Below are 60,948 nucleotides of genomic sequence, written 5' to 3'. Positions count from 1 at the left end.
TTTTAGGCACAGGTTGCGTTAAAAAATGTTTTATTTTTTACTATGTTTTTTTTATTGGTATTTGCTTTGCAGGTATGGTATGATCTTACTGTTATACTGTAATGTTACTTTGTTTTAATTATAACCATCATTTGCTTAGCAGGTACGCCATTCAGTTGCAGCGCGGATTTATTTAGCGTGACAGCAACAGCGTTTGCTCCCACGATATATAAAGCAGCGACTCCAACGCTGTAGGAGGTGATTTCACCACCACAGTTAAAAAAAGAGCATATATGCCGAAGCATGGGGGCATTAGGGGCGGAGGAGCTATTTTGCTCCTAATGCTGCGTACATACGGTTGACATTCCTACGGAGGCTTTCCCGTGGAAAAGTCCGACCATGTGTACACGGCATAGAAAAGTCCGACCGTGTGTACGCGGCATTACTTTTTTGCGGGAAGATGCCCCCATGCTTCGGCATATATAAATGGTGCATGTATGCCCATCATTAGAAGTGGGTGGATGAAGGGAGGTATTCTAATGGTGGGCATACCCACCGATCAATCCATATGTGGAATTACACCCCAAAATACATTCTGCTGCTTCTCCTGAGTACGGGGATACCACATGTGTGAGACTTTTTGGGAGCCTAGCAGCGTACGGGACCCCGAAAACCAATCACCGCCTTCAGGCTTTCTAAGGGTGTAAATTTTTGATTTCACTCCTCACTACCTATCACAGTTTCGAAGGCCATAAAATGCCAAAATAGCACAAAAAAACCCCAAATGACCCCATTTTGGAAAGTAGACACCCCAAGGAAACTGCTGAGAGGCATGTTGAGTCCATGGATTTTTTTTTTTTTTTGTCCAAAGTGATTGAATAATGAAAAAAAAAAAAAAATTCAAAAAGTTGTCACTAAATGATATATTGCTCACACATGCCATGGTTATATGTGGAGTTGCACCCTAAAATACATTCTGCTGCTTCTCCTGAGTATGGGGATACCACATGTTTGGGACTTTTTGGGAGCCTAGCCGCGTACGGGACCCTGAAAACCATGTTTCCCATTTCTATGACTAATAAGGATAATCCCCCCTCCGCACCTTCTTCATAACATCCTTCGGGTTTACTCTCTGTTCTCAATTCCTTCATTCCACAATCACTATTTATCAATTTTTCACCTTATCTCCCGTTTCAGATTGGCAATTATCTTCTTTGCCCTGAGTCTGGAGACAATATTATTTCCATATGTCTTGTAGTATGGTGTGTCAATTATCTTATCATGTCCCTTTGATACATCTTTTACCATCTGGCGGGTTACGTTGTAGAATGGTGGGCTGAGTAGTTCATTGTGTCCCAATATCTTTAATTGTCCGGTTAGTTACATTGTAGTGCGGTATGCAGGCATGGACTGGCCATTGGGACTACCGGGAGTTTCCCGGTGGGCCGATTGCTCAATGGGCTGGTCAGGTGCAGTCCTGGAGCCACTCTGACAGTGAATGATCGCGATTTCACTCCTGTCAGGAGGAGCAGCTGCCGTCACTTGCTGGAGTGAGTATGAGGCCCCGTACACACGACCGAACATGTCCGATGAAAACGGTCATTTGTTCGTATTTCAGCCAGTTATTGGGCACAAAGATGGTAATCGTTGGGACGTTTTTGAGCTGAAAAAGGACAAGTTTGGAAATTTTCTCCGGGTTTTTTTTTATAAAAAAAGACCCTGCCTTGAAATCCAGTCCACTGACTTGGCCTAGGCTCAGATGATGTCATCGGTCTGCTGTAGCCAAGAGGAAAACATTTTCCTAGTCCCCTCACCCCCCCAAGTGATCAGACCACCCACTGCTTTTCAGAATTGCCAGCACACTCTGTTGCTGAATCACTCCCACTCGGAGCTGCAGTGCCTGGTAGGAAGAGTGCATGAGATACAAAACGGAGGATTTTGCTCAGTCGAGGGGAGGGTAAAAGGTAGTTTTCTTTGGTGATGGTGCATCAGATTGGTAACTGAACTTGGTACTTGTTTAGACTGTCATAGAAGAGCCTTTAGTCCAGAAGTTTTGGAACTACATTTCCCATGATGCTCAACTACACTGCAGAGTGCATGAGCATCATGTGAAATGTGGTGCCAAAGAATCTGGGGCGCCAAGGTTCACTGATTTAGTTAAACTTTAGGAGTTCCCCATCCTTTCAAATCCAAGGACTATTTTAAAATAATAGGAGGGGTGAATCCCCCTTATAAAAAGGAAAAAGAAAGGAGGAAGGAAGAAATTGTGTGAAGTGTTGCCTCTACCAGTAGCTTACAACTGGAGCGGGCGGAGTAACTGGGTGGAGTGGCTGGATGAACTGGAAAGGTTGGACTGGGCAGAGTAACTTTATTATGGAGCTGTGTGGGAGGAGCTACAATTTCCCTCAGCGTTGCCAGAAAAACAATATTTCCTGGCAACGCTCATGCCCAGTTTATGCAGGCTGTAAGCACAGGCCATAGTATTTTGCCTCTCCTGAATACTTTCCATTCTTCAAACGGTCATATTTAAAAAAAAAAAAAAAAAAAAATCCTACAGCGAATGGATTTATATTGTGAGAATCACAAGACCCAGACCTACATTTTTTTTTTTAAAGTGTATTTTGTGCGTGTACTCGAGAGAGGAGCCGGACTGCAGGAGTTGGGAGTAGGCAGGCCTCCCCCAGAGGCAATCTGCCACCTTTCTCCATGCCCCGGGTGGCAATGGTGGGTGTGTGAGGGGGTCCTCTTTGAAGCCCAACGGGGCAGAGGGACTCCCTATAAGGGAGTGAGAGGATCTAGCCCGCTCAACCAGCCCCGTTGGTCCTTCGCCTCTCTTTTTTGAGACCGCGTGGTCAAAGTGCGTGCATGTTAACCCAATTTCGAGTGCGTGCAAGTGTGGTGGTTTTTGTGGGAGGGGGGTGTATGTACTAAGCGCAGGCTTACCTCGCATAGCACACCCACCGGGAGCTGGGCTGAGACCACCAAACTCAATTCACATGTAGCTGAGACCGGGATCCGAACCCCTAGCTGCAGAGGTGAATGGCTTGTCAGCGCAGTGCCAATCGCGTTGAGCCACCAGCTCCCCCCAGACCTACATTTTGATGCATAGTATGTCTCTGAAATATTAAAATTGAAGGCACAGTCACAGTTTAGATATTGCCCTTCAAAATTTTAGGTGACTAGAGTGTAGTTTCAATGAATGTCAATGGATGGCATGAGTTGCAAACAAATGGTCATATTGTGAAAACTATCAGGACTATGGCTTAGCCGTGGACATGTGTAGTGGCAGTGGGGATAGCTGAACATTTAGATACGATTTGTGTAGGTCGGCTTTGAAAATGAGGGAGTGGGGTAAGTTTAGAAATCATGTCCTGATTTTTCAGTTTTTGTCAGCTCACACTCTAGTTTCACCATTTATTCCTATGGGACAAATTTTGCCTGCAAGAGACGATATTTTGTGAACCATTTCGATATATTAGTTATTTATGTAGTGTAAAAAGCTGTGGGAGGAGTTAGGGTGGTAAATTTGGCTATAAATAGGAATAATATATATGAGATAACAGTAAGTGGTCTTGCTATGCAAGAACACTTAATAATAATAATAATAATAATAATGCCCAAGAAAAAAAAAATAACCCAAACACACACACAAACATTAATCTCTTGCTCCCATCCATGAAGAAAAAGTTCAGTTTTATTCATTTTTTTTAATTACATTTGAATCACCCTGAAAAGCTAAAGCAAGGTGTTCCAATATTTTTTTTTTTTTTTATAAAATGGCAGTTCCTTCTTAAACAAGTGCACAGGCTTGATAAGCGAAAAACTTCTTAAATGGTCCAATTTTAAAAGACTTGCAAATAAAAAATAGCAATTTTAATACTTAAGCCAAATGGAATTTGATGACTCATCTCTTTTCACGAATAAAAATAAAAAATGTAATTATCCTGTTAGGACATGCAGATGGACTGAACATTGCAACAGATCCAGTTGCCTTTTTTCACTCAAAAGAAGCCAAAAAGATACTAACAGCTAGGCAGGTAATTAAAAAAAAAAGGTGGGGGAAGGGAAGCTCAAATATTCAGAATGTGTTTTTCTTTTTACAAAATATTACACTTTTTTTTTATCATACTTGGATAATAATATGGACAATGATATTTTAAGCATCTGTACAAAAAAGACAAATCAGTCATCCATAAGTGAAGATAAAACATACATATATTTACATTCTATATACAAAAGCAAAGATTCTCTGCAGGAAGGAGGAAGGGGGTGATGAGGGTTATCTGTTGGATTCCTCCTCTTCTTCTTCTAACCGCCTCATGTCTAGAGCGGGGAGTTTTGCTACTTCGAAAAATACTCTGCAAAAGAATGATAGAAGAATGAGATGATCCACTATTATTACACACACACACACACACCATTAGAGGCCATCAATATAAATCAGCTGTTCCTACATATATGGTGGGATTGTCCCCAATTGGTGCCCTTTTATTGTAAAAAAAAAATTTTTTTAATAATAAAAATATATATATATATATATATATATATATAACATTTTTTTTTCCATGTTTGGGCTTCCATGTTTTATTGTCGAAGCCTAATTGAACAAGCTGAAGTTAGAAACTGATTGGTTACTATGTACAGCTGCCCCAGTTTTAGTAAATCTCCCCCATAGTCTTCTACCAAAAGACCATACCTACTGGCAAATTTTTTTTTTTTTTTTTTTTTTTTTTTAAGGGTTTTACTTGAATATCCATAACCTGGCCACAGATTTGCCCCCATCCCCTGCTGCATACAAGTCCCAATCTGTTCACCTACCTCCAGGCAAAGAGACTCGCCAATTACTTGTACATATTGACCTCTCCTTTTACAGTAAGACCCAATTGGGACTTGCCGTTTCTTCACAACTGATAGAGATTATATATTAGAGAGATATATATATATATATATATATCTCTATCAGTTGTGAAGAAACGGCAAGTTTACACTGAAGGGCAACACTCTGATGCAAGGAGGGGGGACACTGAAGGGGGGGACACTCTGATGCAAGGAGGGGGGACACTGAAGGGGGGACACTCTGATGCAAGGAGGGGGGACACTGAAGGGGGGGACACTCTGATGCAAGGAGGGGGGACACTGAAGGGGGGACACTCTGATGCAAGGAGGGGGGACACTGAAGGGGGGGACACTCTGATGCAAGGAGGGGGGACACTGAAGGGGGGGACACTCTGATGCAAGGAGGGGGGACACTGAAGGGGGGGACACTCTGATGCAAGGAGGGGGGACACTCTGACGCAAGGGGGGGAGCTAAAGCCGCTTCAAAACCAATTAGACATCAGAAACTGACTACTGTGCTTTTGTTATGAATTTGAGGTTTTTGGGGGTATTTTTGGTGGTGGTGGGCTACAGCTCACATTGACCTTGGATTTTTATGCAGGGCTCCCACTTTAGCACCAACACAAGATCATACGTACCGGTGTGTGTATTTACTATATACAGCCTTCAGCTTATCGTTTGGCTGATTCTTGAGCAGAGAGTTTAGCTTCTTCATAAGGGGCAACAAATCTGTAGCTGGGTATCCGCTGTAATACTGAAGTGTGGCTGTCTGTAGTACACAAAAAGTCATGCATTACACATACAATATAACACTATAACACAAAAAAAGTCATGCATTACACAAAAAATAAAATAATTATATATAATAATAATAATCTGTACATGTCTACACATTACACCTAAATCCAATAAAAAATAAATAAAACCCTTTTAGATGTTGTGTTAAAAGTGGCCAAAAGCATAGTAAAATAGATCCAAGCCCCTTAACCACTTCCATACCGGGCCAATTCTAGCACGCCTGTCCTACATGTAAAAAAAAAAAAAAATTATTGCTAGAAATTTACTCAGAACCTCCAAACATTATGGGCCAGATTCTCAGAGCAAGTACGCCGGCGTATCTACTGATACTCCGGCGTACTTTCAAATTTGCCGCGTCGTATCTTTAGTTTGAATCCTCAAACCAAGATACGACGGCTTCTGGCTTCGATCCGACAGGCCTTCGGATCATAGGTGCAATACTTCGGCGCCCGCGTCGTTTTCCGCGCTGGGTATGCCAATTAGCTTTTTCCGTCGATCCACGAACGGCCGACGCATTCTCTTACGTCGTCGCTAGTCGGCTTTTCCCGGCGTATAGTTAAAGCTGCTATTTTGTGGCGTATAGATAGACTTGCCATGTTATGGCCGTCGTTCCCGCGTCGAATTTTAAAATTTTTTTTTTTTTTTTTTGCGCAAGTCGTCCGTGAATAGGAAAATTCAAAAAAATGACATCGGTGCGGCGTCATTTCGCATAAAGCACGGCGGGAAATTTCAAAACGGAGCATGCGCAGTTCATAAATGAATCACGCCCCCAACCCGCCCAATTTCAAATACGCCGCCAGAAAAACACTACGCCGCAACTTACGGCGCGAATTCGCTGTGGATTCGAAATTCCGCCAGGTAAGATACGGTGGCGTAGCGTATCACCGATACACTGCGCCAGGGCAATTCTATGTGAATCTGGCCGTATATATTTTTTTTTCAGCAGAGACCCTAGAAAATAAAATGGTGAGCCTTGCGATTTTTTACGTCACACAGTATTTGCCCAGGACTTTTTCAAATGCAAATTATATATATATATATATAATGTAAAAAAAAAAAAACACTTTACCCCAATTTTTTGTACAATATGAAATATGTTACATTAAGTAAATCGATACACAACATATGACACTTTAAGATTGTGCACTATCGTGGAATGGCTCCACACTTCACCTTAAAGGGGTTGTAAAGGTAAAAGTTTTCACCTTAATGCATTCTATTCATTAAGGTGAAAAAACTCTGACAATACCGGCCTCCCCAGCCCCCCCCCCCCCCACGAAAGTCCCGCGCCGTGAACGCGCTGGCATCTTGGCCGGCTCATTCATTGGTAGATTGAAGCAGCGCAGCCACTGGCTCGTGCTGCTGTCAATCACAACCAATAATGTGGTGCGCCAGGGGGCGGGGCCGAGTGATACAGTCAGTGGCTATGGCCGTCGGCTGTATCACGGGAGCGCGCCCGCAAGTACTCCACACCATGCGAGCTCTCTCGCATGAATGTGTGGAGTTCTTGCGGGGAGGACCAGAGACAGCCGCCGAGGGACCCCAGAAGACCAGGATCGGGGCCACTCTGTGCAAAACAAGCTGCACAGTGGAGGCAAGTATGACGTGTTTGTTATTTAAAAAAAAAAAAAAAATCCTTTACAAACCCTTTAAAAAGGGGAGTTCCAGCCTTTTTGCTTTTATTAAAAATCAGCAGCTACAAAAAGTGTACCTGCTGACTTAACAGACACCTTACCTGCTCCACGGTCCAGCGACTTGGCCACCCGGAGCTCAGCTCCTCTATCCCCCCACCCCCACTGTCTGGCGCCTCCATTTCACAGTGTGGGCACCCGGCCGTGACAGCTTTCGGCTTCACAGCCAGGCACTCACTGCGCATGCGCGAGTCGCGCTGCACTCTACGAGTGGACAGGCGATCTCCTGGGACCTGTCACGTGTCCCTGGAGATCACCTAAAGGGAGGGGCCGCCTAAGGCGAGAAGAGAAGTTGCAGAGGCGGTCCTGGGTGGAAGGAGGAAGTGGGACAGGAAGTTCCACTCCTACCAAAGCCCCCACTCCCCCCCCCAAAAAAAATTACATGTGGCATGTAAGGGGGGCGAGGAGCACTTAAAGTGGAAGTTCCACTTTTGGGTGGAACTCGGCTTTAATGCAGTCTAAGCATTAAGGTGAAAAATCTCCAGCCAAAACTTAACTATTACATTATTGGTATTGGAATTTCCTTTCAAATTTGGCTGTTCCAAATTATCCGTAATAAAGAATGCTATATCTAAACAAATGGAACAGAACAAATAATAATAATAATAATTATAATAATAATATTATTATATATTATCATTTTTATTAATAATTATTAAATATGATTAAGTTTTGTTCCATTTGTTTAGATGCAGCGTTCTTTATTTTGGATAATTCGTAAATTCAGATAAATTTGTATTTGTTACTTTCACCAACGGCCAAATTTTGAAAGTAAATTCCAATACCCATCATTTTTAATTTGTTATGTTCCATTTGTTTAGATATGGCATTTGTTATTACGGATAATTCGCAACAGCCAAAATTTGAAAAGGAAATTCCAACACCTATAATGTACCGTATTTATCGGCCTATTGCGCGCCCCGGCGTAAAGCGCACACCCCCGAACTTGAAGAAAAATTCCTGGAAAAAAATAAATACTTAGAGTTTGGATGCCCCTCGGTGTCTTGCCTGTCGTCCATCGCGTCCTGCCCGTCGTCATCGGCGGCCTCGTCCAGTCCGGCGCCCTTCTGCGGCCATCGTGGTGTCCTCCCCGCGCTGAGTTTGAATCACTGCGCCGGCATATACCGAGCGCAGTACACTCGGGTATAGTCGGGCAGGCTCGGGCTCCTCTCGCGTAAAGGACGCGACCGCGAGAGGAGCCGAGCCTACCCGACTATACCCAAGTGTACTGCGCTCGGTATATGCCAGCGCAGTGGTTCAAACACAGGGCGGGAAGCGGGTATCGGCGTATATCGCGCACCCACGATTTTGCCCTGATTTTCAGGGCAAAGAAGTGCGCGGTATACGCCGATAAATACGGTAATAGTTAAGTAAGTCATTTCAGATTTTCGGGTTTTTGAATTTTCAGATCTTTGTTCTTATTTTCATTGTTAATTTTTGGATTACCTAAATTTCCGAATCTCCAAATATTCAGAAAAATTCGGAATTTCCAAAAACCCGGATATTTCCGAAATTGTCTAAATTCGTTAACATTTTTTTTGGGAATTAAACAGTTTGCACACGTCTAATGAGCACCAAGACATGGTCTAATGGTCAATTCATATCCTCCTTGCACTGCAGGGGGAGCCCCAGTACAAGGGTCATTTTTTACCTTTTCCAGAGTTTAAACGTGGCAAATGCAGAAAAGTCTATAAAGTATAATTTATACAGGCCGGTCCATTACAAATATCGAGGCCGGAACCTGGTACAGAATCACTCACCCATCCGCCCAGGTCTTTCATCTTCATTGCAAGATACAAACAGCTGGCCGCCAGCTTGGAAGCCCTCTCCTGCACAAAGTCGTACTCTTGCAATGTGAGTTCACATATGTACCGGGCGAGTGTCAGAGTCTCCATATTGGCATGGGCACACTATAAAAAAAATAAAAGAAGAAGGGAGTAGGTTACTATTCTATACGGCTGCTTTTAAAAGCATTTCAGTCATAAGTTAAACCAGTGGTCTCCGAACTGCGGCCCTTTTCTTGCTTTTAGCCAGCCCTTGGAGCACCATTTCATCCACTGAAACCAACAATGGGGCAGCTTTCCTCCTCCCCCACTGAAAGGGCACAATTCCTTCCAATGATACCAATGGATGGGGCACAATTCCTCCCAATGACACCAATGGATGGGGCATAGTTTCCCTCCTCCTCCCCGACGTCCGGACCCTTTATACTCCCAATGGCCATCCCCGCAAAGTCTGAAGGACAGTAAACTGGTCCCTTGTTTAGAGTTTGGAGACCACCAAGTAAAACCATGGCACATCGTTAAAGCCCAACCCCACCAAGGAAAGTCCCAAAGCACTGTGCCTTCCTCTGTGATGAGCCGCCGGTTGAGTTTAGTGGTTCCCTCTGCCGACTTCCACTTCACTGCTGTGCCCAATGGAGATCCACGGAAGCAACCACTGTGAGGGATCAGACATTTCGGGAAGAATTGGTTTCTTAAGACTTCAGCTGGGAATTTCTTGCCATGGGAGCAGACTGCAATTCTTTAAAAGGACTCATTTACACTTGCTTTGGCACACAAAACATGGCTTCGGACACACTTTGTTAAAGCTCTCTGAACGCTAATCAAAGCTCAGGTCACTAAATAAAATGGTTAGCCCCAACCAAAGCCCCAACCAAAGCCTCAAACCAAAGCCCCGACCAAAACCTCAAACCAAAGCCCCGACCAAAGCCTCAAACCAAAGCCCCAAACCAAAGCCCCAAACCAAAGCCTCAAACCAAAGCCCCAAACCAAAGCCTCAAACCAAAGCCCCGACCAAAGCCTCAAACCAAAGCCCCGACCAAAGCCTCAAACCAAAGCCCCGACCAAAGCCTCAAACCAAAGCCCCGACCAAAGCCTCAAACCAAAGCCCCGACCAAAGCCTCAAACCAAAGCCCCGACCAAAGCCTCAAACCAAAGCCCCGACCAAAACCTCAAACCAAAGCCCCGACCAAAGCCTCAAACCAAAGCCCCAACCAAAGCCTCAAACCAAAGCCCCAACCAAAGCCTCAAACCAAAGCCCCAAACCAAAGCCCCAAACCAAAGCCCCAAACCAAAGCCCCGACCAAAGCCTCAAACCAAAGCCCCGACCAAAGCCTCAAACCAAAGCCCCAACCAAAGCCTCAAACCAAAGCCTCAAACCAAAGCCCCAACCAAAGCCCCAACCAAAGCCTCAAACCAAAGCCCCAGCCAAAGCCCCAACCAAAGCCTCAAACAAAGCCCCAAGCCAAAGCCTCAAACCAAAGCCCCAACCAAAGCCCCAACCAAAGCCCCAACCAAAGCCCCAAACCAAAGCCCCAAACCAAAGCCTCAAACCAAAGCCCCAACCAAAGCCTCAAACCAAAGCCCCAACCAAAGCCTCAAACCAAAGCCCCAACCAAAGTCCCAAAGCCCCAAAGCACTGTGCCTTCCTCTGTGATGAGCCGCCGGTTGAGTTTAGTGGTTCCCTCTGCCGACTTCCACTTCACTGCTGTGCCCAATGGAGATCCACGGAAGCAACCACTGTGAGGGATCAGACATTTCGGGAAGAATTGGTTTCTTAAGACTTCAGCTGGGAATTTCTTGCCATGGGAGCAGACTGCAATTCTTTAAAAGGACTCATTTACATTTGCTTTGGCACACAAAACATGGCTTCGGACACACTTTGTTAAAGCTCTCTGAACGCTAATCAAAGCTCAGGTCACTAAATAAAATGGTTAGCCCCAACCAAAGCCCCGACCAAAACCTCAAACCAAAGCCCCGACCAAAACATCAAACCAAAGCCCCGACCAAAGCCTCAAACCAAAGCCCCGACCAAAGCCTCAAACCAAAGCCCCGACCAAAGCCTCAAACCAAAGCCCCGACCAAAGCCTCAAACCAAAGCCCCGACCAAAGCCTCAAACCAAAGCCCCGACCAAAACCTCAAACCAAAGCCCCGACCAAAACCTCAAACCAAAGCCCCGACCAAAGCCTCAAACCAAAGCCCCAACCAAAGCCTCAAACCAAAGCCCCAACCAAAGCCTGAAACCAAAGCCTCAAACCAAAGCCCCGACCAAAGCCTCAAACCAAAGCCCCAAACAAAGCCCCAACCAAAGCCTCAAACCAAAGCCTCAAACCAAAGCCTCAAACCAAAGCCCCAACCAAAGCCTCAAATCAAAGCCCCAACCAAAGCCTCACCAAAATCAAGGTGTTAAACAGGACTAACCTAACCATTTTATTTAGTGACAGGAGCTTTGACTGGCGTTCAGAGAGCTTTCAAAAAATGTATCCGAAGCAATGTTTTGAAGCAAGTGTAAACTAGCCCCAACAGACAATTACTTGAACTTAAGTTTGAGTTGCTTTTAAAATCAACTCACCTACAACCTGGGTTCAAGACCGAAGAAGTTCTAAAGAACACCATGACCATAAATTTACCAAGTAGTGGTAAGGGCCACAAGATGCCTGTACTTCAGCACTAGTATAAAACCTTTTAAAGTCTTTAAGGTGCACTCAGTTATAGGATGTAATACTACATAGGGGTGAAGGGGATGGTGGTCAAGGTAGAGCTGCTTCTTTGGGCTTTTGTCAGTGACATCAGTTTGGGACACTTCTGAGAACATTCCGAATTCATGGACAGATGCATTTTGGACAGGTTATGCATTGACTTGAAGAGGAGTGCAGAACCCATCTGGCACGAACCAAAGCCCATCCACTCAGGCCCTGGAACGGTCAGTAACCTATACAAGGGCCTCCAAACTTCTGAAACAAAAAAGGGCCAGTTTACTGCCCTTTGGCCAGAAAATGTCCTGGCACTGGTGGGAGTAAACAATGCCATAGGCTTGGTGATAGATGAAGTAATATAAATTACATTGTTGGTGTCCGTGGGAGGAATCGTGCCCCCCCCCCTCTCTTCAGTGGCGTCCATGGGAGGAATCGCCCCCCCCCCCCCTGTGGTGTCCGCGGGAGGAATCCACCCCCCCCTGTGGTGTCAGTGGAAGGAATAGTGCCCAAAGGGCTGGAATAAAACAGAAGCAAAAGGCTACATCCAGCCCGCTGGCTGCATTTTGGAGATGCCCGACCTAGACAGATGTAGGTTGCATATATATATATATATATATATATATATAAATAAATAAAATGTATTTATTATGTTCACATTAGCAAGTAGAGTACCTAGTGCAATACAGTAGTACAAATGCCCCCCTCCCAAACATCTGTATTGGCCAAGAAAGTCAACCTTCTCATTAGGGGTCCAATAGTGAGGGATTGGAGCCACCAGATCCAAAGGACTGAGAAGGCCCAACAGATTACATTTTTGCATTTGGGTTCAGATACACTTGAAATGCTTAAAGGTTTTTTTTTTAGCTGTATTCATAAACTTCCAACAACACAGTGGAGGAGTTTTTGTTTTAATTTGTATCAACAGTGAATTTTTCTGGACAAGCAGTTAGGGGTTAACTCCTTTGTTTAGGAACACCAAGAAGTACAAAGACAAAAAGGGAAATCTGTTGAAAGCTGGTCCTGAAAAATTAAGGCTAAATTCCAGGAATTCCGACACTTGGTAAAAAGCGAAGGCACACTGTTTGTTAAGTCCAAGAAGGTGCAGGACATCTCCTGGGCTTATTTCCATTTATATTTGCCAGGAGAAGAGAAGCTATGCCCACCCCACCGCTGCCCATTCGCAGAAGCCTTTGTATTTTTTTAAATGTGCTCACATAATACAAAGGCTTCTGTGAATGGGCAGGGGGAGGGGCGGACATAGCAGCTGCAGCGACTCTACTGTTCAATATGCAGAGCTCAAAAAGGATCAACATAGTGCTTCTGGAAATACTGCTGCCAAATATAAAAGAGCCAAGCCCAGGAGGCGTCATGTACTCCTAGAGCCTTTTTCTATTTTAAAAATCTTTTTTTCTTTACACAAAAAAGGAGCCGAATTCCTGGACTTTAGCCTTAACTGTTCGGACTCGAAATAAAAATATAATATATAATATGTATATCACTGACAGCATACAATGGATATCCTTGAACAGAACCTCAGTTTATGCATATTGCTGGATTTCCAGGTTTTTGACTAAAATACCTTTGCAAAGCGACGCAGGAAGCGATAAGGAACGGGGATATTTATGTCAAAGTTCAGCTTCTGTAGCATATCCATCTCCATTGCAATCAGCTCCTCCCTCTTGTACGCATCATCGCATATATAGAGGAAGTCATCCAAGCAGGGCGGGCAACGTTCCTGTAGACAACAAAAATGGACGTGAAATCAGAACCGAAAAGTTACAAATAAAATCACATGTGTAAGAGCCTAAGCCCCCTTAAAAAAGTAAAAAATGGCAGTTAAATGAAACAGAGGGCAATTTTTTTTTTTTTTTTGAGTGTAGCTCACTGGGGCTTGGTATGAACTTGGCAGATAACAGCTTTGCAAGAGGTCCACTGGGCTAATGTTAGAGAAGAGGTAGATATGGGGGTCTGGACCGTGGTTCTCAAACTACCAGGCCATCCGCCGGCTGAAGATCCTCCAACCTACCACACTTCCAATAGTGCCCACCAACCTCTCAGTTACCCGCAGTGCCGTTACCAGTCAACCCTCCAACCTCCCACAGTGCCCCCCTGCTGCAGAGCCTCCAGCCCACCAAAGTGCTCCTCAACCAACCACAATGTCTGCTTGTCCCCAGCCCCCTCCAGAAACATTATCCACTACAGGGCCACCAAGTCTGCTACAGGGCCCCTAACCCCCTCCAGAATCCCAATTTCCCCTCACAGCGACACCCAGCCCGATCCAGAGCCTTCTAGTATTCAATACATATTTTTCATGCCCATACTTTTATTAGGAGTATTTTTTATTTTACTGCTGAGGCAAGGAAGGTTTTGGAAGCATTTATAGAACTCTGATCTCAATGAGGTTGTGAACCCCTACTCCAAAGAATAGGGGCCACGAGACTGAGAAATCCACATGAAAACCAAAAATGGTCACCTTATAAGTCGATAATTCTGTCATCCATCATCAACCACCAGCCACCACCTCTATATCCATCATCCAACCACCACCCAGTCATCTATCATCCAACCACCACCTCTGTATCCCCCACCATCTCTGTATCCATCATCCAGCCACCACCCCGTCATCCATCATCCAACCACCACCTCTGTATCCATCATCCAACCACCACCCTGTCCATCCATCATCCAACCACCACCTCTGTATCCCCCACCATCTCTGTATCCATCATCCACCACCTCTATATCCATCATCCAACCACCACCCAGTCATCTATCATCCAACCACCACCTCTATATCCATCATCCAACCACCACCCAGTCATCTATCATCCAACCACCACCTCTATATCCCCCACCATCTCTGTATCCATCATCCACCACCCCCCCTTCAGCCAGCCACCACCCCTTCATCCAACCACCACACCCTTCATCCACCATCCAACCACCCACTCATTCATCATTCAACCACCACCACCCCCCACGCATTCATCATTCAACCACCACCCCCCTTCATCCATCATTAAACCAGCTCTGTATCCACCACCACCCATCATCTCTGTATCCATCAGCCACCACCACCCCTTCAGCCATCATCCATCCCCCCCTTCAGCCACCACCACCACCACCACCACCACCCCTTCAGCCATCATCCATCCCCCCCTTCAGCCACCACCACCACCCCCCTTCAGCCATCAACCACCATTATCTCTTCACTATCAATCATCATCATCACAGTGGGAGGCAGAAATGCCGGAGAGGATTTCCCACTGCAGATATACAGCAGATATAGTGCCTAAGGATTCACACATATCAGAAAACTCCAGTAAAAAACTACATTTTTCAGGGTACCGTTTAGGCACCTGTAACATTTTTAAAATGTTCTCCAACATAAAAAAAGTCTTCCGTTTTTGAGGACACTTCCATTTAAAGACATGGCAAGAAGTGCTTTTACAATGGAACCCCCCCCCCCCCCCCCACTACGAAGGTAAGCTAACCCTATGGAGTTCTTGTTTTTTTTTGGGGGGGGGTGTATTCAGACATACCACTATAAGAACTGGCTCCCCTGGATGGGTACACCGTACATGCCTTCAGCGACCTTACCTCAAATTTGGATGCCACGAGCACAGCCGTAGAACCGATGAGCTGCAACTTTTCCCTTGCAATTACGAAGGCGGCCAAGTAATGGTCCACCAACTTTACCGCCAGATAGAGAGTCTCGTGGTTCAGCTCAAAATTCTCCTGCAGGGACAAAAACACAACAGTCCATAAAAACGGTTTGTGCAGTTTGGCAAAGCGGTTACAACCAGTCTTTGAATTAAAGTATCTAAAGACAGTTTATGGTCGATAGCAAAAAAAAAAAAAAAAAAAAAAAAAGGAAAAAAAGAGGAAAAAAAAAAGAAAAGAAAAGTGGCGAAGGGTTGGAACTAGGGATGCACTGAATAGGTTTTTTGGAGGCCGAACTTTCGGGGCAGCCCTAGTTGGAACCCATCGAGTGCGGCCTGTGTTCCCACTGGGGAGATGCACCCTCTATACCTGCGGCCCACAGGCTGCACCCAGAAGGTTTTTACCCGATGCATAAAAAAGGGGGGAAAAAAAGGGGGGGGGGAAAGGGGAAGGTCACACAAACCCACTCCGGCACTGACCTGCACTTCCACCACCCAGTCCACCAGGATCGCTCTCATCTCCTTACTGATGTCACGCTGTACATCTATATAATTGGGCAGTATGAATTTTTCCTGTGAAAGACATGAAGAAATACATCAGCCAGTGCAGAGGGTTAAACACACAGCGAGTTCAATACATGAAGAACATTATCTTCTGGAACCGAGGATCTTAACATGGAGATCAGATATCAAGTCTACAAAAGATCAGACATTGGGGTCGATCAGGGCCGGCCCTATGATGGGACCGGGTGGTACCATGGGTACCAGGCAGCACTTTTAGGGGGGCAGCATATTTTTTGTGCTATAAATATATATATTTTTTAACTTTTTGCTATAATAAATATCCCCAAAATTTAGAAAAATAAACTATTTTCTTTAGTTTAGGCCAATATGTATTCTTCTACATTTTTTTTTTTTTTTTGGTACCAAAAATAACACAATTAGCGTACATTGATTAGTTTGCGCAAAAGACATTGTGGCCGCCGGCAATTCACAGGTCCCTTTATACTCCTGGATACATGTATAGAGCCATGGCAGGTCCTCTTTATACGCCTATATGCATGTATAGAGCCATGGCAGGTCCTCTTTATATTCCTTTACATGTAAAGAGTCGACAGGTCCTCTATATACATGTATATAAAGCCATGACAGGCCCTCGTTATACTCCTTTATACATGTATAGAGCCATGTCAAGTACTCTTTACATGTAAAGAGTAATGACAGGTCCTCTTTATACATGTATAGAGCCATGACAGGTCCCCTTTAGTTATCATGATATAAAATAATGAATGTGGGGGCCTTTTGGTTGGCGTGATTTTTTTTTCTGGGGGGGGGGGGGTCAATTTACTAAAACTGGAGAGTGCAAAATCTGGTGCAGCTCCGCATAAAAACCAATCAGCTTCCAGGTATTATTGTCAAAGCTTAAATTGAAGAAGCTGAAGTTAAAAGCCGATTGGCTCCCATGTACAGCTGTCCGAGACAGAAGACACAATAGGAAGTGTGTTCTAGGTCCCGATTGTTCGTACACACGCGACACCCGCCCCTTCTGCAAGAGAAATACGATACATCTCCTCCATTGACAGAGAAAACATTGCTGCGGGCTTCACAGTAACTGATCACTGTGGAGCCAATCAGAGGCTATCACAGTGATCAGGTGACCTGGAATTGGGTGTTACGGGTCCCAATCATTAGCACACGCGCTTTTTTTCTGCTCTGCAAGGAAACAAGGAGGCGGTCTTCACAGTGACCCAGAAATCGGGTGTTCCGGGTCCCGATGAGAGAGAAAGAAAGAAAGAAAGAAAGAAAAGAAAGAAAAGAAAGGAAAGAAAGGAGGATCCATCACAGCAATCAGAGGACTTAGAAATCGGGGGTTTTCTGGGACCCCGTCATTTAGTACATGCTTTTTTTTTTCCTCTGCAAGGAAAGAGATGCATTGTATCTCTCTCTCCTCCATTCACAGAGAGAAAATACGGGGCGGCCTTCACAGTGACCAACAATCAGAGGCTATCACAGTGATCAGGTGACCTGGAATCAGGTGTTCGAGACCCAATCGTTAGTAAGGGGCCACGGGTTCTTGGCAAACCAACCATCCCCCCATCCTTCTGTGCTGGGAAGGAAAATCTGTCATTGGATACCCTTTTAACCACTTGGGATCCGCCTGCCGTCAATTGACGGCTACAGCGCGGATCCCAAAAGCCAACAGGACGTCAATTGACGTCCGCCCCTTTGGGCGGTCCCCGCACGCGCTCCAGAGCGCGCAGCGGGGAAAATCTGTGTTGGCAGTGTCCCTTGGACACAGCCAATTACAGATCGCCGCGAACGGCCAATCAGAGTGGCCGTTTGCGATGCGATCTGTGCGGCCAATGAGAGATGATCTCATATGTAAACATCTGTCATTGCCGGCTCACACAGAGACAGCGTCCTGTCTCTGGAGAGGAGACCGATCTGTGTCTCTTGTACATAGAGACACAGATCGGTCACCCCCCCCCAGTCACCCCCCCCCTGCACCTACAGTTAGAACACTATGCAGGGAATACATTTAACCCCTTCCTCACCCCCTAGTGTTAACCCCTCCAATGCCAGTCACATTTATACTGTAATTAGTGCATATTTATAGCACTGATCGCAGTATAAATGTGAATGGCGCCAAAAATGTGTCAAAAGTGTCCGATGTGTCCGCCATAACGTTGCAGTCCCAATAAAAATCACAGATCGCCGCCATTTCTAGTAAAATAAAAAAAATTATAATTCTGTCCCCTATTTTGTAAGCGCTATAACTTTTGCGCAAACTAGTCGCTTATTGCGATTTTTTTTTTTTTACCAAAAATATGTAGAAGAATACGTATCGGCCTAAACTGAGAAATTTTTTTTTTTTTTTAATTGGGATATTTATTATAGCAAGAAGTAAAAAATATTGTATTTTTTTTCAAAATTGTCGCACTTTTTTGTTTATAGCGCAAAAAATAAAAACCGCACAGGCGATCAAATACCACCAAAAGAAAGCTCTACTTGTGGGGAAAAAAGTACGTCAATTTTGTTTGGGAGCCACGTCGCGCAATTGTTAGTTAAAGCGACGCAGTGCCGAAAGCTGAAATTTCACCTGGGCAGGAGGGGGGTATATGTGCCCAGTAAGCAAGTGGTTAAACAACTGGCGAGTCCAAATGGAACCCTGCCAAGGCAGGTAATGGATACAAGCAATGACCTCCCATGTTACGGAATAACTCACTTCTCTGGAACGCATGTAGTTAAATATGTCCAAGGCATACTCGGAGCTGGCGAACGGGTCATCCATCGAATCTTTATCAATGTCTTCAACATCTTTAGGCAAGGTCTGAAAATCATGCAGACAGTGTTATTAAACATGTGCCCTCCCAACACCAATGGGCCCCTCCCAACACCACCAAGCATGAACTATACCTGCTCTACAGGCTGCTCCTCTTGCTTTTTCGGTGGCGTCACTTCTTCGCTGGTCACAGTGGTATCTTTTACATCTTCAGGCACCTCTATGGTGGCAACCTTTTTTGTAGCTCTGCAAGGAAAGAATTCAGAATATAAGCGAGGCAAGCGGACCAGAATTACATCATCATGGAACCTCAATGCAGCCTCTTCCTGTCTACAGTCATCATCAGAAAATAGTTGGTCTGGACTGGACTGTGCCTGAGCAATGCGGATCAGTACAGCCACTTGTAGTCCCACGTGACAACACAGGCGCACAACTAGGAGAGTGTTGTCACCATATTACAGGAAGTGTCTGAACAAGAACCTTTATGATGGCAGGATCACCATAAAAAAATGTTTTAAGAATAAATAAAAAATTATTATATATATATATATATATATATATATATATATATATATATATATATATATATATATATAATTTTATTATTTAAAATAGATCTATCTTTTTTAAATAATAGTAAAATTATTTATAATATATATTTTTACTATTTATGTCCAGTTCTTTATTATTATAATATTAATAGAAAGCTGGACCTAAATAGTAAAAAATATATACATATATACACACACACACACACATACATACATACATACATACATACATACATACATACATACATACATACATACATACAGACACAATATATATATATATATATATATATATATATATATATATATAAAAATATATAAATAACAAATAGTAATATATATATATATATATATATATATATATATTTTTACTATTTATGTTTATATTATTATAGAAAACTGGACCTAAATAGTAAAAATATATATATATATATATATATATATATATATATATATATATATAATTTTGTTTTTACTATTTAGGTCCAGTTTTCCATTATTATTAATAATAATAATAATAATAATAATAATAATAATAAAATAGAAAACTGGACCTAAATAGAAAAAAAAAATATATATTTTAATTTACCATTTAGGCCCAGTTTTCCAATAATAATAATAATAATAATAATAATAATAATAATAAAAATCCAGGGAGATATCCATTACCATTTACCACCAAAAAAAAAAAAAAAAGAAAAAAAGCAATTGTTTTGTCCTTTAATAAAAAAAAAAAAAAAAAAAAAAAAAAAAGGAAGGAAGGATTAGATGTTTTACTAACGCATGTGAAAGTAGCAAAAATTGTGCTTAGGCATTTCGATTTGTAAATCATTCTCCGCTCTCCCAGTTTACCTTCCTTTGTTTAAACACGTAGAAAGCGGTCGGACGCGGTTCGCTCACCTTTTGAGGTTGGTTTCATTATTTTTTGCGGTGCCTTTTGTCTTCTTCAGAACCTTCTGCCCGTCTTTCTTTTTCTGAAGCAGTTGTTGGTTTTTATGTGCCTGCAGGAGACATTCAGATCATTACCAACTTTTCTGACTGAAAGTCATCACCCCATCCTTGATCTAGAGAGCTTTGATGCCCGCAACCAGGGCTGCCGATAAGGAAGGGGTACAGGCAGGCCTCATGCATTGGGCCCCATCAGGCCGGCAGGGGGACCAGTAGCAGTAATTCATAGTCCATTATCCTCCTAACCCGGGGAACCCCCCTACAACTTCCAGAACCCCCCCATGGTCAGGGACATGGCCTGATAAGCCTCACCGGTGAGTTCTACTGGAGGATGCACTGCTGCAGAGTAATATGTAATGGGGGATCCAAGGGTGCAGAATATGGGGTACTGGGGGGGGGATGCAGAGTATTGGGAGATATAGGGGTACAGAGTGCAAAGTAATGGGGCTAAAGAAAGTGGGGTAATGAGGGATGCAGGGTACATTGTGATGTACAGCAAGATACAGATAGAGCAGTAGTGGAAGATGTAGGTGGTACAGGGTGCTGCCTGTTGGGATAGTGGGGGATACAGGAGGTGTATGTGGGGGTGCAGGGTGCTGCACATTTGGGATACAGGTGATTCAGAGTCTTGGGTAGTAGGAGATCTAGGTGTAGAGTAAGGTGTTAAGTGGGTATGCCGGGGTGCAGAATGTCATGTAAGGGGGAACATTGTGAGATATACATGTGGGAGATTTAGGCGATACCAAGTGCTGCAAATTGGGCATACAGAGTGTTAGGGTAGTGAGAGATGCAGGAGGTGTAAAGTTAGGTGCAAGTGGGGAGGGTCACGAGACGCCCAGCACGGGGCGGGTCACGAGACGCCCAGCACGGGGCGGGTCACGAGACGCCCAGCACGGGGCGGGTCACGAGACGCCCAGCACGGGGCGGGTCACGAGACGCCCAGCACGGGGCGGGTCACGAGACGCCCAGCACGGGGCGTCAGGGGAGGTCACGAGACGCCCAGCACGGGGCGGGTCACGAGACGCCCAGCACGGGGAGGTCACGAGACGCCCAGCACGGGGAGGTCACGAGACGCCCAGCACGGGGAGGTCACGAGACGCCCAGCACGGGGAGGTCACGAGACGCCCAGCACGGGGAGGTCACGAGACGCCCAGCACGGGGAGGTCACGAGACGCCCAGCACGGGGAGGTCACGAGACGCCCAGCACGGGGAGGTCACGAGACGCCCAGCACGGGGAGGTCACGAGACGCCCAGCACGGGGAGGTCACGAGACGCCCAGCACGGGGAGGTCACGAGACGCCCAGCACGGGGCGTCAGGGGAGGTCACGAGACGCCCAGCACGGGGCGTCAGGGGAGGTCACGAGACGCCCAGCACGGGGCGTCAGGGGAGGTCACGAGACGCCCAGCACGGGGCGTCAGGGGAGGTCACGAGACGCCCAGCACGGGGCGTCAGGGGAGGTCACGAGACGCCCAGCACGGGGTGTCAGGGGAAGCCAAACGGTGGTCAGGCCAGGGCACCATATTGCTCATTGTTTATTCTGGTATTTCAATGCCACCATTATGGCACTTACATTGAAAATCCAACAAAAAATTATTCCACAAGAGAAAGAAGAAGAGGAGGTCTCAGGCAAGGGGGTGCTGGATCGGGGAGGAGAAGAAGGAGGGAGGTCTCAGGCAAGGGGAGAAGGAGGGAGGTCTCGGGCAAGGAAAGGAGAAGGAGGGAGGTCTCGGGCAGGAGGTCTCAGGCAGGGGGTGCTGGATCGGGGAGGAGGAGAAGGGAGGTCTCGGGCAGGGGGGTACTGGACCAGGAGATGGGATATCTTCCCCATTATTTTTGAGAAAGACGCACAAATACTCACATTGGTGATGTCTCCAAACGCAGATCTCTTTTTTGCACCTCCCTGTGGGGAGGAAGGGGAGCGCTTTGTCTGTGTGCAGTCCTCCTAAAAAGGGAGAAAAAAAAATAAAAAATGCTGAACTTAATTCTTGGACATTCCTACACACAAAAGCAAAATCCTGATCTCACATGCGCCATAAAAGAAAATAAATTAATAATAAAAAATATTTAAATAGATAAATAACTAAACTAACCACATCCAAAAGCGGAGCTCCGGGCAGATGTAGAAGATAAATCCTGCAGCTATATATTCCTCACATAATTAAACTTACTTGTTAAAGCTGATGTTCAGCATTACTGTCATTTTAAAAAAGCTCGTTTGGGCCAAGCTGGCCAAGAAAAGCCATTTCCTAACCCAACATGTGTGCCTCTGCTGTATTTCCTGTATGTGGCCTCCTCTACACACCGTGTACAGCGCTGGGTTCCAGTAATGGGGCAACGCCTTCCCTTCTCACTCCTGGAATGATAGAGTCGGGCTGTTGGGCTCTCAGCCATTCATAGGCAGCTTTGCATTCTATTAAATTAATACAAAGCTTCCTCTGATTGGGACATATTTTTTTTTTTAACCAGACCAACTATGCAACTATGAGTCAGAGAGACGGGCTGACGACATCACCATCTCCAACTGGCCAAAGGAAGCTTTGTATTCATTAAAAAAGGATTGCAAAGCTGCCTATGAATGGCTGTTCCGCTTGATTATTTCATTCTGGGAGTGAGATTGGAAGGTGCCGGAACACAGAGCTGTATACTGTGTGTAGATGAGGCCACATACATTTAGTACAGTAGGTGGGAGCTGCGTGGCGGAGCAGTTTTAATCTGTGAACTGGATTAAAGCAAATGCAAATCCTTTTGGCGGGTTCTGTGCTGAGCTGTGTGCCTGGAGATCAGCTTTGACGTAAAAATGGAAAAAAGGCAAAGTCAATTCATTACAAGTACCTTTCCGGGGCGAACATTTTCTTCAAACACCGACTTCCCTGGACGAGGCAGTTTGGAAAGCGCAGGTCGGGGGTGACGAGTGGAGGGCAACATTTTCAGGTTTCTAATAAAAATAAAAAATAAATAAAAAAAGTAACATTAACATTAAAAGAAGAAGTGTACATAAAATATACAGAGTGTTTTTTTTCTTTTTTAGGTGTTTGTGTTTTTAACCACTTCAGCCCCGGACCATATTGCTGCTCAATGACCAGGCCTCTTTCTGCGATTCGGCACTGCTTCAACTGACAATTGCGCAATGGTGCGACGTGGCAACCAAACAAAATTGGCGTCCTTTTTTCCCCCACAAATAGAGCTTTCTTTTGGTGGTATTTGTTCACCTGTGCGGTTTTGATTTTTTGCGCTATAAACAAAAATAGAGCGACAATTTTGAAAAAAAAAAATATTATATATATATATATATATATATATATATATATATATATATATTTTTTCAAAATTGTCGCTCTATTTTTGCTTTTTGCTATAATAAATATCCCCAAAAATATATTAAAAAAAAACATTTTTTCCTCAGTTTAGGCCGATACGTATTCTTCTACCTATTTTTTTTTTTTTTATTACGAAAAATAACGCAATAAGCGTTTGATTGGTTTGCGCAAAAGTTACAGCGTCTACAAAATAGGGGGTAGTTTTATGGCATTTTTATTAATTTTTTTTTTACTAGTAATGGCGGCGATCAGCGATTTTTATCGGTACTGCGACATTATGGCGGACACATTTTTGGGACCATTGGCATTTTTATAGCGATCAGTGCTATAGAAATGCATTGGATTACTATAAAAATGTCACTGGCAGGGAAGGGGTTAACACTAGGGGTTAATTATGTTCCCTGGGTGTGTCCTAACTGTAGGGGGGGTGGACTCACTAGGGGAAACACTGATCCTCTGTTCATACATTGTATGAACAGAAGATCAGCATTTCTCTCCCTGACAGGACCGGGAGCTGTGTGTTTACACACACAGCTCCCAGTCCCTGCTCTGTAACGAGCGATCGCGGGTGCCCGGCGGTGATCGCGCACGCGGCACCAGGGGGCGAGCGCCCCTATTGGCTGAAACGCGAGATGGCGTATAGCTACGTGATCTCGCGCAGCCGAGCCGACCTGCCGCTGTATAACTACTTGCCGGCGGCTGGTCGGCAAGTAGTTAAGATATAAACCAGTAGAATGTTTTAGTACATGGGGACTCAAAGTATTTAGACATTTAAGCTGTGAATGGTGTAAAAGAAAGCATTTAGTATCTCACAAAAGTAAGTACACCCCTCACATTTTTGTTAATCTTTTCTTCTATCTTTTCATGTGACAACACTGAAGAAATGACACTTTTCTACAATGTTGTGTAGTGGGTGTACAGCTTGTATAACAGTGTACATTTGCTGTCCCCTCAAAATAACTCAACACACAGCCATTAATGTCTAAACCGCTGGCAACAAAAGTGAGTACACCCCTAAGTGAAAAAGTCCAAATTGGGCCCAAAGTGTCAATATTTTGTGTGGCCGCCATTATTTTCCAGCACTGCCTTAACCCTCTTGGGCATGGAGGTCACCAGAGCTTCACAGGTTGTCACTGGAGTCCTCTTCCCCTCCTCCATGACGACATCACAGAGCTGGTGGATGTTGGAGACCTTGCGCTCCTCCACCTTCCGTTTGAGGATGCCCCACAGATGATCAATAGGGTTTAGGTCTGGAGACATGCTTGGCCAGTCTATCACCTTTACCCTCAGCTTCTTTAGCAAGGCAGTGGTGGTCTTGGTGGGGGGTTGGGGTTGTTATCATGTTGGAATACTGCCCTGCGGCCCAGTCTCTGAAGGGAGGGGATCATGCTCTGCTTCAGTATGTCACAGTACATGTTGGCATTCATGGTTCCCTCAATGATCTGTAGCTCCCCAGTGCCGGCAGCACTCATGCAGCCCCAGACCATGACACTCCCACCACCATGCCTGACTGTAGGCAAGACACACTTGTCTTTGTCCTCCTCACCTGGCCCCTCCCCCACACACGCCTGACACCATCTGACACCAAATACCTTTATCTTGTCTCATCAGACCACAGGGCATGGTTCCAGTAATTTATTTATTTTTTTACATTTTGCCAAGGCACCAATGAAGAAACCTCAAAGGCACCCTGGTTGAAAAAGGCTGGTATACATTTTTAGCACATAAGCACTGAGGCCCGGATTCACGTAGAAGCGCGCATCTTTGTGCGGGCGTAACGTATCACATTTACGTTACGCCTCCGCAACTTTGGCAGCTAAGTGCAGTATTCTCAAACCAAAGTTGCGGCGGCGTAGCGTAAATATCCCGGCGTAAGCCCGCCTAATTCAAATGTGGAAGATGTGGGCGTGTGTTATGTAAATTTAATGTGACCCCACGTAAATGACATTTTACGAACGGCGCATGCGCCGTCCGTGAAAGTATCCCAGTGCGCATGCTCCAAATTAACCCCGCAAGAAGCCAATGTTTTCGACGTGAACGTAAATGACGCCCAGCCCTATTCGCAAACGGCGTAAAACGAACGTGAAAAATTTGACGCTGTTCTGACGTCCATACTTGCATTGGTACGCCTCATATAGCAGGGGTAACTTTACGCCGGGAAAAGCCTAACGTAAACGGCGTATCTGTACTGCGTCGGCCGGGCGTACGTTCGTGAATTCGCATATCGAGCCGATTTACATATTTCTAGGCGTATATCAGCGTACACGCCCCTAGCAGCCAGCGTAAATATGCAGTTAAAATCCGACGGCGTAGGAGACTTACGCTGGTCGTATCTTATACAAATTCTGGCGTATCTAAATCTTTGAATCAGGCGCCAAGATACGACGGCTCAGACTCAGATACGCCGGCGTAACTCGTACGAGAATCCGGGCCTTTATGTATGGAATGATACTGCACTACACCTAGTCCGTTAATATTGAGCCCTGGATATTCAATATTCCACAAACTCACAGGAAGTATTTTTGATTACGGAGCATAGCGCGGCACATTGGTTTTATACCCGGTGATCCTGCCAGAAATGCTGTGTCCTTGTCACGTAAAATAATTAAACTCACATCAATGTTATTATTCTTCCAAGTCTACTACTAATCTCCCCCCCCCCCCTCCCTCCCATGTGGTAGAGATAAACCGTTTATAGTCCTGTCCTGAGAGGACAACCAGGACTCCCTCCATAGATACAGTGGAGAAGTCAGTGTAGCCACCCAGGGACAGGAAGAGAATTATTTAGGGGCAAAAAAACAAACACACCAACCACCACCCAACAACCAAAACAGAAATTCAGCCATCACATCGAAGAATTGCTAATCTAAAATAGATTCAATTTCTGTAATACTTTAAATGTTGGCACACATTGATGTTACCCGAGGGACCCGAGATGGAGCTGGAGAGGTTCTCCTGAAATGTTGAGAATTTATTTAATAATTTTAAATATTAGGTCACTTCATAGAACCCAAATCTGAAAAGGTTCTCCTAAAATTTGAGGAGTTCCTTTTATATGATGAATGTTGGTTCACTTTGACAGATGCCATAGGACCTGAGATGGTATTGTCAAAGGCCACATCTCAGGTCTCAGGAGAAACCCTGACAGCCCCCCCATCTCTCAGGAGAAGCCCCGACAGCCTCCAGATCTCAGGAGAAGCCCCCAGATCTCAGGAGAAACCTCGACAGCCCCCAGATCTCAGGAGAAGCCCCGACAGCCCCCAGATCTCAGGAGAAACCTCGACAGCCCACCATCTCTCAGGAGAAGCCCCGACAGCCCCCAGATCTCAGGAGAAACCTCGACAGCCCCCAGATCTCAGGAGAAACCTCGACAGCCCCCAGATCTCAGGAGAAACCTCGACAGCCCCCAGATCTCAGGAGAAACCTCGACAGCCCACCATCTCTCAGGAGAAGCCCCGACAGCCCCCAGATCTCAGGAGAAACCTCGACAGCCCACCATCTCTCAGGAGAAGCCCCGACAGCCCCCAGATCTCAGGCGAAGCCCCGACAGCCCCCAGATCTCAGGCGAAGCCCCGACAGCCCCCAGATCTCAGGCGAAGCCCCGACAGCCCCCAGATCTCAGGCGAAGCCCCCAGATCTCAGGCGAAGCCCCCAGATCTCAGGCGAAGCCCCGACAGCCCCCAGATCTCAGGAGAAGCCCCGACAGCCCCCAGATCTCAGGTGAAGCCCCCAGATCTCAGGCGAAGCCCCCAGATCTCAGGCGAAGCCCCCAGATCTCAGGCGAAGCCCCGACAGCCCCCAGATCTCAGGAGAAGCCCCGACAGCCCCCAGATCTCAGGAGAAACCTCGACAGCCCCCCCGTCTCTCAGGAGAAACCTCGACAGCCCCCCCATCTCTCAGGAGAAACCTCGACAGCCCCCCCATCTCTCAGGAGAAACCTCGACAGCCCCCCCGTCTCTCAGGAGAAACCTCGACAGCCCCCCCGTCTCTCAGGAGAAACCTCGACAGCCCCCCCGTCTCTCAGGAGAAACCTCGACAGCCCCCCCGTCTCTCAGGAGAAACCTCGACAGCCCCCCCGTCTCTCAGGAGAAACCTCGACAGCCCCCCATATCTCAGGTCTAGAGGCATCATCAGTGCATGCCAACATTTAAACTATCAAGGAAGCCTTCATGTTCCAGGAGAACTTTGATGGGACTCAGTAGTACTGTGAAGGTTCTCTTGGAACATGAGGGTTTCCTTTACCAGGCTGTAGGTGTTCTGACCCCCCCAAGAATACTCCAATCAGCGCTCTCCGCCATTGGCTGGTAGCACTGATCAGGAGCTGGTTGGCTGCCGATTTTCCAGCATGCTCAGCTGGCTTCTGTCAGACAGACTGACATCCACACGGGCCGAAGAGATTGTACACCCGACTGACACAACGTATACAAGAGATTGTACACCCGACTGATACAACGTATAAGAGATTGTACACCGCGACTGATACAACGTATAAGAGATTGTACACCCGACTGATACAACGTATAAGAGATTGTACACCCGACTGACACAACGTATAGAAGAGATTGTACACCCGACTGACACAACGTATAGAAGAGATTGTACACCCGACTGACACAACGTATAGAAGAGATTGTACACCCGACTGACACAACGTATAAGAGAGATTGTACACCCGACTGATACAACGTATAAGAGATTGTACACCCGACTGATACAACGTATAAGAGATTGTACACCCGACTGATACAACGTATAAGAGATTGTACACCGCGACTGATACAACGTATAAGAGATTGTACACCGCGACTGACACAACGTATAGAAGAGATTGTACACCCGACTGATACAACGTATAGAAGAGATTGTACACCCGACTGATACAACGTATAGAAGAGATTGTACACCCGACTGATACAACGTATAGAAGAGATTGTACACCCGACTGATACAACGTATATAAGGGATTGTACACCCCGACTGATACAACGTATATAAGGGATTGTACACCCCGACTGATACAACGTATAAGAGATTGTACACCCAGCTTTATAAAGCATACGAGATTGTACACCCGACTGATACAACGTATATAAGAGCTTGTACACCCGACTGATACAACGTATAGAAGAGAGATTGTACACCCGACTGATACAACGTATAGAAGAGATTGTACACCCGACTGATACAACGTATAGAAGAGATTGTACACCCGACTGACACAACGTATATAAGAGATTGTACACCCGACTGATACAACGTATAGAAGAGATTGTACACCCGACTGATACAACGTATAGGAGAGATTGTACACCCGACTGACACAACGTATAGAAGAGATTGTACACCCGACTGACACAACGTATAGAAGAGATTGTACACCCGACTGATACAACGTATAGAAGAGATTGTACACCCGACTGATACAACGTATAGAAGAGATTGTACACCCGACTGATACAACGTATAGAAGAGATTGTACACCCGACTGATACAACGTATAGAAGAGATTGTACACCCGACTGATACAACGTATAAGAGATTGTACACCCGACTGATACAACGTATAGAAGAGATTGTACACCCGACTGACACAACGTATATAAGAGATTGTACACCCGACTGATACAACGTATAGAAGAGATTGTACACCCGACTGATACAACGTATAGGAGAGATTGTACACCCGACTGACACAACGTATAGAAGAGATTGTACACCCGACTGATACAACGTATAGAAGAGATTGTACACCCGACTGATACAACGTATAGAAGAGATTGTACACCCGACTGACACAACGTATAGAAGAGATTGTACACCCGACTGATACAACGTATAGAAGAGATTGTACACCCGACTGATACAACGTATAGGAGAGATTGTACACCCGACTGACACAACGTATAGAAGAGATTGTACACCCGACTGATACAACGTATAGAAGAGATTGTACACCCGACTGATACAACGTATAGAAGAGATTGTACACCCGACTGACACAACGTATAGAAGAGATTGTACACCCGACTGATACAACGTATAAGAGATTGTACACCCGACTGACACAACGTATATAAGAGATTGTACACCCGACTGATACAACGTATAGAAGAGATTGTACACCCGACTGATACAACGTATAAGAGATTGTACACCCGACTGACACAACGTATATAAGAGATTGTACACCCGACTGATACAACGTATAGAAGAGATTGTACACCCCGACTGATACAACGTATAGAAGAGATTGTACACCCGACTGACACAACGTATAAGAGATTGTACACCCGACTGATACAACGTATAAGAGATTGTACACCCGACTGAAACAACGTATAGAAGAGATTGTACACCCCGACTGATACAACGTATAGAAGAGATTGTACACCCGACTGATACAACGTATAGAAGAGATTGTACACCCGACTGATACAACGTATAAGAGAGATTGTACACCCGACTGATACAACGTATAAGAGATTGTACACCCGACTGATACAACGTATAGAAGAGATTGTACACCCGACTGATACAACGTATAGGAGAGATTGTACACCCGACTGACACAACGTATAAGAGATTGTACACCCGACTGATACAACGTATAGAAGAGATTGTACACCCGACTGATACAACGTATAAGAGATTGTACACCCGACTGACACAACGCATAGAAGAGATTGTACACCCGACTGATACAACGTATAAGAGATTGTACACCCGACTGATACAACGTATAGAAGAGATTGTACACCCGACTGATACAACGTATAGAAGAGATTGTACACCCGACTGACACAACGTATAGAAGAGATTGTACACCCGACTGATACAACGTATAAGAGATTGTACACCCGACTGATACAACGTATAAGAGATTGTACACCCGACTGATACAACGTATAGAAGAGATTGTACACCCGACTGATACAACGTATAAGAGATTGTACACCCGACTGATACAACGTATAAGAGATTGTACACCCGACTGACACAACGTATAGAAGAGATTGTACACCCGACTGATACAACGTATAGAAGAGATTGTACACCCGACTGATACAACGTATAGAAGAGATTGTACACCCGACTGACACAACGTATAGAAGAGATTGTACACCCGACTGATACAACGTATAAGAGATTGTACACCCGACTGATACAACGTATAAGAGAGATTGTACACCCGACTGATACAACGTATAAGAGAGATTGTACACCCGACTGATACAACGTATAAGAGATTGTACACCCGACTGATACAACGTATAGGAGAGATTGTACACCCGACTGACACAACGTATAAGAGATTGTACACCCGACTGATACAACGTATAGAAGAGATTGTACACCCGACTGATACAACGTATAAGAGATTGTACACCCGACTGACACAACGTATAGAAGAGATTGTACACCCGACTGACACAACGTATAAGAGATTGTACACCCGACTGATACAACGTATAGAAGAGATTGTACACCCGACTGATACAACGTATAAGAGATTGTACACCCGACTGATACAACGTATAGGAGAGATTGTACACCCGACTGATACAACGTATAAGAGATTGTACACCCGACTGACACAACGTATAGAAGAGATTGTACACCCGACTGATACAACGTATAGAAGAGATTGTACACCCGACTGACACAACGTATAAGAGATTGTACACCCGACTGATACAACGTATAGAAGAGATTGTACACCTGACTGATACAACGTATAAGAGATTGTACACCCGACTGATACAACGTATAAGAGAGATTGTACACCCGACTGATACAACGTATAAGAGATTGTACACCCGACTGATACAACGTACAAGAGATTGTACACCCGACTGATACAACGTACAAGAGATTGTACACCCGACTGATACAACGTACAAGAGATTGTACACCCGACTGATACAACGTACAAGAGATTGTACACCCGACTGATACAACGTATAAGAGATTGTACACCCGACTGATACAACGTATAAGAGATTGTACACCCGACTGATACAACGTATAAGAGAGATTGTACACCCGACTGATACAACGTATAAGAGATTGTACACCCGACTGATACAACGTACAAGAGATTGTACACCCGACTGATACAACGTACAAGAGATTGTACACCCGACTGATACAACGTATAAGAGATTGTACACCCGACTGATACAACGTATAAGAGATTGTACACCCGACTGATACAACGTATAAGAGATTGTACACCCGACTGATACAACGTATAAGAGAGATTGTACACCCGACTGATACAACGTATAGAAGAGATTGTACACCCGACTGATACAACGTATAGAAGAGATTGTACACCCGACTGATACAACGTATAGAAGAGATTGTACACCCGACTGACACAACGTATAAGAGATTGTACACCCGACTGATACAACGTATAAGAGAGATTGTACACCCGACTGATACAACGTATAAGAGATTGTACACCCGACTGATACAACGTATAGAAGAGATTGTACACCCGACTGACACAACGTATAGAAGAGATTGTACACCCGACTGATACAACGTATAGGAGAGATTGTACACCCGACTGATACAACGTATAAGAGATTGTACACCCGACTGATACAACGTATAAGAGATTGTACACCCGACTGATACAACGTATAAGAGATTGTACACCCGACTGATACAACGTATAAGAGATTGTACACCCGACTGATACAACGTATATGAGAGATTGTACACCCGACTGATACAACGTATAAGAGAGATTGTACACCCGACTGATACAACGTATACAAGAGATTGTACACCCAGCTTTATAAAGTATACGAGATTGCACCCCCAGATTGATACAATGGCCCAGATTCTCAAAGGGCTTACGACGGCGCAGCGCCATGTACGCAGTCGTAAGTCCTAATCTGGCCCGGCGTATCTATGCGACTGATTCTTAGAATCGGTTACGCATAGATATCCATTAGATCCGACAGGCGTAAGGCTCTTACGCTGTCAAATCTTAAATGCATTTTTTTCCCCCCGCTGCTAGGTGTCGCCTCCGTCGTTTTCCCCGTCGTCTACGCAAATTAGCCATTTACGCAGGATTCCCGCGCGGACGACGCAGTGAATTTACGACGTTTACGTAAACTTACCCCTGCTATATGAGGGGTACGTTTACGTAGGTCCATCGTATGCCATGTTAAGTATGGCGTCGGGTCAGCATCGTCTTTTTCCGTCGTTTTCCTAAGTCGTCCGCGAATACGACTTTACGTCAATGACGCTCACGTCGGCGTCATTGACGTTTTCCGTCGCGAGCTGGAGCATTCGCACTGGGCTATTTTTCGATCGGCGCAGGGGGGGGGTGCGCTTACTTTAAATACAAGCCGCCCCCTTTGAATTACGCGGCCTTACGCCGGGCCATTTACACTACGCCGCCGCAAATGACGGAGCAAGTGCTTGGAGAATACGGCCATTGCTCCAGTAAGTTGCGGCGGCGTGGTGTAAATGGCTTACACCAACGCCGATTCTATGAGAATCTGGCCCAATGTATGGAGAGCGTATAGAAGAAGATTGTGCAATCAGACCGATACAAACGTATGAAGAACGTATAGGGGATTGTAGGACCGTATTCTTACAACCTATAGGAGATTTTATAACCGAATTGATACAATGTATGGAGAGATTATTTTACCGTATTTATCGGCGTATATCGCGCACTTTTTTAACCTGAAAATCAGGGCAAAATCGTTGGGTGCGCGATATACGCCGATACCCGCGCCGAGTTTTGAATACTGCTCCTGCATATACCGAGCGCAGTACGCTCGGGTACAGTCGGCCAGTCTCGGCTTCTTCCGCGGTCACGTCCTGGACGTACAGGACGTGAGTGCGACAGTTGCCGAGCCTGCCCGAGTGTACCGCGCTCGGTATATGCTGGCGCAGTATTCAAAACTCGACGCGGGAAACGAGCGGGGAGGACGCGAGGACACCGGACCCGCCGCAGAGGGACACCGGACCCGCCGCAGAGGGACACCGGACCCGCCGCAGAGGGACACCGGACCCGCCGCAGAGGGACACCGGACCCGCCGCAGAGGGACACCCGAAGCTGCAGGACGCCGGACCCCCCGCAGAGGGACACCGGACCCGACGCAGAGGGACACCGGACCCGACGCAGAGGGACACCCGAAGCTGCAGAAGGACGCCGGACCCGCCACAGAGGGACACCGGACCCGCCGCAGAAGGACACCGGACCCGCCGCAGAGGGACACCGGACCCGCCGCAGAGGGACGCCGGACCCGCCGCAGAGGGACGCCGGACCCGCCGCAGAAGGACACCGGACCCACCGCAGAGGGACACCGGACCCACCGCAGAGGGACACCGGACCCGACGCAGAGGGACACCCGAAGCTGCAGAAGGACGCCGGACCCGCCGCAGAGGGACACCGGACCCGACGCAGAGGGACACCCGAAGCTGCAGAAGGACGCCGGACCCGCCGCAGAAGGACACCGGACCCGCCGCAGAGGGACACCGGACCCCGCCGCAGAGGGACACCGGACCCCGCCGCAGAGGGACACCCGAAGCTGCAGAAGGACGCCGGACCCGCCGCAGAGGGACACCGGACCCGCCGCAGAGGGACACCCGAAGCTGCAGAAGGACGCCGGACCCGCCGCAGAAGGACACCGGACCGGCCGCAGAGGGACACCCGAAGCTGCAGAAGGACACCGGACCTGCCGCAGAAGGACACCGGACCCCGCCGCAGGAGGACGTCGGACCCGCCGCAGAGGGACACCGGACCCGCCGCAGAGGGACACCCGAAGCTGCAGAAGGACGCCGGACCCGCCGCAGAAGGACACCGGACCCGCCGCAGAGGGACACCCGAAGCTGCAGAAGGACACCGGACCCGCCACAGAGGGACACCGGACCCGCCGCAGAGGGACACCGGACCCGCCGCAGAGGGACACCGGACCCGCCGCAGAGGGACACCGGACCCGCCGCAGAGGGACACCCGAAGCTGCAGAAGGACGCCGGACCCGCCGCAGAGGGACACCGGACCCGCCGCAGAGGGACACCCGAAGCTGCAGAAGGACGCCGGACCCGCCGCAGAAGGACACCGGACCCGCCGCAGAGGGACACCCGAAGCTGCAGAAGGACACCGGACCCGCCACAGAGGGACACCGGACCCGCCGCAGAGGGACACCGGACCCGCCGCAGAGGGACACCGGACCCGCCGCAGAGGGACACCGGACCCGCCGCAGAGGGACACCGGACCCGCCGCAGAGGGACACCCGAAGCTGCAGAAGGACGCCGGACCCGCCGCAGAGGGACACCGGATCCGCCGCAGAGGGACACCCGAAGCTGCAGAAGGACGCCGGACCCGCCGCAGAAGGACACCGGACCCGCCGCAGAAGGACGTCGGACCCGCCGCAGAGGGACACCCGAAGCTGCAGAAGGACACCGGACCCGCCACAGAGGGACACCGGACCCGCCGCAGAGGGACACCGGACCCGCCGCAGAGGGACACCGGACCCGCCGCAGAGGGACACCGGACCCGCCGCAGAGGGACACCCGAAGCTGCAGAAGGACGCCGGACCCGCCGCAGAGGGACACCGGACCCGCCGCAGAGGGACACCGGACCCGACGCAGAGGGACACCCGAAGCTGCAGAAGGACACCGGACCCGCCACAGAGGGACACCGGACCCGCCGCAGAGGGACACCGGACCCGCCGCAGAGGGACACCGGACCCGCCGCAGAGGGACACCGGACCCGCCGCAGAGGGACACCGGACCCGCCGCAGAGGGACACCGGACCCGCCGCAGAGGGACACCGGACCCGCCGCAGAGGGACACCGGACCCGCCGCAGAGGGACACCCGAAGCTGCAGAAGGACGCCGGACCCGCCACAGAAGGACACCGGACCCGCCGCAGAGGGACACCGGACCCGCCGCAGAGGGACACCCGAAGCTGCAGAAGGACACCGGACCCGCCACAGAAGGACACCGGACCCGCCGCAGAGGGACACCGGACCGGCCGCAGAGGGATACCGGACCCGCCGCAGAGGGACACCCGAAGCTGCAGAAGGACACCGGACCCGCCGCAGAGGGACACCGGACCCGACGAGGCCGCCGCGCAAGACACCAAAACTGTAAGTACAAAAATAACTTTTTTTCCCACAGGATTGGGGGTCACTATGGGGGTGCGCGGTATACCGCGATAAATACGGTATATTGTACAATCAGATCGCAGCATGCATGGGGAGTGTACAGGAGATTGTATACAATGTATGGAGAGATTATATTATACAATCAGATTGGATACAATGCATGGGGGGTGTACAGGAGATTGTATACAATGTATGGGGAGATTCTATTGTGCAATCAGATTGGATACAATGTATGGGGAGTATATAGGAGATTGTATACAATGTATGGAGAGATTATATTGTACAATCAGATTGTATACAATGTATGGGGGGTGTACAGGAGATTGTATACAATGTATGGAGAGATTATATTGTACAATCAGATTGTATACAATGTATGGGGAGATTCTATTGTACAATCAGATTGTATACAATGTATGAGGAGTATATAGGAGGGTGCAGAGTGTGTGGGGAATGGAGGGGGGATCTCCCGGTACTCAGCACCCACCTGCGAGCCAACGGCGGTCGGTGGGGTCCCGGATGTGAGGCTCTCCCCTCTCTATGGGTCGGACGGTCCGGATCTCGTGCTCAGTCCTCTGTATGGATCGGATGGTCCGGCTCTCCCCTCTGTATGGATCGGATGGTCCGGTCCGGCTCTCCCCTCTCTATAGATCGGATGGTTCGGCTCTCCCCTCTGTGTGGATCGGATGGTTCGGCTCTCCCCCTGTCTCTATGGATCGGATCTCTCGCAGTAGCAGCAGCACCCGACCTCCTCCACCGCATTTACAATAGGAAAAGTTTAAAACCCGCGACCCCGCCCACCCCTCGCTCCTATTGGTCCCCTGCCGGCCAGTGAGAGGGGGAGAGCGCCGTGCGTTGTCGTGGAGACCGTTAGAGAGGTTCAAATCCACCAATGGGAGAGCGCAGCATCCGGTGGCCGAGGACACGGGGGGGCGGGGCGGCCGATGCGCTGTGTTGATACTGGAGCAGACTGGGCGGTGAATGGGGGCGGGGCGTTACCCACGGGTTCTGGGCGTGCACCGTGGTGTTGTTGGTCTGTTGGAGCGCAGAGAGAGGGTGTAAGTAGGCGGTGCCTAATGAGTGTGGGCGGAATCTGTAGTAGTGGTAGTAGGAAATGCGGCGTCCATGTGCCTTCTGCGCACGCGCAGCAAAACAACTGGCTGGAAGCGGTTAATCCCATAAATGTCGGGCAGCACGTGAGGTACAGAGAGGGGAGGAGCCAGACCGCACACACCTCACTCACTACACAGCCACAGGGGGGGAGGGCGGACACCTTCACCATGGAAACCACACAGAGCGCCCCCTGGAGGATTTACATCTCATTGTACAAGGAGGTGGGGTCCCTAAGTCTAGAGGGGGGAAGGGGTCTGTCAGTCTGAGGGGGGGGCCAGGGGGGTTCCTCAGTTAAGGGGGGCTGATCATTTGGGAGACTGTCAGTCTAAGAGGGATAAGGGGGTCCATCAGTCTGGGGGGTCCATCAGTCTGGGGGGGCAGGCCCTCAGTCTAGGGGGGGTCCATCAGTCTGGGGGGGCAGGCCCTCAGTCTAGGGGGGGTCCATCAGTCTGGGGGGCAGGCCCTCAGTCTAGGGGGGTCCATCAGTCTGGGGGGGCGGGACCTCAGTCTAGGGGGGGTCCATCAGTCTGGGGAGATAAAGGGGGTCCGTCAGTCTGGGGGGATAAGGGTGGTCCGTCAGTCTGGGGGGATAAGGGGGGTCCATCAGTCTAAGGGGGCGGGCCCTCAGTCTAGGGGGGATAAGGGGGGTCCGTCAGTCTGGGGGGGCGGGCCCTCAGTCTAGGGGGGGTCAGTCTGGGGGGGCGGGCAGGCCCTCAGTCTGGGGGGATAAGGGGGGTCCATCAGTCTAAGGGGGCGGGCCCTCAGTCTAGGGGGGATAAGGGGGGTCCGTCAGTCTGGGGGGGCGGGCCCTCAGTCTAGGGGGGATAAGGGGGGTCAGTCTGGGGGGGCGGGCCGGCCCTCAGTCTAGGGGGGTCCGTCATTCTGGGGGGATAAGCGGGGTCTATCAGTCTAGGGGGGCGGGCCCTCAGTCTAGGAGGGATAAAGGGGGTCCGTCAGTCTGGGGGGATAAGGGGGGTCCATCAGTCTAGGGGGGCGGGCCCTCAGTCTAGGGGGGATAAGGGGGGTCAGTCTGGGGGGGCGGGCCGGCCCTCAGTCTAGGGGGGTCCGTCAGTCTGGGGGGATAAGGGGGGTCCATCAGTCTAGGGGGGCGGGCCCTCAGTCTAGGGGGGATAAAGGGGGTCCGTCAGTCTGGGGGGATAAGGGGGGTCCATCAGTCTAGGGGGGCGGGCCCTCAGTCTAGGGGGGATAAGGGGGGGTCAGTCTGGGGGGGCGGGCCGGCCCTCAGTCTAGGGGGGTCCGTCAGTCTGGGGGGATAAGGGGGGTCCATCAGTCTAGGGGGGCGGGCCCTCAGTCTAGGGGGGATAAGGGGGGTCAGTCTGGGGGGGCGGGCCGGCCCTCAGTCTAGGGGGGTCCGTCAGTCTGGGGGGATAAGGGGGGTCCATCAGTCTAGGGGGGCGGGCCCTCAGTCTAGGGGGGATAAGGGGGTCTGTCAGTCTGGGGGGGCGGGCCCTCAGTCTAGGGTGGTCCGTCAGTCTGGGGGGGGATAAGCGGGGTCCATCAGTCTAGGGGGGCGGGCCCTCAGTCTAGGAGGGATAAAGGGGGTCCGTCAGTCGGGGGGGGCGGGCCCTCAGTCTAGGGGGGTCCGTCAGTCTGGGGGATAAGAGGGGTTCATCAGTCTAGGGGGCAGGCCCTCAGTCTAGGGGGGATAAGGGGGGTCTGTCAGTCTGGGGGGGGGGGGCGGGCCCTCAGTCTGGGGGGATAAGGGGGGTCTGTCAGTCTGTGGGGGCGGGCCACCTATAGTAGTGGGTGGAGATATCGGTGGATCTATATTTGGGGATTCTGTTTGTTTTCTGTGGAATCTTTGGGTTAGACTTTCCCCTCCCCCATGATCTTATATTCTAGGGTCCATGTTGGTGTCTGTTAGCCCCCCGGAAGCTCTCTGCAGTGGGCGGGCAGCAATCGGATATACAGGAAACAGGATAAACGATTATTAGTCGTAACAGAGCCAGGGCCATACACGGGAGATCAGGCAGAGGGAGCTGGGAACAAGACAGGACAGGGAGAGGGAAACAGGAGATCAGGCTGCAGGGATCAGGCTGCAGGGTCAGGGATCAGGATGCAGGGTCAGGGATCAGGCTGCAGGGTCAGGGATCAGGATGCAGCTGCAGGGATCAGGCTGCACTGTCAGGGATCAGGATGCAGGGTCAGGGATCAGGCTGCAGGGTCAGGGATCAGGATGCAGCTGCAGGGATCAGGCTGCACTGTCAGGGATCAGGATGCAGGGTCAGGGATCAGGATGCAGGGTCAGGATGAAGAGATCAGGCTGCATGGTCAGGGATCAGGATGCAGGGCTAGGGATCAGGATGCAGGGATCAGGCTGCAGGGTCAGGGATCAGGATGCAGGGTCAGGGATCAGGCTACAGGGATCAGGCTGCAGGGTCAGGGATCAGGATGCAGCTGCAGGGATCAGGATGCAGGGTCAGGGATCAGGATCCAGCTGCAGGGATCAGGATGCAGGGTCAGGGATCAGGATGCAGGGCTAGGGATCAGGATGCAGGGATCAGGCTGCAGGGTCAGGGATCAGGATGCAGGGATCAGGCTCAGGGATCAGGCTGCAGGGTCAGGGATCAGGATGCAGGGTCAGGCTGCAGGGTCAGGGATCAGGCTGCAGGGTCAGGGATCAGGCTGCAGGGTCAGGGATCAGGCTGCAGGGTCAGGGATCAGGCTGCAGGGTCAGGGATCAGGGTGGAGGCGCGCAGGTCAGGGGCACAAGGAGACAACATCAAGGCAGTGAGGAAGAGCATGGACGCTTTTTAAATACACTTCCTACAACCAGCATCAGGTGATGACTGATTGCATGAGATGACATGAGGGACACCCGCTGGTGGACACCAGAACTACAGCCTATGGATCTGGGAGCCACAGTGCCACCAGCAGGTGAACCCTTTCCTGACACTCTCCCCCGTCTCCCTTTCTCTCTCGCTCGCCATCATTTTCTATTCTTTTTCCCATTGTGTAAAAAGGACTTTTTATGCACTGAAGAGGATATGAACATTTTTTAGGTTAATAATAAATGTATTAATTTAAAACATTTTTTTTCTAAATCTAGATTTGAGAGACCAGAGGAGAAATACTTTGCAGACTATCCGTCCTTTCTGAAGACATTTAAGCATTTATTTTTTGGGTAAGTTAAAAAACCTCCCTCTCTCTCGCTTTATTCTTCCCTCTCCCTCTGTGTGTCTCTCTCTCTCTCTCTCTTTGTCTCTCTTCCACTCCCCCCCCTCTCTCTCTCTCTCTGTGTGTCTCTCTTCCACTCCCCCCTCTCTCTCTCTGTGTCTCTCTTCCACTCTCCCCCTCTCTCTCTCTCCCTCTGTGTGTCTCTTCCACTCTCCCTCTCTCTCTCTCTCTCTCTCTCTGTGTCTCTCTTCCACTCCCCCCTCTCTCTCTCTGTGTCTCTCTTCCACTCTCCCCCTCTCTCTCTCTCCCTCTGTGTGTCTCTTCCACTCTCCCTCTCTCTCTCTCTCTCTCTGTGTCTCTCTTCCACTCCCCCTCTTTCTCTCCCTCTGTGTCTCTTCCACTCCCCCTCTCTCTCTTGCGTGTCTCTCTTCCACCCCCTCTCTCTCTCCCCCTCTGTGTGTCTCTCTTCCACTCCCCCCCCTCTCTCTCTCTCTCTCTCTCTCTCTCTCTCTCCCTCTGTGTGTCTCTCTTCCACTCCCCCTCTCTCTCTCTCTGTGTCTCTCTTCCACTCCCTCTCTCTCTCTCTCTCTCTCTCTCTCTCTCTCTCTCTCTCTGTGTCTCTCTTCCACTCCCTCTCTCTCTCTCTCTCTCTGTGTCTCTCTTCCACTCCCTCTCTCTCTCTGTGTGTCTCTCTTCCACTCCCCTCTCTCTCTCTCTCTCTCTCTCTCTCTCTCTCTCTCTCTCTCTCTCTCTTCCACTCCCCCCTCTCTCTCTCTCTCTCTGTGTCTCTCTTCCACTCCCCCCCTCTCTCTCTCTCTGTGTCTCTCTTCCACTCTCCCCCCCCCTCTCTCTCTCTCTGTGTCTCTCTTCCACTCACCCCCCCTCTCTCTCTCTGTGTCTCTCTTCCACTCACCCCCCTCTCTCTCTCTCTGTGTCTCTCTTCCACTCCCCCTCTCTCTCTCTCTCTCTCTCTCTCTCCCTCTGTGTGTCTCTTCCACTCCCCCTCTCTCTCTCCCTCTGTGTCTCTCTTCCACCCCTCTCTCTCTCTCTCTATCTCTCTGTGTCTCTCTTCCACTCACCCCCCCCTCTCTCTCTCTGTGTGTCTCTCTTCCACTCACCCCCCCTCTCTCTCTCTCTCTGTGTCTCTCTTCCACTCACCCCCCCCTCTCTCTCTCTGTGTCTCTCTTCCACTCCCCCCCTCTCTCTCTCTCTCTCTCTTTCTGTGTCTCTCTTCCACTCCCCCCCTCTCTCTCTCTGTCTCTCTTCCACTCACCCCCCCTCTCTCTCTCTGTGTCTCTCTTCCACTCACCCCCCTCTCTCTCTCTGTGTGTCTCTCTTCCACTCACCCCCCTCTCTCTCTCTCTCTCTCTCTGTGTCTCTCTTCCACTCACCCTCTCTCTCTCTCTCTCTCTCTCTGTGTCTCTCTTCCACTCACCCCCCTCTCTCTCTCTCTCTGTGTCTCTCTTCCACTCCCCCCCCTCTCTCTCTCTCCCTCTGTGTGTCTCTTCCACTCCCCCTCTCTCTCTCCCTCTGTGTGTCTCTTCCACTCTCCCTCTCTCTCTCTCTCTCTCTCTCTCTGTGTCTCTCTTCCACTCCCCCTCTTTCTCTCCCTCTGTGTCTCTTCCACTCCCCCTCTCTCTCTTGCGTGTCTCTCTTCCACCCCCTCTCTCTCTCTCCCTCTGTGTGTCTCTCTTCCACTTCCCCCCCTCTCTCTCTCTCTCTCTCTCCCCCTCTGTGTGTCTCTCTTCCACTCCCCCCTCTCTCTCTCTCTCTCTCTCTCTCTCTCTCCCTCTGTGTGTCTCTCTTCCACTCCCCCTCTCTCTCTCTGTGTCTCTCTTCCACTCCCTCTCTCTCTCTCTCTGTGTCTCTCTTCCACTCCCTCTCTCTCTCTCTCTCTCTCTCTCTCTCTCTGTGTGTCTCTCTTCCACTCCCTCTCTCTCTCTATGTCTCTCTTCCACTCCCCCCCCTCTCTCTCTCTCTGTGTCTCTCTTCCACTCCCCCCCTCTCTCTCTCTCTCTCTCTGTCTCTCTTCCACTCACCCCCCTCTCTCTCTCTCTCTCTGTCTCTCTTCCACTCTCCCCCCCCTCTCTCTCTCTCTCTGTGTCTCTCTTCCACTCACCCCCCCTCTCTCTCTCTGTGTCTCTCTTCCACTCCCCCCCCCTCTCTCTCTCTCCCTCTGTGTGTCTCTTCCACTCCCCCTCTCTCTCTCTCTCTCTCTCTGTGTCTCTCTTCCACTCCCCCCCTCTCTCTCTCTGTGTCTCTCTTCCACTCCCCCCCTCTCTTTCTCTCCCTCTGTGTGTCTCTTCCACTCCCCCTCTCTCTCTCCCTCTGTGTGTCTCTTCCACTCTCCCTCTCTCTCTCTCTCTGTCTCTCTTCCACTCCCCCTCTTTCTCTCCCCCTGTGTCTCTTCCACTCCCCCTCTCTCTCTTGCGTGTCTCTCTTCCACCCCCTCTCTCTCTCTCTCTCTCTCCCTCTGTGTGTCTCTCTTCCACTCCCCCCCTCTCTCTCTCTCTCTCTCTCTCTCTCTCTCCCTCTGTGTGTCTCTCTTCCACTCCCCCCCTCTCTCTCTCTCTCTCTCTCTCTCTCTCTCTCTCTCTCTCTCTCTCTCTCCCTCTGTGTGTCTCTCTTCCACTCCCCCCCCCTCTCTCTCTCTCTCTCTCTCTCCCTCTGTGTGTCTCTCTTCCACTCCCCCTCTCTCTCTCTGTGTCTCTCTTCCACTCCCCCTCTCTCTCTCTGTGTCTCTCTTCCACTCCCTCTCTCTCTCTCTCTCTCTCTCTCTCTCTCTGTGTCTCTCTTCCACTCCCTCTCTGTGTCTCTCTTCCACTCCCTCTCTCTCTCTCTCTCTGTGTCTCTCTTCCACTCCCCCCCCCTCTCTCTCTCTCTCTCTCTCTCTCTGTGTCTCTCTTCCACTCCCCCCCTCTCTCTCTCTCTCTGTCTCTCTTCCACTCCCCCTCTCTCTCTCCCTCTGTGTGTCTCTTCCACTCCCCCTCTCTCTCTCTCCCTCTGTGTGTCTCTTCCACTCCCCCTCTCTCTCTTGCGTGTCTCTCTTCCACCCCCCTCTCTCTCTCCCTCTGTGTGTCTCTTCCACTCCCCCTCTCTCTCTCCCTCTGTGTGTCTCTTCCATTCCCCCTCTCTCTCTTGCGTGTCTCTCTTCCACTCCCCCTCTCTCTCTCTGTGTCTCTCTTCCACTCCCCTCCCTCTCTCTGTCTCTCCCCCTCTCTCTCCCTCTGTGTCTCTCTTTCACTCCCCCTCTCTCTCTCTCTCTCTGTGTCTCTCTTCCACTCCCCCTCTCTCTCTCTCTCTGTCTCTCTTCCACTCCCCCCCCCCTCTCTCTCTCTCTGTGTCTCTCTTCCACTCCCCCTCTCTCTCTCCCTCTGTGTGTCTCTTCCACTCCCCCCCTCTCTCTCTCCCTCTGTGTGTCTCTTCCACTCCCCCCCTCTCTCTCTCCCTCTGTGTGTCTCTTCCACTCCCCCTCTCTCTCTCTCCCTCTGTGTGTCTCTTCCACTCCCCCTCTCTCTCTCCCTCTGTGTGTCTCTTCCACTCCCTCCTTCTCTCTCTCTCTCTCCCTCCCTCTGTGTGTCTCTCTTCCACCCCTCTTTCTCTCTCTCTCTCTCTCTCTCTCACTCTATCTTCTCTCTTCTCCCCCTCTGTCTCTCTCCCTCTCTCTCCCTCCCTCTGTGTGTCTCTTCCACTCCCCCCCTCTCTCTCTCTCTCTCTCTCTCCCTCCCTCTGTGTGTCTCTCTTCCACCCCTCTTTCTCTCTCTCACTCTATATTCTCTCTTTTCCCCTTCTGTCTCTCTCCCTCTCTCACAATCCCCCCACTCTTTTTTTTCTCTTTCTCTCCTTCTCCTGTATTTAATAAAGGGCTACGCCAATATCGTGTGGCATAAAATATGGCAACAGTCAAAATTGTCCCTGGCAGTGAAGGGTTAACATGTTTCTTTGCAAAAAATCTATTTACTCATCTCAACCTCATGTTTTATAAAAAAAATAAAAATAAAAAAATATTATATGGTGTTTATGTGCACTAAAATGCATTTAAGTGTATTTATTCCCTGAAAATTTGCATTTAACCACTTAACCCCCGGACCATATTGCTGGTCAAAGACCAGAACACTTTTTGCGATTCGGCAGCACTGCGTCGCTTTAACTGACAATTGCGCGGTCGTACGACGTGGCTCCCAAACAAAATTGGCGTCCTTTTTTCCCCACAAATAGAGCTTTCTTTTGGTGGTATTTGATCACCTCTGCAGTTTTTATTTTTTGCGCTATAAACAAAAATAGAGCGACAATTTTGAAAAAAATGAATATTTTTTATTTTTTGCTATGATAAATATCCCCCAAAAATATATATATAAAAAAAAAAATGTCCTCAGTTTAGGCCGATACGTATTCTTCTACATATTTTTCGTAAAAAAAAAAAATCGCAATAAGCATTTGTTGATTGGTTTGCGCAAATGTTATAGTGTTTACCAAATAGGGGGTATTTTTATGGCATTTTTCTTAATATTTTTTTTTTTACTAGTAATGGCGGCGATCAGCGTTTTTTTTCGGTACTGCGACATTATGGCGGACACTGTTGACACATTTTTGGGACCATTGGCATTTTTCTAGCGATCAGTGCTATAAAAATGCATTGATTACTATAAAAATTCCACTGGCAGGGAAGGGGTTAACACTAGGGGGCGGGGAAGGGGTTAATCATGTTCCCTGGGTGTGTTCTAACTGTAGGGGGGGTGGGACTGACTGGAGGAAATCACTGATCGCTGTTCATACATTGTATGAACAGATGATAGGTCATTTCCCCCCTGACAGGACTGGGAGCTGTGTGTTTACACACACAGCTCCGGTCCTCGCTCTGTAACGAGTGATCGGCGAGCACACGGGGGGGGGGGGCCCGCGCGCGCCCCTATTGGCTGCTCGGCAAAACGTGATCTCGCCCAGCGGAGCCGACCTGCCGCCGTATAACTGACTGGCTGGTCGGCAAGCAGTTAATAAACAGCTGCACCAATAATGTATGACATAAAATATGGTAACAACCACCATTTAATTCTCCAGGGTCGCTGCTTTCAGAAAATATATAATGTTTGGCTATTATAAGACATTTTTCTAGCTAAAAAAAACATGTTTATTTTAACAAGTGTGTGAGAAATGCCATAATTTTCCATGGACCACGTGCCGGAGCTCGCCTAGTTTGCCAATCCAGCCTGTCACAAAGACCTGGCTTTAACCAATGGCATGCAGATTTGGACGGCTGCTGCAGGTTATGTCCAGGCGCCTCTGGCTGCTGCCTGTAATTTATATCTGAATCAGCATTCCCTACCCACCTCCTTTCTCTAGTGAAAGTCTCTCTTTAACTTACGCAAGACTTAAATCTCCCCTGACTATAGTTGTAAATTTGTTGTAAAAGTCCTTGTCACATACACATGGCCCTACCCCCCTATAATATCAAATTGAAAAAAAAGAGAGACACTTCGGCCCAGATTCTCAATGGCGTTACGACGGCGCAACACCATTTGCGCCGTCGTAAGTCCTAATCTGGCCCCGGGTATCTATGCGACTGATTCTTAGAATCAGTTACGCATAGATACCCATTAGATCTGACAGGCGTAAGGCTCTTACGCTGTCAGATCTTAATTGCAATTTTTTTTCCAGCCACTAGGTGTCGCATCGTCGTTTTCCCCGTCGTCTATGCAAATTAGGTAATTACGCGAGATTCCCGAACATACGCGCGGTCGACGCTGAGAATTTACGACGTTTCCGTAGCTTAAGCGACGCGTAAAGTTGCCCCTGCTATTATGAGGGGCAACAATGTTAAGTATGGCCGTCGTTCCCGCGTCGAAATTTAAAAAAATTACGTCGTTTGCGTAAGACGTCCGTGAATGGCGCTGGACTCCATTTACGTTAACGTCTAAGCAAATGACGTCGGGGCGACGTCATTTAGCGCAATGCACGTCAGTTAATTTACCCTACGGAGCATGCGCAGTACGCTCGGCGCGGGAGCGCGCCTAATTTAAATGGTGCCCGCCCCATTTGAATTGGGCGGGCTTGCGCCGAACGCTTTTACGATACACCGCCACAAGTTTACAGGTAAGTGTTCTGAGAATCAGGCACCAACGCTGTAAACCTGCGGCGGTGTAACGTAAATCACATACGTTACGCTGCCCAGGAGCAACGTAATTGTATGAGAATCTTGGCCTTCCTCTTTAACCCTAAAAAGTATCACAAGGAGATGGGGATATTTAACGCACCCAAAAATGTGACAAAAAGAAAAATGCAAATTTCAATATTCAATGTATACAGTAAGAGCAGTACGTATGTATATCTATGGATTGACGCATTTCACCCCCAAAAAATGGGGTTTCTCAGGATCTACTTGATTGTAAACTCTATAAATCACAGTGCCAAAACAAACATTATACATTATATTACATAGTAGCTATACTATATCTATGTAGTATCTATAAACTATTGCTGTTTGTAATTTACATTTTATTCCTTATCAGCTGCACTGCGTGATAAAGGTTACAATCAAATGGATGATGAGGAGGCCATGTTTTTGGGTGAAATGCTTTGATCCATATACATACATACATACAGTAGGATCAGTGTGTATGTATGTATGTCTATATATATATATATCTATGGATTAACGCATTTCGCCCCAAAAAATAGGCTTTCTCAGGATGCAATTGATTGTAAACTCTATAAATCACAGTGCCAAAACAAACATTATACATTATATTATGTAGTAGCTATACTATATCTATGTAGTATCTTTAAACTATTGCTGTTTGTAGTAATATAAATGTTATTCCATATCAGCTGCACTGCTGAGTTTACAAACAAATGGATGGGGTGAAATGCATTGATCCATATATATACTTACATACTGATCCTACTGTATATATTGAATGTTGACATTTGCAGCTGTGAGCAATTGCACAATACAATTTAGTTGTGTTATATCAGGGTTTCTCAACTAGGGTTCCTCCAGAGGTTGCTATGGGTTCCACAGAACCCTAGGATTCCTCCAGAGGTTGCTATGGGTTCCACAGAACCCTAGGGTTCCTCCAGAGGTTGCTGTGAGTTCCACAGAACCCTAGGGTTCCTCCAGAGGTTGCTATAGGTTCCACAGAACCCTAGGGTTCCTCCAGAGGTTGCTATGGGTTCCACAGAACCCTAGGGTTCCTCCAGAGGTTGCTGTGGGTTCCACAGAACCCTAGGGTTCCTCCATGGGTTGCTATAGGTTCCACAGAACCCTATGGTTCCTCCAGAGGTTGCTATGGGTTCCACAGAACCCTAGGGTTTCTCCAGAGGTTGCTATGGGTTTCATAGAACCCTACAGTTTCTCCAGAGGTTGCTATGGGTTCCACAGAACCCTAGGGTTCCTCCAGAGGTTTCTATGGGTTCCACAGAACCATAGGGTTTCTCCAGAGGTTCCTATGGGTTCCACAGAACCATAGGGTTTCTCCAGAGGTTGCTATGGGTTCCACAGAACCATAGGGTTCCTCCAGAGGTTGCTATAGGTTCCACATAACCCTATGGTTCCTCCAGAGGTTGCTATGGGTTCCACAGAACCCTAGGGTTCCTCCAGAGGTTGCTATGGGTTCCACAGAACCCAATGGTTCCTCCAGAAGTTTCTATGGCTTCCACAGAACCCTAGGGTTCCTCCAGAGGTTGCTATGGGTTCCACAGAACCCTAGGGTTCCTCCAGAGGTTGCTATAGGTTCCACAGAACCCTAGGGTTCCTCCAGAGGTTGCTGTGGGTTCCACCAGAGGTTGCTATAGGTTCCACAGAACCCTAGGGTTCCTCCAGAGGTTGCTATGGGTTCCACAGAACCCTAGGGTTCCTCCAGAGGTTGCTATAGGTTCCACATAACCCTAGGGTTCCTCCAGAGGTTGCTATAGGTTCCACAGAACCCTAGGGTTCCTCCAGAGGTTGCTATGGCTTCCACAGAACCCTAGGGTTCCTCCAGAGGTTGCTGTGGGTTCCACAAAACCCTAGGGTTTCTGCAGAGGTTGCTATAGGTTCCACAGAACCATAGGGTTTCTCCAGAGGTTGCTATGGGTTCCACAGAACCCTACGGTTTCTCCAGAGGTTGCTATGGTTCCACAGAACCATAGGGTTTCTCTAGAGGTTGCTATGGGTTCCACAGAACCCTGCGGTTTCTCCAGAGTTTGCTATGGGTTCCACAGAACCCTACGGTTCCTCCAGAGGTTGCTATGGGTTCCACAGAACCCTACGGTTCCTCCAGAGGTTGCTATGGGTTCCACAGAACCCTAGGGTTCCTCCAGAGGTTGCTATGGGTTCCACAGAACCCTAGGGTTTCTCTAGAGCTTGCTAGTGGTTCCTTGTAGACCTAGGGTTCCTCCAAAGGTTGCTAGGGGTTCCTTGAGCAATGAGCAATTTCTGCCTCTCAAATAAGTTCCCACTGACACCATTGATCCTATAGGCCATCTGTTAGGGGGTAATTCTCCCCAATGACAGCTGGTGTAAGGAGAATTCTTCCCACTGACCATCACATTAATGTATCATGAGTTGTAGATATAGAATTTTTTTAGCAGGGGTTCCCTGAGACCTGATAGTTATTTCAAGTGTTCAAAAGGTTAAAAAATTCTGGGTTATACATTTTGTCCTTTAAACATATACAGTATTACTCATTTCTAACTACAATGTCAAAAAAATGGATGTGTTGCAGAGCAATAAAGAGCCACAATACCACAAATATCATTTATACAAAGAACCTTGTCTGATTTATTTAGGGCACACAAAGGGGAAAACAAACAGTAAACTATATCAAAAGTGAATATTAGATTAAATGGCCACCAATAAAATGGCCACAGGCCGAAACACAATACACATAACAATCTCCAAACAAAAACACGAGAAGCCTCTAGACCACATTTATCCTATTAGAATGTAAATAGAGTTAATGCTTTTTATACACAGAAGTTATATATATGGTCAAAAAATTGTAGACACCCGACCTTCACACCTATACAAGCCTTGTTGGAAATCTCCTTCGAAATCCATGAGCATTGATATGGAGTTGGAACCTATTTGTTCACTTTCCCGGGAAGACTTCGACATTTTGGAGTGTTTGTGGGAATTTGTGCCCACTTGTGAAGTTTGGGTTCTGATGTTGGATGAAAAGACTGAAAAGTTCAAATTTGATTCCAATGACGGAACTCGTGTGGCCTTCACAGATCTCTGACCTCAACCCTACTGAACACCTTTGAGAAGATTTGGAATGTCGATGGTGATGCCCGGTCTTTTCTTTCACAATAATTTTATTAGAATGGTTTTGGGGAAAATCACAACGCATGGCTGCCAGAAAAAGTAAGGGAAATGAGATTCATGGACCATACCATCTGACCATACCATCTGACACATAAACAGATATTCTTCTAAGCAGCGCGAGAATGGCGATTAACAAATAAAATATTAGTGCCATTGTAACATAAAGTTCCACTTAATAGGTGCACTCATATTATTTGTTAACGCCATTCATGTACTGCTTAGAAGAATATTTGTTTATGTGACAGATGGTATGGTCCACGAATCTCATTTCCCTTACTTTTTCTGTCAGCCATGCGTTGTGGCTTCCCAGAGGGTTCCCCGTACTTTACTGCCCCCTTTTTCTTTTCTCCTTTCTTTCCCTTCTTTTTCCTTACTTCTTTTTTTTTGCTCGGTCTACGAATATCATAGGCAATTATGATAGGACCACCCAGCGGCGGTCCGTCCATAGAGGGCGCTGGAGCGCCGCCCCCTTTGGCTCCGCACCGCCACTGAAAATAACATACATTTATGCATTGCATATAGGAGCAGGAAATAGGTGCAGGAACTCCACCTTCCAAATCATCCCTCCCACCCACCTTCGAGCACTGTCCCTTGGTTCCACCCACCTCCCAGTATCATCCATTTTAAGGATCACAGAACCAAGTCATTTGTATGGAATTTGACACTGATAACAAGAAAGACAATAAAATAGATCGCCTGCAGCCAACAACAATAGACCCTCCCAGCAGCAACAATAGACCCCCCCGCAGCAATTGTTCTCCTCCAGCAACCGTAGATCCTCCACTGGTAACAATAAACTTCCCCAGCGACACTAGACCCCCTACAACAAGGGTACCCAACCAGTGGCCCGGGGGCCACATGTGGCCCATGGAGCACTCTGATGTGGCCCGAGACCTTCTGCTCTGGGAAGGCTGGTTGGCAAGCCCAGATTGCAGGTTGATACCAGTTTGCCCCATCAAATGCAGCCAGTTTGCCCCATCAAATGATGCCAGTTTGCCCCATCAAATGATACCAGTTGCTCCCCCCTCGCTATATTCTCCAGTTTTCTTCATGTCATCTCTGCTATGATTGGACGCCTGTCGCTTCAGCCAGGTGACCGTTAACCAGACCTGGTGCACCTGATTGGCTCAGAGACAGGTCAGTGTTAGGGAAGAGATTCCCTAACCCAGCACTATGTAAGCAGCGAACTCCCACAGGCTCTAATCAGGCGCTTCCAAAACACCCCCCACTGACTGCTGTAATTCAGATGCCCGGCGCCCGACAAGAGGCGGGACATCTGATTAGGGGGTGGCAATAGATAGATTCATGCAATGTATGAATCTATCTATTGCTGAGTGACGGGTGCGGGAGAGAGGGGGCGGCGCTCCTGCGCTCCCCACTATGGACGCACCGCCACTGGTTTTGATGTTTACTCCCACTGGCCACAGTCCGGCCCCCCTAAAGTCTGAAGGACAATAAACCGGCCCTTTGTTTAGTAAGTTTGGAGACCCCCCTGGTGTAAAACATCTATAACATTACCGGTACCCTTTACTGGAAACACCCGGGACTCAATCATTTGATGCAAATGTCCACATATTTTGGCTTTTTATTGTAGGCGTGGCGGTCGGGGGGTCATATAGCGCACATCTATATAGGAACGGGTTCCACTAACACATATACCAAGCAATGGTCAATTTTCACTCTAGCTTATAACGAGACTTGAGTCCGTATCCAATAAATGAAAAAAAAACATTGAACCCTGGGTAAAAAAAAACGGCCATTTTGCTCTACGCCGTCCAATCCAAGAACCCGAGTAATGGCCGAGCTCTCCGAGAGACTCTCAGGGTGACTTTGTGACGCGATTATTAAGCAGGCGGCTCAGGCGGTGACTGGATTGGCTAATTTGGTTTCTCGGCATTCTCGAACTCTTCGACCTCGCTGGATTCGCCAACAATTTTCCCGTCCACCAGCGTCTGCGTGACGATCTTTACAATCTTCTTGGTTCGAATGTCAGGTTCTGCAAAATAAAAGTTTTTTTATTTGTATTTTTTTCGTTTGATAGGGGTCTCATGTAGGTCTCTAACGAGAAACATCCCAGCTACAGTATTTGAAATGTAATACAGTGGGAACCGCGGATTGCGAGGATAACCCGCTCCAGGAGAATGCTCGTAATCCAAAGCACTCGCATATCAAAGCGAGTTTCCCCCATTGAAGTCAATGGAAACGAAGATAATTCGTTCCGCATTGACTTCAATGGCATGCAATACCGCATGTGGCCAGAGGTGGGGGGGGGCGCCAGAGAGCCTCGGAAAGAGCTGGAAAGGCCCAAGGACACATCGGCTGACCTTGGCAAACCTCGGAAATGCTCGGGAACAGAGGGCCAGATTCACAGAAGAAGTACGCCGGAGTATCTGCTGATACTCCGGCGTACTTTCAAATTTGCCGCGTCGTATCTTAATTTGTAATTCACAAACAAGATACGACGGCATTTGGCTAAGATCCGACAGGCGTACGGCTTCGTACGCCTTCGGATCTTAGGATGCAATACTTTGGCCGCCGCTGGGTGGAGTTTGCGTCGTTTTCCAGCGTCGGGTATGCAAATTAGCTTTTTTTACGGCGATCCACGAAGGTGCGCGCGTTCGTTACGTCGTCGCTAGTCGGTTTTTCCCGTCGCAAACATAAGCCTGCTTTTTCATGGCTTACATTTAGATCAGCCATGTTAAAGTATGGGCGTCGTTCCCGCGTCGAATTTCAATTTTTTATTTTTTTTGCGTAAGACGTCCGGGAATACGAAAGTACGTTACGCACGTCGCCGTTCAAAAAACACGTCGGGGGGCCGTAATTTCGCGCAAAGCACAGCACGGCGGGAAATTTCCTAACGGAGCATGCGCAGAACGTTCGGCGCCGGAACGCGCCTAATTTAAATGGTACACGCCCCATTTGAATTAGGCGGGCTTGCGCCGGACGGCTTTACGTTACGCCGCCGTAAGTTTACACGCAAGTGCTTGGTGAATCAGGCACTTGCGCTGAAAACTTGCGGCGGTGTAACGTAAAGAAGATACGTTACGCCGCCGCAGATCTCTGTGAATCTGGCCCAAAGTATTTCGGTATCTTTCCGAGTATTTCCGATCGGCTGGGATCTGTGCTGTCCTGCTCCGCTCGGATCCGGCGCCCCCCCCCCCCACCTCAGACCAAACGCGGTCCTACTTTGGCCTGAATCCTGCTCATTTTGCAAGACAACACTCACAAACCAAGTTAGGATTGCCCTTAGTGTTCATTCACAGATACCCGGCTATCTGCCAATGAGCTGCTTTTAAGGACAAGCAAGCTAATCTGCTACCCCCATGGATGGACTTATGAACCGCGAACCAAGTCGTTCTCATTATGGAGGCTATTGGCTGTTTTGCGCCATAGTTATTTTTATTTATGGATATGACATGGAGTGTCATACTACATTAAGGCCACTAGGTGGCGCTGATGATCATAGTAAATTAGTATGTATTTCCTTTGATCATCAGCAAGCAACATCTAGGGCCAGATCCACGAAGAAGTTACGACGGCGTATCTATTGATACGCCGCGTAACTTCTAGGATGCTCCGGCGTATCTTTGTTTTGTATCCACAAAACAAGATACGCCTGAAGCTGGGCTAGATCCGACTGGCGTACGTCTTAGTACGCCGTCGGATCTAAGGTGCATATTTACGCTGGCCGCTAGGTGGCGCTTCCGTCGATTTCCGCGTCGAGTAAGCAAATTAGCTAGATACGCCAATCCACAAACGTACGTCCGGCCGGCGCATTTTTTTACGTAGTTTCCGTAAGGCTTTTTCCGGCGTAAAGTTACCCCTGCTATATGAGGCGTAGCCAATGTTAAGTATGGACGTCGGGCCAGCGTCGAATTTTCCGTCGCTTGCGTAAAACGTTCGCGAATAGGGCTTTGCGTAGAATGACGTTCAAGTCGAAAGCATTGGCTTGTTGCGGGTTAATTTCGAGCATGCGCACTGGGATACCCCCATGGACGGCATTCAGAAAAACGTAGATTACGTGGGGTCAATAGGAATTAGCATAAAACATGCCCCCATCTCATCCATTTGAATTGCGCGCCCTTACGCCGACACAGTTACACTCCTGCGCGCCCTTACGCCGACAAATTTACACTACGCCGCCGTAACTTACGGCGCAAATTTTTGGAGGATACGGAAAATACGCTGTAAGTTACGGCGGCGCAGTGTATCTGAGATACGCTACACCGGACTTATAGATGCGCCAAGGTACGTGGATCTGGCCCCTAGTGGGCATAATGCAGCATTTTCCTGATTCGCACATTTGAAGAGAGAGACTAGACCTAGAGAGAAGAAAAACACCCAGTAACATTTTATTTTGTCCTTTTTAACACAGCAATGGGCCAGATTCAAGAAGCAATTGCGCCTGTGTAACCATAAATTACACAGCGCAATTGCTTACTTGCTCCGGCGTAGCAAATGCTCCTGATTCAGGAACATCGCTACGCCGACTGCAGCCTAAAATCTGCGTGGCATAAGGCTCTTATGCCACGCAGATTTCAGGCTGCATTCTTGCGTTGGCCGCTAGGGGGCGCTCCCATTGTGATCTGTGTATAGTATGCAAATTGCATACTAACACCGATTCACAACGTTGCGCGAGCCCTGCGTACGCAAATTACGTAGTTTGCGTACGTCGGGTTTCGCGTAAGGTTACACATCCTAATAGCAGGCGCAGTCAATGCTATAGGATACCCACGTTCCCGCATCGCGATATTTAAAATCTACGTCGTTTGCGTAAGTGAATCGTGAATGGCGCTGGACACCATTCACTTTGAAGCAAATGACCTCCTTGCGACGTCATTTGCCGCAATGCACGTCGGGAAAGTTTCCCGACGGAGCATGCGCTCTACGCTCGGCGCGGGAGCGCGCCTAATTTAAATGATTCCCGCCCCCGGCAATTTTGCCGGCGCGCCCTCGCAATTTACGGAGCTACTGCTCCGTGAATCGAGGGCAGCGCAAAATATTTGCGGGGGCGCAGGGCAAAATCGTTGCCCTGTGCCTCCGCAAATAAAGCGCAAATGTACCTGAATCTGGGCCAATATTTTTTTAATTCACTCTTTTCTGTATAAAAGAATAACATTTGACTCAGAAAGAAAATAATCTATTAACATTGAATTTTGCGAAGACATTTCTAAGTACTGATATTTTTAAGACCCTATTTGTTGGACTTTTTTTTATTTTACAAATAATTTTAGATATCAATACTGGTTAGCAGTCTTTATTAAATAACATTTTCTTTAAACAAATGAAAATAAAATGTATTTTTTTTTTATTTGGACTTGTAAATTATAATTAAATTAATCTTATTAAATACCATTTTTTTAAAAAACAAATGAAAATATTTTTTTTTTTTTTATTTGAACTTTATTATTATTTTTTTTTAATTATGGCAAAGTTAAAACACAATATTCAATTTTGCACTCCATTTTCATAGTACTTGCAGTTTTACAGAACAAACAGCTCCATAAATTCACCCCTTTAAATCATATTAAATGGCTATGAGAAGACATTTTTTTTTTTACATATCATTTTATAAATCAATACTGGTTTAGCAGTCTTTATTAAATACCATATTTTTTTTTAAAACAAATGAAAATATTATTTTTATTTTTTATTAGGACTTGTAAATTATAATTAAATTATTTTTTAATTATTTTTTAATTATGACAAAGTTAAAAAACAATATTACATTTTACACTCCATTTTCATAGTACTTGCAGTTTTACAGAACAAACCGATTTTTCCACAAATTCACCCCTTTAAATCATATTAAATGTCTATGAGAAGACATTGGGGCCGATCCACAAAATAATTACGCCGGCGTATCTATTGATACGCCGCGTAATTTTAAATTTCCCGCGTCGTATCTTTGTTTTGTATCTACAAAACAAAGATACGACGGCATCTCGGGTCGATCCGACAGGCGTACGTCTTAGTACGCCGTCGGATCGTAGATGCATTTTTTCCGCCGGCCACTAGGTGGCGTTTCAGTCGAATTCCGCGTCGAGTATGCAAATTAGCTAGTTACGGTGATCCACGAACGTACGTCCGGCCGGCGCATTTTTTCACGTCGTTTGCGTTCGGCTTTTTCCGGCGTATAGTTACCCCTGCTATATGAGGCGTACTTAATGTTAAGTATGGCCGTCGTTCCCGCGTCAAATTTTGGGTTTTTTTTAACGTCGTTTGCGTAAGTCGTTCGCGAATAGGGATTTGCGTAGAATGACATCACCGTCATGAGCATTGGCTTGTTCCGGTTTAATTTCGAGCATGTGCACTGGGATACCCCCACGGACGGCGCAGTCTTTATTAAATACCATTTTTTAAAAAAAAACAAATATTTTTTTATTTGGACTTTGGACTTTGTTGGACCCTTTTTTTTTTTTTTACAAATAATTTTAGATATCAATACTGGTTAGCAGTCTTTATTAAATACCATTTTTTTTTTAAACAGGTGAAAATAAAATGTATTTATTTTTTTATTTGGACTTGTAAATTATAATTAAATTATTTTTTAATTATGGCAAAGTTAAAAAACAATATTCAATTTTGCACTCCATTTTCATAGCAACCTGCAGTTTTACAGAACAAATAGTTCTGCAGATTTTTCCATAAATTCACCTCTTTAAATCAATTTTAGAAATCAATACTGGTTTAGCAGTCTTTATTAAATATCATTTTTTTTAAATAAATGAAAATACATATTTTTTTTTTATTTGGACTTGTAAATTATAATAAATTATTTTTTAATTATGAAAAAGTTAAAAAACAAAGGAATGTAGCTAACTTACGTTTTGGTTCAGGGATTATGATCTTCTCTCTGAAAAAAAAAAAAAAAAAACATGTAAAAACACATTAATAGAAAACTAGCAAGAGCAAACCGATAAAATGTACAGATTATAGTGTCACCAAGTTTATTTTATTTGTTCTCATAATTTGTAAACAATTGGAAAATTTTCACTACTGCGTGGGCCTGTTTATTCCACAAAAAAAAAAAAAAATTGAAATAGGTTTTCTTTTGGCAATATTATTTAGCAAAAAAATACTTTTATTTCCTATAAATGAATTGATAGAAATCATGTAAAAAAGGAATGGTAAAACAATAAAAAAAAAACAAAAACAAAAAAAAACAATAACAAATAAATAGATCTAGAAGCTTGAAAGACTACCAGGGAATTAATTAAATTTCTTGTTCTGTAAAATTGCCAAAAATAACAAGCAAAAGCAATGGTAAAAAATTAAATACAAATAAATAAATACAAATCAATAAAAATAAATAGACACTGCTTATGGTAAAAAAAAAAAAAAAAATCAATACAAAAAATCAATAAAAATAAATATATCTAGACTAGAACACTGCTTGAAAGACTTCCATGGAAGAATGTTCTGTAACATTGAAAAAAATAACAAGCAAAAGGAATGGTAAAAAAAAATATAGAAAAAAAATCTATAAAAATAAATAGATCTAGAACACTGCTTGAAAGACTACCAGGGAAGAATTAATTGCATTTCTTGTTCTGTACCATTGACAAAAATAACAAGCAAAAGGGTAAAAAATGTAAAAATAAATAAATCATTAAATAAATAAAAATAAATAGATCTAAAACACTTGAAAGACTACCAGGGAAGAATTAATTGCATTTCTTGTTCTGTATCATTGACAACAATAAAAAGCAAAAGGAATGGTAAAAAATTAAATAAAAATAAATAAATAAAAATCAATACAAATAAATAGACACTGCTTGAAAGACTACCACGGAAGAATTAATTAAATTTCTTGTTCTGTAACATTGACAAAAATAACAAGCAAAAGGGTAAAAAATGTAAAAATAAGTAAATAATTAAATAAATAAAAATAAATAGATCTAAAACACTTTATACGACTACCATGGAAGAATTAATTACATAAACAAGTATAGTCACTAATCAAAAAACAATGGGCTAGATTCAGCATTGATTTACGCCGGCGTATCCATAGATACACCGCGTAAATTCAAAGCTGCGCCAGCGTATCTTCTTTCTGTATTCAGAAAGCAAGATACGCCGACATTAGCCTAAGATCCGACTGGCGTAAGTCTCTTACGCCGTCGTATGTTAGGGTGCATTCTCACGCTGGTCGCTAGGTGGCGCTTCCGTCGTTTTCGGCGTAGAGTATGCAAATTACCTAGATACGCCGATTCACAAACGTACGTGCGCCCGGCGGTAGTTTTTTACGTCGTTTGCGTAAGGCTTTGTCGGCGTAACGTTGCCCCTGCTTCTATGAGGCGCACGCAATGTTAAGTATGGACGTCGTTCCCGCTTCGATTTTTGCATTTTTTACGTTGTTTGCGTAAGTCGTTCGCGAATAGGGTTGGACGTCATTTACGTTCACGTTGAAACCAATACGTTGTTGCGGCGTACTTGGGAGCAATGCACACTGGGATATGTACACGGACGGCGCATGCGCCGTTCGTACAAAACGTCAATCACGTCAGGTCATCATAGATTTACATAAAACACGCTCCCTTCCACATTTGAATTACGCGCGCTTACGCCGGCCCCATTTACGCTACGCCGCCGCAACTTACGGAGCAAGTGCTTTGTGAATACTGCACTTGCTCCTGTAAGTTGCGGCGGCGTAGCGAAAATACGGTACGCCGTGCCGCCGTAACTATGCGCGCCCCTACCTGAATCTAGCCCAATATTTTTTGCACAGTCACGTGGTAATTGTCCACATAGCCTGGTAAAAATATTATTTTTAAAAACCCCCGTAGCAACCTCTACCTTAGGTAGGTGCTAGAGTTAGGATTTTTGAGAGAGCAGGTCAATTTAATCAGGCTTAGCTGTGAGCTAGGCTTGTTTATGTTTATCTGTGGGCTGGGAGTGGCTCAGAGTAGGCTGGTGACTCACAGACAGCATCATCTTTCGGTTTCCTCCCTCTTGATTCTAGAGGCTTTTAGAAAGGAGGAGAGAAAGAAAGGTGGAGCTGTCTGTGGTGTCTTAAGGAGTCCTGACCAATCCCCGACTAGGATTGGCAGCGGTGGAAGGCCTGCTTGAAATTTCTGGGGTCAGCCCAGCTGGGGAGGAGTTGTCTGGGTGGAAGAACTGAGAGATGGAGTACTAGCTGTCGTGGCCTTTAAGGAAGCTCCCCAGTCTGGGGGTGGGGTGACCTCGGGCCTGTGCTGTGCTGGGCAGGGTGATAGGTGGACCACAACACTCAGCAGCCCCTACGGGGGCACCGATATACTACATTTAATGACTTACGAATGATAGCATAGCAACAATTTTTGTTTTTATCTGTACAGTGGAACCTCGGATTACGAGTATAATCTGTTCCAGGAGAATGTTCGTAATCCAAAGCACTCGCATATCAAAGCGAGTTTCCCCATTGAAGTCAATGGAAACAAAAATAATTAGTTCCGCATTGACTTCTATGGCATGCAATACCGCATGTGGCCAGAGGTGAGGGGGCGCCGGAGAGCCTCGGAAACAGCCGGTAAGGCCAGAGGACAGTTCGGCTGACCTTGGCAAACCTCGGAAAGAATCAGGAACAGAGTATTTCTGTGTCTTTCCGAGCAATTCCGAATGGCGCTGATTGGTGCCGTTCAGCTCCACTCGGCTCTGGCGCCCCCCCCACCTCAGGCAAAACGTGGTACTGCACAACGCTTTGGCCTGAATCCTGCTTGTTTTGCGAGACATTGTGAAACGCTCGTTAACCGCGTTACTCGCAATCCGAGGTTCCACTGTACTAAGTTTAGCAGCCGATCTGCGCCGTTCGGAAATGCTCGGAAATTCTCCGTTCTCAAGCCTTTTCGAGGTTTGCTGAGGTCAGCCGAACGGTCCTCGGGCCTTTCCGGCCGTTTCCGAGGCTCTCCGCCGACCCGCCCACCTCTGGCCACATGCGGTATTGCATGCCATTGAATTCAATGCGGAACAAATTATTTTCGTTTCCATTGACTTCAATGGGGAAACTCGCTTTGATATGCGAGTGCTTTGGATTACAAGCATTCTCCTGGAACCGATTATGCTCGTCATCCGAGGTTCCCACCGGTGGCAGTAAAGACGAAGCTGTGAAAAGTACCTACAACATGAGACGGGTACGAAGAGCTTTGGAGAACATCTCACACACATACATGAATATCGGTCTGAATCTCCCACACACAGAGGCCAGCTGAGGAATTCCGGACCTCTGTCTATAGAGAGGATCACACAAGGCTGCCACATTCCCGAGGTGTCACCATGAATCATGTCTTCCCCATTCAGCATTCCATCTGGTGCCACCACACCGGATCATATACTCACGGTGGTTCTCCTTCCAGCAGACGCCGATACTCAGCAATTTCGGCTTCCAGGGTCTCTTTAATCCTCCACAGGGCTTCATACTCCAGCTTGTTGTTCTGCACGGCGCGGAGGACCTCGGAGAGGTCTTGTTCTACGACGCCGATGTCCCCCTGAAGACGCTCCAGTTCCTTCTTGTAGCGGAGCTCCGTCTCCTGAAGGTCTCGTCTCAAGGCGTTGACCTGAAAAATATAGGTTTATCTTTAGGCCCTGGTAATCAAGGTGTTCTGGTCACCAAAGGTGTTCTGGTCACCAAGGTGTTCTGGTCACCAAAGGTGTTCTGGTCACCAAGGTGTTCTGGTCACTAGAGATGAGCCAAACATACCCGCGTTCGGTTCGCACCAGAACTTTCGAACGGACCGAACGTTCGCGCAAACATTTAGAACCCCATTGAAGTCTATGGGACTCGAACCTTTCGAATTCAAAAGTGCTCATTTTAAAGCCCAATATTCAAGTTATTGTTGGAAAACGTCTTTGAGAACCCGGGTCTTGCCCCAGGGAACATGTATCAATGGAAAAAAAACTTTTAAAAACTGTAGTTTTTTGTGGAGCAGCGATTTTAATGATGCTTAAAGTGAAAAAAAAAATTCCTTTAAATATTGTACCTGCTGGGTGTCTATAGTAGTGGCACGTGTTTAGAAATGTCCCTGCACAACATGAGATTACTTTCAGAAAAAAGTAATTTAATACTGCTTGCGGCTTTAATGTAATGTTTGGTCCCTGCGTTTATGGGCAAAAAAACAGCACATGTGCAGTAAGAGCAAATGCGTTTATGTGCAAATAAATAGCCCACGTGCAGTAACAGCAACTGCGTTTATGTGCAATTAAATAGCCCACATGCAGTAACAGCTAATGCGTTTATGGGCAGAAAAACAGCACACATGCAGTAAGAGCGACTGCGTTTATGGGCAGAAAAACAGCAAACGTGCAGTAAGAGCGACTATGGGCAAAAAAACAGCACACGTGCAGTAAGAGCGACTGCGTTTATGTGCAATTAAATAGCCCACGTGCAGTAACAGCAACTGCGTTTATGTGCAATTAAATAGCCCACGTGCAGTAACAGCTAATGCGTTTATGGGCAGAAAAACAGCACACATGCAGTAAGAGCGACTGCGTTTATGGGCAGAAAAACAGCAAACGTGCAGTAAGAGCGACTATGGGCAAAAAAACAGCACACGTGCAGTAAGAGCGACTGCGTTTATGTGCAATTAAATAGCCCACGTGCAGTAACAGCAACTGCGTTTATGTGCAATTAAATAGCTCACGTGCAGTAACAGCAACTGCGTTTATGTGCAAATAAATAGCACACGTGCAGTAACAGCTAATGCATTTATGTGCAATTAAATAGCACACG

At 47.3% G+C, this 60,948-nt stretch overlaps 2 protein-coding genes across 2 annotated transcripts in view; both read right to left on the bottom strand.

Moving 5' to 3' along the window:
* Positions 1 to 3,633: 3,633 nt before the first annotated feature.
* On the bottom strand, positions 3,634 to 36,427 carry CCNB3 (cyclin B3). Its single transcript, XM_040322768.1, has 12 exons — positions 36,174 to 36,427; positions 23,060 to 23,162; positions 22,086 to 22,169; positions 20,179 to 20,279; positions 18,862 to 18,973; positions 18,671 to 18,775; positions 15,925 to 16,017; positions 15,383 to 15,520; positions 13,362 to 13,517; positions 9,065 to 9,214; positions 5,454 to 5,584; positions 3,634 to 4,337 (listed from the first exon to the last, which is right to left on the bottom strand). Exons 2-12 carry the CDS (start codon positions 23,150 to 23,152, stop codon positions 4,259 to 4,261), a joined length of 1,242 nt encoding a protein of 413 aa, XP_040178702.1. The 5' UTR covers positions 23,153 to 23,162; positions 36,174 to 36,427; the 3' UTR covers positions 3,634 to 4,258.
* A 14,559-nt stretch (positions 36,428 to 50,986) lies between these two features.
* The window catches only part of LOC120913075 (keratin, type I cytoskeletal 18-like), a 63,285-nt gene continuing 53,323 nt past the window's right edge, over positions 50,987 to 60,948 (bottom strand). Inside the window, exons 7-9 of the mRNA XM_040322766.1 lie at positions 59,559 to 59,776; positions 56,069 to 56,097; positions 50,987 to 51,237 (exon numbers count right to left, since the gene is read on the bottom strand). Of these exons, the coding sequence (XP_040178700.1) occupies positions 51,119 to 51,237; positions 56,069 to 56,097; positions 59,559 to 59,776 (366 nt within the window). The 3' untranslated portion in view covers positions 50,987 to 51,118. The remainder of the gene's footprint in view (positions 51,238 to 56,068; positions 56,098 to 59,558; positions 59,777 to 60,948) is intronic.

This window comes from Rana temporaria, chromosome 9 (genome assembly GCF_905171775.1).
Source record: "Rana temporaria chromosome 9, aRanTem1.1, whole genome shotgun sequence".
Taxonomy (NCBI): Eukaryota; Metazoa; Chordata; class Amphibia; order Anura; family Ranidae; genus Rana; species Rana temporaria.
The sequence above is the reverse complement of the archived record's forward strand: the minus strand, read 5'-3'. Positions and strand labels throughout refer to the sequence as shown.

Coding starts and splice junctions, on each gene's coding strand:
- CCNB3 (XM_040322768.1), bottom strand. CDS start 23,152: ATGTTGCCCTCCACTCGTCACCCCCGACCTGCGCTTTCCAAACTGCCT. Junction 20,280..22,085: donor CGTTTGGAGACATCACCAAT/GTGAGTATTTGT, acceptor TGTCTCCTGCAG/GCACATAAAAACCAACAACT. Junction 9,215..13,361: donor TCCTGCGTCGCTTTGCAAAG/GTATTTTAGTCA, acceptor TTTTTTTTATAG/TGTGCCCATGCCAATATGGA.